General features: G+C 40.8%; 1 protein-coding gene and 1 long non-coding RNA gene across 2 annotated transcripts; one reads left to right on the top strand and one right to left on the bottom strand.

Moving 5' to 3' along the window:
- The first annotated feature begins 31,667 nt into the window (after positions 1 to 31,667).
- RAB18 (RAB18, member RAS oncogene family) lies at positions 31,668 to 46,842 on the top strand. Its single transcript, XM_035318074.1, has 7 exons — positions 31,668 to 31,836; positions 33,768 to 33,823; positions 39,827 to 39,888; positions 41,850 to 41,922; positions 43,408 to 43,526; positions 43,604 to 43,670; positions 45,123 to 46,842. Exons 1-7 carry the CDS (start codon positions 31,769 to 31,771, stop codon positions 45,296 to 45,298), a joined length of 621 nt encoding a protein of 206 aa, XP_035173965.1. The 5' UTR covers positions 31,668 to 31,768; the 3' UTR covers positions 45,299 to 46,842.
- LOC118162113 lies at positions 42,276 to 65,182 on the bottom strand. The gene is made up of 3 exons (XR_004748294.1): positions 65,169 to 65,182; positions 47,598 to 47,602; positions 42,276 to 42,404 (listed from the first exon to the last, which is right to left on the bottom strand). It is a non-coding gene; the product is annotated as an uncharacterized LOC118162113 (long non-coding RNA).
- Positions 65,183 to 72,089: the final 6,907 nt, after the last annotated feature.

Below are 72,089 nucleotides of genomic sequence, written 5' to 3'. Positions count from 1 at the left end.
TTTCCAAAGCTGCTCATTGATATGAATATCTTATGGATCAGAGGCAGCTGTCTGTGATCCACACTGATAAAACTAATATGGTAAAAGTTATCCTCGAAGAATTTACATTGGCTGTTACACCATCCACAGTTGCTTGCATTTTCCTCCAGTGACTTTCCTGATATCAGTTATAAATTCAGGGCTGGGTGAGTGGCTTGGCAAAATATTCAAAGCTTTCTGACTTGGCAGACTGGTGAGCATCAAACCCAGATGTCCATCCTGATGTTCAAAGAAGTAGCAAATACACTTATTGCACAATGAGCAAAGGCAACAGAAATCAAATTATCCTCATGTACTGTGGATACAAAAACTAAAGTTAGAGGTGGGAGAGGACGTCTTCTTTTCCTCAATGACAAAGTAAAATGTTTAGAATTTTTTATTTATTTCTAGAAAAGGAGAGCAACATCACTCCCTTTGGCATTACATGAGAAAAAAAAGGGAACACCATTTCTGTTCCCTGCAGTCAGCTCAAGAAAGCAAAAGGTATATGCATGGAAATATTATAAATAGCCTGCTTTAAGAAGGACATGGAAATACCTGGAAATCGCTTATGGTGAGGATGGAAGTCCCAGTCTGAGATAGAAAGAATCATGGCTTTAAATGTGGAGTAACTTGCTTTGATGCTTTTGCTTCAAAGGCAGGAACATAAACCACTTCCAACTTAGAAATCAGAGGACTTTCCACATCAGTTCAAAAAGGGAATGAATATGCCACTATTTCATACAGGCTCCCTCTGCTTGCATTTCAGGCCCAGAGGGGAAATATCCATTTTGTCTCATTCTGCAGGCTCTGCAATGACTTTGTCACTAACACCACTTGCTGCTTAATTTTCTCTGCAGCCACAAGCCCCCGGGATGTATATTCTCTCTGCCTCTTGTTATTGCCAGCACTAATCCTGCCATATTTTTAAGAGACTGCATCATAGTGAATGGCTCCACTGTATTAAGCACTATAACGCTTTGCAACCTTCACCTTTCCAAATGGAGTGGCAACTCTTTGGGCAATGTTTTCAAACCTGCCAAAATGACTTGGGCCCTTAGGCCAGAAGTGACTTAGAGATGTATGTTTATGGTGACAAAAGCACTTTTGCCTTCATCCAGCCTCACTCTGTGTCTCTCTGCATCTTCCCATGCCAAAGGGCAAGAGACAGGAAGACATCCAAACTTTCAGTTCACCCCTTCTTTTAGTGCTGTTGAATTACGTTGCATGCATGGTGTGGGGCAAGTAGAGAGGGTAACATTAGAAATACATACACATTCATCTCTCCTACACAGAAACATTTAATTTTTTGCAAGATTTACAGTAAGAAGAGCAAACATTATGGTACAATGACTTCTGGTCTTCTGCTTTCTTAATTCCTAGTGCCAAAGTAATTTATTTACAGGGCTGATGAAACACACACACTTTCCTGCCAACAAAGGAGATGTTTCTCAGAGATCATCCGGCCGACTGGCAGGATGGTGTCCCTCAGTAGATGTTTCCCAGAGGAAACAAGCCCAGATAGTTTGGCTCCCTGGCTGCCACACTGTGAGTCAATGGTCCATGAGGAAGGTCTGGGCTCCTCTGTCTTCAGATACCTCCTCCCAAGCCAAGACATGGTGCATAGCAGGTCCCCCAGTGTGCTCCTCCACCAGAGCAGCAAGATGCACAGGGGTTTTCAGCAAAGATGCAAGCAGACTTTTGACACTGAGTTGATCTATTTTATAAGGGTAACTGAATCTGTTTTCCTTCACAGCTGCACAGACTTCATTGTAAGTTTATGTGCAAACGTACACTTAGGAGTGAGAATTTCCTATCTTGACTTAATTAAAGTTACTTAAAAAAAAACAACAACAAACAACTCCTTAAATTAAGTCTTAATTTTGTCCTCACATAGATTTGAATCAGAATTGCTGGAAGTGTGAATTAATCCATATGTAGTCAATTCAGTTCCAATGTGTGTGCTGAGGAAACGCTCCTGTGAACTGATCATCTGAGGATTTTGCAATATATTTCTTGTCAGCAGTCGCAACGAAGCACTTCAAGGCCTAAGCTGCAGCAGCACGGTTGGACGACAGAATCCATAAACAGCTCACCATGGCCTGCAATTAAATTAGAAAATGGCTGATTTAACATAAGGCACAAATCCCATCACAGAAGTTGGCCCAAATCCACACAAGTGTTTCCTGAGATCAGAGAGAATTTGCAGTGTGAGCAGAGGTCACAGCAATGCCTGGCCTCTTGCCATAATAGTTCATCATAAAATAATTAAAAGAGTCAAATTGGTGCTGCTTACAAAGTGCCTTTAAGGACACATCAATTAGGTAGTGTGCTTTTTATGGTAGCTACTTTTGTGCACAGTGAGCTGCCATTTCTCAGCCCACTGACAACACATTCCTCTACAAAGCAACTCTTAGTCAAAGAGTGTAATGTTCTTTACATGTTTCACTCCATATGTAGCAATAATCCTGTAGAAATGCAGTAATTAATATTTACTAAACTACCAGCAGGAGTTTCTCTCTTTTGGGCTCTAAAGGAAAGAGAAGGCTGAGAGGCCAGCTTCCTCAGGCCAGAACTTAAAAATCATCATACACGTCACATATGTCTATGCAGGAATTCACACAAGGAGATAATCCCCTGTTCGCTCCTGAAACATCACATGAATAGCTACGGTATTTGTATCAACAAATTCAGTCCTTATAAACAGTCATTATGAGTTTACACAGAAATGCAAGCATTTTGAGATGTCTGCTCAGCAGGGCAGTGGGCGGTTGGGTTTTCTTTAACAATTGGTTTGGGGATTGCCACAAATTTATTTGTAAAGCAGCTGTCTTCAGAAACAACCAACAGCCTCTGCAACAAGACTAAAACCCTTTGCCATATCCCTCTGGGACATATTTAACCTCTCCATCCATCATACCTAGTTGGTGACATTCATTTATTACTTGTTTTTCTCATTTATTAAAATATGCCAATCTTGGCCTCTAGACTCCTGTACAGAAACTGCAACAAAATTCACATATTAAGTATCTTTTGAAATAATGTCTCTCGAGTATTTTAAAGTAACTAAATACTAAGATATCCCTGGGCTTCCTTTTGACTGTTTGAGGAAAAGTTATCCCAGTCCTCCTACAGCAAAAAATGGTGGCCTGTTGTTTGGCAGCACTTATCTAGATAGAAGTCCTCTCTCAGTAGGAATACATTAAAATCATATTTCTTTTCATTACTAGACCCTGTGGAAGATGTCATTAGATGATAGTTTTTCCTCAGATTACCCATATGTCCTTCCTGTCATAAAAAAGCTTACTCAGCTCTCCTCATCATTTCTTGCCTCTTCCTTATGATCTGTGCCTCTTCTCAAACAAAAAAAAGGATTTTTCTTTCTTACTTTCTCCCACCATCCTAAAATTCTCCAGTTAGCTAAATTGTATAGTAACCTACTGGGACTAAACTAGTCAGCAAAATTTACCAAGCTAAAAGACCCAATGTGCATTTTTTTTTTTTTTTTTACTGTGCTTTTCAAGGAGGTAAACATGAATTTATCTACTGTCACCCAAATGTCTGAAATGCTGAAAACAGGAACCTCACTCCTCTTCAGACATCTCCAATATTCTGCCTTCCTAATTCACCCCTTAGACGTGCCACAGCCTCACTCTTGCACAGACCAGTGACAATGGCACCACAGGAGTTTCCATTATCATGTTTTTGAGCTGAAAATCAGAAGATAGAGCTGAGGGATAGAGAAGAAGGAAGAGATGTATGTGAAAGCAAAATTATTTATCCCACTTTCAAATATATAAATGGAGTGTATTTCACTTAATTTCAGGGGCTTTCACTTCATTTCAGAGGTTATGATTTTAGGAGGAAGCCCTGCTCCCACATTTTCATCACAGGGAAAAAAAAAATTAAAAAATAGAAGTGCTGCTGAGAGAATGGTCAGTTTGATTTCCTGCTGGTGCATCCCTTGCAGATGATTTCTAAACGCTTGCAAGACTACTGCACTGGAGATAGGAGATAGCTCAGCTATTATGTTCACATTTAATTCCAAAACACGGAGGCCAGTTGGAGGACGTGGAAGGACAGATTATGATAATATTCTCAGTCTTTGTATTTTACTGCGGCGGGGGGGGGGGGAGGGAGGGAGAATACCATTAAACATATAAAGTATATTTTCATTAAAAGGCATGGTAGAACTTTCCAAATCTGATGCTGATTTTTGAGCTTGCTATTTATGTTCCTCAATATTTATATGATGTGTAATAATTGGTATTATTTTTGAGCTTCTGGTGGCCATTTTGTCATGTTTTATCACAAATATCATGCCATATATTATTATTATTATTATTATTATTATTATTATTATTATTATTATTATTTTCTTTTGGAGAGCCTGAGTTTCTCGAACTGTAATGAATATGTGAGAATTGTAGTTTCCATTATTACAATAACAAACAAACAAAAGACAACCAATCAAAAAAACTTATGTTTATTGCTAAAGCCTCGAAAGCTGAAACGTCAGGACACGAGGGTCTGACATTACCTTTCCCTCAGGAGGCCTTTCCACCACGCCGCCGGTGACACCGGGGCGCAGGAGGGGGCCAGGCCCCGGCTCCGGCCTCCTGGGCCCTCCCGTTCCGCACCGCGCTCCCCCGGCCCTCGCCCCGGCTGCGGGGCCGCAAGATGGCGCCAAGCGCCCGGCAGCGGGCTGGGCCCGGCTCGGGCCGCTTGCTGGGGTGGGGGGTAGGCCGGCGTCAACAGTTCCTCGGCCTCTGAATTTACACAGCCGAGTGTGATAAATACCGCTAGGGGAAAGCTGCCGGGGGAGAATGGAGGGCAAAAAGGAGGCTACTCGCTGCGCTGAGCGCGGAGGAAGATGAGGAAGATGAAGGTTGGTGGTATTAGGAGCAGGTTTCACAGCGCCTGAGGAGATGTGTGGTGCTGCAAACCTCCTGTGTCTGCTCCGAGGGTACCTACCATACCGAGGGTGGTTTTGGGGGGAAAGGTGGTGTCTGGGGATTTCCCTGCTGTGACTGGTTAGGCCGGCAGGTTTTCGCTTGCCAGGGCGTAAAGTAAAGTAAAACCTTGTGCAGACCCTGCAGCAAAGCTCTTCCTCGGGTAACGTGTGAAGTGCTTGGTTAATGTAAAACACATATTTATAGTGGCTTCCTAAAGCATGCTAGAATGAAGTAGTTGTAGTCTGGCTAGTGGTGACAAGGGTGAATGGAGGAGAGCACACAACTATTAATGAGAATATTATAATAGCTGTGGAGGAATTACGAAGATCCTGAGCTCCTACAGCACAAAGGGAGGGGAATACATATACATTTCCCCACCTTCTGTACAGAAAGTGCAGAATTCAAGATGGAATATCTAAGATTAAATCTAAAGCCACTCACAAGTGCAAGGTGAAAAAGTGACACTCTTCATAGTAATACTATTCCACGTGGCAACCAACAGTATTTTCCATTCCTGTTTTTCTTTTTAAATGCTTCTTTCTGGTGCTGCTGCACTTCTTGCCCTCTTGAATGCTTTGCTTTCTGATACAAGTAGCGCTGCCACTCATCCTTGTTGAAAGGGGCCCTTTATTCAGTGAAGTTTTTGTCAGACCACTTACAAAATTTCAAAACCAATCCCCAGTGCTTCACTTTTGCTGCCTCTGTGAGAAGCATCTGGATTCTTGGTTTGAATGGATATTATGTAAATACTATATACTGGATGGCTATATCAACATCGGTGTGCTGCCTTTGGATCAGCAATGCCATACAGCTGCAGAAAGGAGAAGGTCCTGACAAATAGGATATGTAGGATTTTTCCAGTACAGTATTTAGAAAGAGCTGCCACGTGAAATCCCTGCTAGGCAACAGCACTTCAAAGATAAATGGGAGCTACATAAAGTGCCACAGCAGCAAACGTGAACCTCTATTTTTTTTTACTGTATTTTTGCTTGCTGCAATCATCACCATGCCTAAGTGAAGAACACCAGAATGTACTGGATTATCACGCACAGGAAAGCTGATAGAGAACAGCAACTGTGCTCCAAGGCATGGATGGGAAGCACATAGTGTCCTCAATTTGTCTGCTCTTCCTTTAGAGAATGACAAGTATTTAGCATTATAAGCCCCCTGGGTATGTATCAGCGTTGAACGTTGAACCACGAACGTTTGCTGCATATAACATTTCAAAGCAGTTGTACTCGTAGCACAATTACAAGTACACTTGATTAAACCATCCTGTACTATGAAAAGAAGTTACAAAAGCAATAGATTTGGGGCCAGTTTTTCTTCTTGGCATAGACCTGTTCAGAAGTCTTCAAGTAGGTCAATTTACTGGCATAACCCAGCAGAGAGCTAAATTGGTGCACAAACTGTGTTGTTGAGTGAGTAAATTATACTTCATTGCTGAATTATTTTTTCTTTTTCCATTTGTTTTCATAGGTACTAGGCAGTGGGCTTTGTGCTATTTGTACAAACTAGCAGGGAGCCTTTGCAATATAAAAGTCCTGATGCTACACAAATATGCAGTCACAGGCTCAGACCACTCCATGCTCTTTCCACTAAGGGTGATGGTACCCAGTTCAGTCAAATAAGCCATGCATGGCCCATTGCTAGTAAAAATACTCTTTCTCCATTAATGTATTCTGACAGGAGGGAAGAGAAGAGTCAGCTCCAGTCTAATGTCTTGAGCTTGCCATTGACAAAACATTTTACCTAAATATTTTCAGACATTTGATGAGGATCCAGTATCAGATGGATTGTAAAAGGAATAGAAATGACAGGGAGATTGTGAAGACTTTTGGGAGAGACTTGAGAAATGAAAATGTCTTTTCCAGATCTTTCCAACATTCCTCAAGTTGGCCAAAAAAGGGAAGGCATTTTGGATCTAAAGACTATTTTGGTAGAGAAACCAGAAAGTGCTAGTGCTACTAGGGAAAAAAAGTTACCTTTGAAAACATCTTGGCTATCAAAGGAAAGAATTAGACTGTCACTTGGACTGGTTAGTTATTTGAAATATGAAGGATACTATTGAAAGGGGTATTGGAAATGATGGATTATACCTATTTGCTACACAGTGGCAAAAGAGATGCATAGTAGTGTGTCTTTTTTTTTTTTTTTTTTTCTATTTCTAATGATTTACTGGCAGACAGCCTGTAAAAATGATGGAAAATCAAACAGCAACCAGTTGGTTCAAAAACGATATCATCAATGCGCTTAATTTGTTTGAAAGCCTCATTTGTATTTTAAATAATATTAGTCACTTTTTAAACAGGGCATTGTGTGCTTTGTCTGAGGTCTGAGCAGGTACATGGTGTTTGCATAACTCTAAGACTGCAGAGGTCTCTCTGCAATTTCTGGGTGCTCAGGACACCATTAGACCAAGCCCGCATATTTTAAATGCCCGCTTTTTTCTTGTGCATCTGATTAGTATTCATACAAATTACTCGAATGCCTCTGTGCTGTTTAAAGTCATGGATCAAAAGTCAGGTCTTTAATTTAAAGAAGTGATTTACAGAAAATTAAAGCACGCTAAGCCTTTTTATCTTGACAAATCTCGCTCTTTCAGCAGAAGGGAAGGATCTAAGTAGAAGAATACGTACCTTATGAAAACCGGTGGAAAATGTTTAAGAGGGAGAAAACACATCGACTGCTAATATTGGCAATCTAAACCTTTTGGAAGCTCTAATACTGAGATTTATGAGAATGTATGTTCTGCTGATGAGATATCCCTGCTGATGGAGAAGGAACGTATGAAAATATATGAAAATTTAGGGGGTACAGTTTAAAAACAGTTTACCAGAAAAGAAACAATTTTGAAAAGCCTCATTTGAGAAGTCTGTTTTTACAATGAAGGATGCAAAATTACTCATCAAGTGCTTAATCATAATCTTCTATAGTTTCTTGGCCGCTTCCTAATACGAGTATTACCATCCAGACTGATTTAGTTGGCTCAGGTCTTCCCTTGATGGCTTAAATGATTTACTATCTGTCCCTTTGAGAACACAGACTGCAGGAACACTTGTTCCAGTCCCTCGGACATGCCTGCTCCTTGCCTGTTCTGAAGTAGGCTGCTTTTTTTCTTTTTTCTTTTTTCTTTTGTCACTTTTGCTTTCTTATCCTTTGGATCACGCTGCTGACAAAAACAAGACATAGGTGAGAGAGCTGTCCCACGTGCCATTTGGGCCAGTTAAAATACTACAAGCATACTAAAGCTTGCCGAGGACTGTTCCAAACTGCTCCGCTCTTCTGTCCCTGCCTGGCTGCCTTGCTTTTAACAGCCTCTCGCCTGCATCTGGTGATGTCCTTTGCATCTGCTGTGTCCACAAGAAAATCTATTCCAGTGAGCTCAGCAGTGGGTTAAGGGTAAAACATCTACACGAACACCCTTTTTATCAGTGGTGCTGGTAGATTTTCAGTCTTCAGCCGGTCATATTTCCCGCTTATTTTACCAGCGTGCTATTAAACTAAATCAGCAGATTTATACAGAAATACAGCAGTAGCAAGTACCTGGTCATACCCTATGCAGAAAGTAATGGAGAGCAGCTGTGATATCAGAAGATTTGGTGATGCTAACCGTGAAATTGATGGATACTTCTCTCTGTCATTCTTTAACTTGAGAAATGAAATGATGATAAAACAGCTCATTTGGGCTGAATTTGGTGTTTTTCATAGTTAAGAGTTTTCTGTTACATGGGTTTTGATGTAGGAGTCCAATCCTAGCTTTTTTACTTTATTAGAAATTGGATGTTGAAATAGAAGTAAACAGGTAAAATAATTCGAAGCTCTCCTGGATCTGCAAGTGCTGTATCTTCTGTGCCAGGCTCTACTTTCCTAATATGTTTGTTTCTATAGAAACAACCCTTTACTGGGAAGATATGAGTACATCCAATGTTTTGCTACTTTTTTCCTTTTTTTTTTTTTTTTTTTTTTTGTCCGCCTGTTACAGGATTTCAAAACCACACTTCTAGAGAACCGGACCTGTTCCACATTTCATGTGTGTAAGATAGAAGCTCCAAAGTTTATAGTTACTGTTCCATGTGCACACACTAATATTTGTAAAACATGGCCATAACATTTTCTTTGATCACTTTAATGTGTTTTGCATGCACTTTGTTTGACATACTTCCTTTGTAACCAAGAGACATTTCCTGAGGTCTCTAAGCAGGTATTTCAGTAGGCAGAATTAATCCAAGTTACTGCTTGGCTGGAAAATCTCTGGGGAACATGCCTAGGAAACAGCATGGGTGATTTGATACGTTGCATGCTACCATTAGAGTAGACCAAATGGGCTGTTTGGTCTGAGGACTACTCTGAGAAGTGCTGCTCTAGAGAAGGCACTCACTATATTTTAGATAAGGCATGAAGCGGAGACCCTCCCTGCTCGTGGTCATCAGAGAGCTCAAACTGCTTTTGTAGTGTCAACACCAGTGCTGAGGCCAAGAGCCCCTCATGTCATTACCTTCCACCTACCCAAATCCCCCGGCTGTTTCAGAGGGATTTGATACTTCTCTTTACTTCCGACTCTAAGCTCGTGCTCATAATAGCTCATTGTTAAGCAGCTACAGCATTCTCTCCTGAGGTGGCAGTCTCTAACTCTTGGAGCTACTGTGTAACATTTAATATTTCATCCTTCAGCAGCCCCTGAAGGAAGGAGACACAGAAGGCAGCGTACATGAGTGAACGTAAAGCTTGTTCTGTAACTCCAGAGCTGAGCACCGCTTGTGGCTGGCAGCAGTTTAAATCTGGAGCAGAGCTTTGCAGGACACGCATACTAGTCATACAAACCAAATTTCTGAAACCTTGCTGTTTTCCTTCCCCTTCCCTCAGAGGTCAGCTCTAGGCATGAGTGTGAATTTTGTGGTTTGGCCTCTTTGCACAGGAATAATAACAGAAGGTGCTTCCTAGGCCACGGAATCCAGTCCCATGGTGTCACCATCAACCACATCACACAGTCTTGGCTATAAATTGATCTTCAAAATCATTTTGATTTCTTCTTTGTAACACTACTCACAGCCCCTCCTAATTTTAGACTGGTTCTCCATCCTCTTGGGATTTTATTCTTCGAAGGTCACCATAACCTCTGTGGGGGCTGGTAGCTGGATTTCTCTCACTGGATGTGAGAGCACTGAAAGTAACATGCTAGTTCAGTGGCCTTTGGCAGATTGCTGCCAACTTTCTTTGCCTTTTTAAAAATTATTGTAAGTTTTTGGATTTTTCAAGAAGAGGAGGTTGGTTCATTGTGGGTATTTTCCTGATTTATGCCATTGAGTCTACTGAGTGTGTATTTCAACTGGATCTTACAGAACATTTGGACATTGTGTCCTCCAGGAGAACATGATCCCATAGGAAACTCTTCCAAGCACCCAGTAGTTACTGAAGTTTTAACTAGCAGGTAACTGGTATTCAGGGAAAAGCAGATTTGCTCTGCAAGTATACAGAGTTGTTACTTATTTCTAATTCCCAATTTATTCCCCAATTCTTCTGCCCTTTCCAATTATTTCTCTATTTCTAATGGAAATAAGCATGGAGTAGCTTTCTTTGTAAGACATCATAGCTACACTCGGCTGGAAACTTAGATGGATAGTTAGGAACCTTGCTTAAAGTGGAATCCACGGTGGAAGACATCCAGGAAAATCTATTGGCTGCTCAGAGTGCACTGAATAGTGTTAGAAGATTTAAGTCTCTCCAGAGATGCTTAAATCTCAACTAGATTCAGCAACTGCAGCATCTGCTGCAGCTCTTGTTAAAAAAATAATAAAATAAAATAAAATATCAAATAAACTTCAGATACTAGCAAGCCATACTAAACTGAAATATCAGTACTCATGTGAACGGTGGAACTGGTAGCACAGAATCTAGAAAGGAAACGAGAAGCAACTGAAACCATATCAGAAATAAATTTCACCAATGTCTTGTCACCAGGCAAAGATTTCCAAGCACAGATCCTTGTACAGGTACATGAAGTACTGGCAAAAGAACCAGAAATGTTCATCTGTGACTCAATTTCACTGGGAGAGAGAGAACATTATTGATATCATGGACACAATGAAAACAGTTATGTTTCAGGACTGTCATCCACGTTTTTGTGCATCTGGAACATATTTTTCTTGGAGCACAAGTAGAGATAAATCCTGATTTGAAGCCCAAAGAAGTCAACTCAAGTCTTTAAATTGACTTCAGTGGGTTTTTCACCAAGGCTTTGACTGGCACATCATTTAAGCAGAAGACTTAAATGAGAATCAAATTGATTCCTTGGGCTTGTGCTGTTTTGGACACTTTTCTTAGCATCTTGGATAGGGAAGCAGCAAAATTTTCATGAAAAGATTTTGCTTTGTTGCAACGCATGAGAGACTAATCCGTGGTGAAGACAACAAAGCCAGCGCCTTATGAAAAGCAAGAGGCAGCAGAGCCCAGGAGGGATGCAACTACGAAAGCTAACCCATGTGTTTAATTTAAACCTGGATCATTTGCTAATCTGGAGCCAGAGTGCCCAGTGCCAGGCAATGGAAAACCCTCAATGCCCAGTCATCAGGGGGGTGCCAAAGGGACTTAAAATACCAGTTTCAGGAGTTCAGAGGCTTCATGGTATTAGCCACTATAGTTTTACCTCATTCAGCAGTGCTTGAGTTTCTTTTGGGCTTTCCATGAGTAGGCACTGACCCAGTATTTGGCCTTTAATGAAGAACAGAAGCATTAAATGCTCTAAAGTTTTCCAATAAAGAAGCGAGCCATTACTGAAATTCACTCATTTTATCCTAATAACATTGCATTTCCTGCCAATAGCTTAAAATATGCCGTTATTCTCCCTGAAAAGAAAAAGGTCTTAACTCTAAAATAAGACTCTGGAAATGATATAATATAAACATGTGCTGACATTAATTACTGTAATATTTATCTATAGAACAGATGGTAGTGCTTTCAAAAATGTGTGAGCAATGATCAGAATGAATTCATTAGGCATTTATACTGCTGTCATGTACTCGCATAGGTGTTGCCTTGGACCCTGCTGTATGCTAAGGGGCTCTTTCTTTTAAAGTGAGGTTTTACCAAACAGATGGAAAACATTATTAACTACTGTTTTCCTTTCTTGTCAAAGATGTTTTGTCTAATCATCGCTATAATTACACATCCACATTGTAGTAAATCATGCTGTATAAACATTTAGAACAGAGTGGATTATTAGGGTGAAATGCAAAGTATTCCAGACATTAAAACAAAACAAATATGGACTGGACTGTGCTGAATAATAACAATTTTCAACATCAAGGACAGACAAAACATAATTTAATACATTTGGCTTTTCTTACTTCCATTTATGTCCCATTATTCTATGTACAGTGTATCCTGGGTGCTTTCAAATGCCTCCCTCCCCTTTCTTTGTGTGAATGTTTTACTGAGGAGACATTTTCCTTTATACAGCAGCTCCCTTCAACATCTTGCTGCCAGTGTTTTCTTCTTTTCTTTTAACAAAGGACCACAGAAGCATCCCAGGACATAGCGGACAACAATGAAATCTGATGTGGGTCCTTTGTTTGCTAAGATAGCCACAAAATTTCCGTTCGAACTGAAGCAAGTGTGTTTGATCAGGGTAATCAAATCTTTTGGGGCTGGATCTGCAGTACTCAACCTTTCCACCCACAGGTCTACATCTGTCAGGTTCACGATCACAAAATACTGGCATGAACAACTAACTGCATTTCTGTCAGGCTTGTGACTTGACCCAAAGGCTGCTGCGGCCCCACTTTGGGTCACAACCTCATTTTGGGAATTGCTGGCACAGCTTGCTGTTTGGCGCAGTTCACGCCAATCGGCCATTGCTGGCCCTACTTGGCCAAGCAGTGAGTGCAGCGAGGGTGGATCTGATTTAATATCTAAATCAGATAGCCACCGGGAAAGATGGCTGCTCAATTGCTACAGACAAAATTCAGATTTTATCAGGAACTGGAAGAACGTTTATTTCATCTACCATATGGTTCAAACTTGGGAAACAGCAAGTACCTTGGCACTGTGTACAATTTCAGGACCACTTTCAGGTCTTTTTTTTTTTTTTTTTTTTTTTTAAAAAAGAGTCAGGCTGCATCCACATTTTCCCCTTCTAAGTTAAAGTCTATTGCACCAACTGTTTCTTGGATGATCAACAGTTTATGATAGCTACAGAAGCTATAGCCAAAGCACTGAAATACAAAACGTTTTAGATGGGTTTAGACCTTTTTTGCCTACTTTTGCATCCACAATAGAATTGTGCAGTGTCCTGCTATTTCTGAAAGACACCATGGAACAGCAGAACTAGGAGAGTATTAATAATACTGGGAAATTAAAGTTCCTTTATAGGGGAACTGAAATATTGAAAAAAAAAAACAAACAAAAACAAAACAGAGAGATAAGTAGCTTCTATGGAAAGGCAAACTAACTATATTCAGTTATTCAATGGAGGGCAAAATCTGTCTACAGAATCAATTCACCAGCCACTCGAGGCTTGATCCAATGGTCTTCTGTGGTTCAATATCACTATCTAATTAAAGGTTAGAAATGCTTGGGTCTTCTTAAAAACAAACAAGTAAAAAAGCCAGATTTAACATTCATGACATTTCCAAAAAAGTGCATATCTTTTCCATCCCTGCATCCTACTGTTTTCCTGTTTTTAAAAGCCATTAAGCAGTACAAAACAATGTTTTGCTGCTGCAGATTAATATATTTCTATCCACAAACATTTACATATTTGTGTCAGAAGTTGATCATGGCTTAGATCTAATCAGCAATGTTCTCTTTGTTGTAATTCCATACATTCCCTTAGGAAAACCAAGGGTACAGAGCTGGCTATTTCTACAAGCTGATTAAAAAGCCTGCAGCAAACTGTGGGAGTTTGAGCTTGGTTAGTGCCTACTGCAACATAAAAACTCACACAAATTGTTAGTAGAGCAAAAAAGGTTGGTCATTAGAAAGTCTGATATACCTTTCCACAGCTGCATTTTTTTTTACAAGTTGGTAGGGTATATTGCAAATCCTGCCCTCGTAGCTCTCCTGCATGGATGGCAGAGGGGTCTGCTCAGCACAGTTTTGCTGTGTTGAGATGACCCCACAGGGCCCCATCCCTGGAAGTGTTCAAGGCCAGGCTCGATGGGGCTTTGGGCAACCTGGTCTGGTTGGAGGTGTCCCTGCCCATGGCAGGGGGTTGGATCTGGATGGGCTTTAAGGTCCCTTCCAACCCAAAACGTTCTCTGATTCTGTGATCCTACTGCAGTGCCATTAGCTGGCAAGGCAGTAGGTATTTAATGTTGCCCTTTCAGAGCACATTAAGGCCACTGAAGCCTTCCTGGCTCAGCCACTTCCAGCTTCTCAGACATTTTCAGGCTCCACGCCACCAGTATTGCACAAGGACTGCCCCACACGGTCACCCTTTGTGCCCAGAACTGCTCTGAGGTCAGGCTGACCAGATGACAGCTCCCTGATTAAGTGCTGGTACACGGGGAGGATCAGACTGTTTCAGTGGCAAGCTCTTTGGGTCATACTGGAGCACGCTGTAATTTTGCAGTCACCGCTGTTAAGGGCTGCCTTGCCACGTTTTATGCTGCCATCAGCCAGTTATCAGAGCTATCAAGGGCACTGGGACTGATTGAGAGCAGCGGAAACTCGCGTCTATACCAGAAGGTCTGTGCTTCAAAGTCTATGGCAGGAGGAAAAGAAATCAGCACTGGCCACCTTAATGGGGAATCCTCTTCTGGTAAGCACCGTTCTTGTGTCACAGTGGAGCAGGTGGTCTGCAGACCCTTCCTGACGACACATCTAGTAACAAGTTTCCTGTTACTGCAGTTGAAGGGTTCTGTCTTGCTGGTGGACTTTTCTGTTTATAAGCTCCTAAGAGATACGATGATAATAGATGATGATGTTTGATGATATACGACTGTTGTTTAGGGCTAAAAGTCTGACTAACTTTCCTTGGGTGCTAGCTGGATGTTGCTGTATTGGGCAGATGTGAGCCTTTTCAAAGCTGAAAATGGAGAAGGCAGGAATCACTAAAGGCAGTGTTGGGAAAATGCTGTATCTGGCTTTTCTTGCCACAGTCCTCTCTTTATTTCTTTCTGTCAGCTCTCAGCCAAAACGAGCCCTCACCACCAAAATGTGCCTGAAGAGGTGGATCAGGAACAGTTGTGAGGGAAGGAGCAGTTCAGGAACACCACTGCTGTAAGAAAGCAAAAACTCTCAAATCATCCAGTTTTGTGTGTCTCTCTCAGCTTCTGACCGCCTTGGGTGGTACAAAATGGCACGTATATTCCTCCTCTTCTCTTCAATGCAGCAACTTCAATAGTATTACCTTATACTGAAAATACACGTGAGGATTGCAGTGAGACATCATTTCAGCTTGTTTGTTTAATTGGACTAGTGTCTTGCTCTTCAGATGAGAAGGACAGGGAATGGAGTAGAAAAGCCTCATCTTGATCTCACAGCTGATCTAGCAAAGATCTTCTGTGGCCTTGCGGAGTGCTGCGGAGGTGAGCTCTGCACCCACAGCTGCTGAGCCCCACGGCTTCTCTGGCATCTTGGGGTTCTGCAGCCAGTGGTGCTGCTGCTACCAGGTACACAGCTGAAATGTTTGCTACTAGCTGAGGACCTCAAAAGCAGTATTCACACTGGGCAAGTAACCTAAGTGATTCCCATACTAGTGTCTAGTCAATGTGCTTTTTCAGTCATTTTTTTCCCTGCCTTTACCATTGAAAGGGACTGGGCTAGTGCCACTGAAACAAAATGCTGCAAAACCAAAACCTGGTAGGTTTGCTCTGTTGCAATGCTTTTGGCAGACTGTCAAATATATCACTAGAAACTGCCAGATCCAATAGTGTTTTCTCCATGCTAGCCAGTAGGAAATCAATAACAGTCCTAATCATGAAAGTACAGAGAGATCATGAGAGAGCAGTAAAACAAGGGAAATTGTGAGTTTGAGCTATCATTCCTGTTGATTCTGGATGGTTTCTGCTAGTAATTTCATAATGCATCATGAATTTCCATAAGGCAGAGGGCCCAGCACATGAATAAAAAAACTTGTGGAATTTTTGTCCATAGGGTTGAATGCTTAATATAGGGATTTTTTTATTTTTTTTTTTAAATCTATGGAAATGCAGGCTGAGACTGCAGTGGGGGACAATTAGCCAGGGATAACAGGTTGTCTGGAAAGCCGTGGTGTGGTGCAGATAACTGTAACCTCTGTACACCCTCAGCCTGAGCAGACAGCCCCTGTGGCTGCCCCAGCAGCCCCTTCAGCTTCCCAAACTCTTTGGCTTCAGTTAAATGACTCCAGGCTTCCAGGGCTCCAGGTGAAACCGTGTGCAGTTCCTTGGGAGGGCAGCTCAGAGCTGAGCTGTACTTACCCTAGGCGTATGCCGGTTCTGCAGGAGTCTAGCCTGATTTACAGACAAAAAGGAAGATGGGCTAAATTATGCAGGGCTGGGCTCACTTAGCCACATCTCTGTGTTTGCACCAGTGTGCTGTGATGCACAGGAGAGCCACTGATACTTCCCAGATGCCAGCCTGCGGGAGCACTGCAGGGACAGGACACTGTCTGAGAGGAGAAAGGGCTCCTATTTCCTCTCAGCAGCCTCCTCCAACCTTCTGTGCTCAGCATGAAGTTGAAAGCAAGAAGAGAAGGACTCTACAATGCTTCTCTGCTGGGACAACACTTGTCAGGAGCTGGGGCTCATGCCAGGCCTGAGGAGGAAGCAAAGAGGAAAGAAGCTTCCAGACAGAATTATAAAACAATCCCAAAAAGCAGACTTTAGACGGATCCGTTCAGAGCATAGGAAACTATTTATGAACCTATCATGTTCCGTTTCTCAGCAGACTGAGCACTGAGTGCGCCGTACGTGGTCAGGTTACTTCACCAATACAGGCATACATACCCCTTGCTGTGAGGAAAGGTGACATGCCAGGCAGGAGGGTTTCTGCCATGTCAAGCTGTAGGGTAGAGAAAAAATGTAAGGATGATACTGTTTACACAGCGAGAGGTTTACTAGGCACTCGAGGCTTTGAAAAGGGGGCAAAAAGACACGTTATGATGATTTCTGATAGAAGGAAGTAGCAAAGACTTTACAGAATTAGGAGGAAAAGCCCGTATCTTTGTAATGAAATATTTTGTGTTGGATTTCATCTGCAATGAAAGTACAGGAACTATGGAAAGAAGTTCACCCAGCCTTTGGCTGATTACTTTGAAGAATTATTACAGAATTTATATGCAGTCCCATATCTCGTCTCAGGAACTATACTGTACTTCCATTCATTCAGATGCACACAGCTATAACACATCAAGTCTGATCAAAGGCGTGTTCTGTGGCACGACCACGATGCATGTTGAACCAGCTCTGGAAGGAGAGTGCAAAGTCCAAAAGCTGAAGGAACAATGAATAAAACATCTCACTACCAGAACAATTTTTGCTTTGTTTTTTATTCTTTCCTCAATTTATTCCTCAAGAGTTCAAGAAGTTCAAGCAAATTCTATATTTTCAACACGTTGGGAGTTCTGTTCTAGCAAAAAATCATCTGTGGTCCTTTATGAAGGCTTAGTAGCTCAGAACTTCTGAATTTTGGATCACTGCTAAACTTGAAATATTTAAATGTCAATGTGCTATTTTTCTTCTGACCTCTATTAGTAAAAGAATAGTTAATCATCTAGTACATGGTGGTGAGGAGTACCTGTGTTCTTAGCAAGTGGTCAGATTTTATCAGTCTTTGAACACCTTTCCTAAAACCTTTTCTTTCTTCCCCTAAACAATCCTGTTTTCACTTGGTTTGTATCAGTCTCCATGTCACCAATCAGGAAAAAATAAATTGGACAAGCTTGGAGCTGTATATGCCCCTGAATTATTTTAATAATGGAAGATTATATCACCTGTAGATGAGCCATCTGCGTGCTATGAACTCCCAGGACACTGCAGTGAGGCCAGTAGTGTAAATGATGTCTAGAGAGGATGACATCCACTGCCCAGAGCTGCTGGTTACTGTTTCACATACACGAGGGTTATTATTAGGAGATATAATTATGATGATGTAATGTTGGAAATTTTATATCCCCTTTCCATAGATTTGGGGGGTGGAATTTCCAGGCTGAGATTACCTCAGTGTGGTTGAGTTAATCTCTCCCATTAAAAGAGGTTGTATTTATCACCTGCCTGTAGAATCTAAAACAGTGGTACTCCATGCAGGTGGATATACTGTTTGCCACAACAGAGCTGCTGACTTACAGATTCTATTCAGGAACCAAGGTAGATCTCAGATGAAACTATTTGCTCACATAAATATTTGTACAAATTTTCCCAGCAATAAAGCTAAAACTAAATATGGAAGAAAATTAGTGGAGATAAAAAGATAGATGGTGCAGCCACAAGACTGATGCTGATGCAACAAGAACTTTCTTTTTTCAAGGCTTGTTTTCAAGCTGGAATTAGAGCTTGCCCACTGCACATCATCAGGATCCAGATCCCCCAGGAGAGGGGGGAAAATTACAAGGTCCCTGCTTTTGGCAGCAGTGGTCTCAGAGAGGCTTCTGCAGCCTGTGGAGTGTTCCCTGAGTGCCTGTGCTGTGAAGGATATTTTAAGACTGTCTGAGCAGCTAATAAAGCCACCCCAGCTTTAGTCAAAACAGGATTTTAGGAGCTGCACAAACTCTTTTCCTCACATAATAGCACTTGAATCATGTAACTCATTTGCTGTATTGGTAAGTATATTTCCCTCCTGAAAAAGTACTGCTGAGGAATAATGGCATAGCAAAGAGATCATTCTGAGAGGTGAGAAATGATAACCCATCGTGCTTCCTGAAAAATAGAAGGTCTTAATCTCAGCTTTTGCCCTAACCCTATCCAACCTCTTGTACAAATTAATAATTAGACCATGCTTCAGTTTTTGCTTAGAATTCTATAACATAGCCTGTAGCTCCCTGTGACACCCAGCCAGGGCTTACATGCTCTTTTCAAGACACACATGAATATGCACAGGGGGGTGAAGCTCACTTTGTTCATACTAGTTGATTGATAGGGTATTTTTGTTAATAGCCACAAATCTTAATTTAGTGCATTTTCATGGGAAGAAGAAAAACTCCTCTAGTTTTTTTACTTCACAGGATAAGTCTTGGGACCTGCCCTCAGTCTGATTACTCAAACTGGTGGAAGCACCTTTACACGGGAGCTGTGGGGAAAAAACAATCTTTTTCTATGTTGCTACTGCAACCTCAGGGCTATATTAGCTTCTGTAGCTAATCTTTGGCAACACCACAGAGCTGTGAGGGAATGGCTAGCAGACATGAGGTGCCCTGCTCTCTCTAGTAGGAATGAAAGCAGGCAGCGTGTGCCCCTGCACTGTCCGCTCCCAAAGCACAGAGACCATGTAAAATCTCCTTTTGCTGTCCCTGGCAGCACAGCGGGGCCATGCCTTCAGCCTGTATTGAGGAAGAGGTAGGATGTGATTGAGTTTGACTAGAATATGATCTTAGCAGAAAATGCAATTTTAGAATAAAAGGAAGCTATGAAAAAGTAGCCAGCATCGCTTACGTCTGTAATATGGGAAAAGCTTTACTTTTATGTGCTGGCTAGTAGGCATCTGTCAATCTGTCAAGGAGAAGGCTTATGGGGTCTACAGGTCATACGAATATTTTCTAATATCAACTTTCTTTGCTTTTGTAGTGTTTGTAACACACAACCCAGCACATGGAGCTAAAGTTTCACACTAATTCTGCTGCACAGTATGGCTCTACAGCAATGTCTAGCTCTTTCAAGATGCTTTCCATCACTAGAAATGTTCTGTAAAGGAGCTTATTTTCTTGTTCCAAATTTGCAGATAAAGAAAGGCAGGCAATAATAACATAAATACATAATGTCATTTTTATAGGTCGCCCAGCCAGCTGCTTCAAAATTGAACCCTGGCCACAAAATCCCCGTGGTGTGATCTAGCCGCTACATAACAGGGACTTTCTTGTGTGTACTCAGCTTAGCCAGTGTTATAGCTATTGTTTGTATAGGAAGTTGTATCTCCTGAAACATCCTGTAGCCATGCTCAAGGAGAGATTATTTATTTTAAACAGAAAGGGTAAAGTAGTAAGAGGTCCTAAGCAATTTTAAGAACTGTTGGCCTGCATATGTATTGAAGAAAATCTGATGTTATAGAACCTGTGTTTGCTTATTTGGCTAGACGTTAACTTGTTGCTAAGATTTCAAGGCACAGGGAGTTTTTGATTCTTTCATGCCTTTCAGTTCAGTGGAAAAGCCTCCTCTGGTTTCCTGACTGGCTTCCTCTGCATTACCTCCTCTCCGCAAATTGTCCTCTGTGGTCAAACCTGTATCCTGACTTCAGGCCACAGCTCTCTCTGTTGCCAAGATCCCTCCACCTAGGTGAACTCTAACAAGACCTCCCTGAGAACACCTCTGCCCTAATTCTTTCCTACATCCATGTTCCTTTATACAAAGAAGCCAATATTTTCTGATAAATGACATCATCCTTCCTAGAGAAGTGCAGGGAAATACTGGAGTACCTCAAATAGCTCAAGATGGTGACTGTTGGTTAACATTAATGTGTTATGTTTGAAAATAAAGAGAAAATTCCAGCTAGTTCTGCCTACACAAGTCCATGAGCACATCCTGAATAGCAAAATATTATGTGAAAATACTTCCCTGGGTAGCACTGAACATTCTCCATTCAGGCACAACACACTGAATCAGATTAAATGAGCAAAAGCTTACTGAAAATATATGCTTGCAATTGCTTGTTGACTGAGTCTTAAATACTCAGGTGATGCACCAGACACCACAGTTGAAAACAAATATTATTATTATTTTTAAAGGAGACAAAAACAACAGAAGACTGAAAAACAGGAAATACGTGCAAGGAATCACTGTGGAGCGTGAAGGAAACAGGGTGCATGATGTATGAGGGGAAAACATTATGAGTTAGCTCTGCTTATACAGAAAATCACTGTGAGATCTATTAGTAGTTCCCCAGGAACAACACCAAGCCCTGTATAAGTGGGCAGTGAATGAAAACAGGAGGTCTGGTACTGGACTGCTAACGAGTTACATCCTCTCATGCTCAATGTGTGCATTCAGATATTAAGACATACACAGATTCAAAATAGCAAAAGCCCATGATGAATTAGTTCTAAAAAAAAAAAAAAGTTGCTAGGTTCCTAGAAGGCAATTCAACATCAAGCTTTTTTGTTTTATGGAGAAGGTCTAATAATTTCTTAACACCCTATAAAGAATTTGCCTAATTTCACAAACTACAGTTGCATGTAAACACACTGAAACAGACTGTAAATTTCAGAAGTGATCTGCAATTAAAAATTTTTATACGAACCTTGTCTTGCTGGCATTTCAGTCAAGAAGAGATTACTTCCACTGATCTTCTCAGGAGCTGAAAGAAAGTCTAAACCATGTAGTGATTGTAACTCTTTACATTCAGTAATGAAAATGTAAAAGCACCACTGTGTTAGCAGTCTGCTAAGAGCTGGGTAACACAGAAGAACTGAAATTCACTGAAAAACCAACAACGAAACAAACTCAAAAGCCCACAGAAACCCAGAACTGACTGCCTGGAGAAAAGCCCCATAGCACATTTGCTGAAATGCAATAGCAACACATTTTATGCATTGTCAAATATTAGTTATGACAGAGACATAAGCATTGTGCCTTGAAAAAATATTTTGTTTGAGGATTGTGCACAGATTATTAAAAGGTCAAAGCAAACAGGAAATTATTCATATCACAGTGCTTTGGAATCTCCTGCCACTTAAATGAATGAACACACTATGCCTCATCACCTCCAGTTATGATGGGGATGATTTAAACCTGTATTATCTTAATCAAGCAACTGTGAATGCAAAAGATACATAAGATCAAAGGATAAAATACGTGCTAGAAAATCTGCAAAAGTGCTTCCAAAGCTCAGCATGCTTCTAGGACCTGGGGTGAAAGCTCAAATGACAAATGGAAACCAAAGGCTTTAAAGTCCTTAGCAAATACTAAATATCAATTTGTAATTGAAACTCTTGTGGGAAAAAACACTTTGACACAATGGATGGTGCACGATGGAACAAAAGATCTTAAAGGTAGAATACAAGGCCCTGGGGACTCCAGTAGTATACCCGAAGACTCAATGACAGCTCTGAAAACTGTAACTTCATTCAGGCTACCGGATGCACCACAAACAGAAAGTTGAGCAGACGAAACCAGAGAATCCAGGGGAAGTATTACAGTGATGCAAGAAACCCAGTGGAAAAGCAATATTTTCAAACCCAAGGGAACAAAAAACTATGTGTAACTATATATATTGTATAACAGAGGAGGATTAGGTGAAAGACAAGGAATAATCCTCTCATGCCAGGAAAATTCAGTCATCTAATTCAAACTCCTGATCCATAAGAAAATATTTTGGTTTGTTTGCAAGAGTTTTGGCTTACATGTTGTCATGAGGAGATGACAGAAGATTATAGTTAATGTTGCTATCCAGGACATTAAGTCTGAGCACTGTTTGGAGACAGATGTCACCAAGAAAAACTCAATCTGTTGTAGGGAAAATTCTTGCCTGCAGAAGTAGGGCTGGTTTTATCTTTCAACCATTTCAGAAGTTTTGTGATTTTGCAGAAATGAATACCCTTGGACCCTGTTCTAATGCAGGTCTCCAGGCATTAGTGTAGTGGAAATACAGAAATAATTGGAAATCAGTACCTCAACTTGGTATTAAAGTGGCTTGCTCATTCACTGGCACAGTTTCATATCAAATAAGAGGTAAGAAAAAATATTATGAACATTAGCTGTAGATTCCCATTTCAATTTTTGCAAGGGTATAAGGGTAGTTTAAGCATCGTTACATTTTGACGGTGTCCATCTATATTTTGGCTTCAGAGATTGTATTTTGCCTTTGCTTTCTCTTCTAAATTGTTGTTCGAGGTTGATGTGTTACATGATTTCTGGTTGGCTTCTACCTCAGAGCTGCACTTCAGCAGTTGTTAGAGCCTCCTCCGAGGTTTATATATAACTTTCAGAAGAAAGGGATTATACAAATACATTATAAAATCATTATAATTGTTTATGACGGGCTTGGTAGGAAGAAGTACTGACTACCTGCACCTCTTAAAAGAGAGTTGCAACACATCACCAGCGTGCCTCAACAGGAAGTTTTGTAATAATAGCACATTCCAAACACTACAGAAATGTGATGAAAGTGCAAAAGAGTTACTCAACCATGCTACTGCAAATGCTTCCAAAACCCTGATGTAGTGCAGTTTTTATAAGGGACGATCTAGTGATGCACACTGTTTGTTGTTATGCTGCCATGGCCACCTAGTGAGGAAAGTGCTTAAAAGAAAGTGAATATAGACGGCACAGTTACGCCAGCCTTAGCATCGGGCCTCTGTTGGACATGGAAACAAGGGTCCTTTGCCGAGTATGTTGGTGGATAAAATAAGCTGTGCTCCTGAAGGAGAGGAGGATGTCACATTCCTTGAGCTGTATTTATTTTGTAATCTCACACATTCAGTGATGCCCAGACTTCGGAGACACTTCAGTCAGGTACTCCATCTGCTGGAGGTTCCACCATGGACAAACAGCCCATCCTGTGCCAAATGCCCATTTCCACTGCCTCCCTTTGTCACAGTCATGCTACAGTAAAGTAGCTGCTACATGGCTTCTCTCATAGGTTTGCTATGTTCCTATCTTATCAGCTGGCTTTTGTGCTGGGGCAACCCTTGATCCACATGGTTATTACCACTATTAGTACTGCGGCTTTTTTTGATTGGAAACCGATTACTTAACAGGCAAACAACAAAGACGTAGGACTGGGAGCGTGTAATTGACTGCCGGACCGAGGAGATCACAGGAACGCTGACATGAGGAGCCTCTGAGTCATGGCGAGTCTCTTGGAGAGGCTGAGAGGAAAGGAAACTCAACTATGTAGCGAAAACTTCAGTCACCTCCAAGGCAGGTTACATAAAACATTACGTTCAGACATCGTGCTAGGAATGAAGGTTTGGATGTCATAAATAACTTCTCCATTAAACAGGTAGCTCATCACAAGAGGAAGAACAATTCTTCATCTTGTCCTGAATTTGAACACAAAAAAACACTTTTTTTTTTTTTTTTTTTTTTTTTTTTTTTTTTTTTTTGTGAATGTGGTCCAACACTGGAACAGGTTGCCTAGAGTGGTTGTGGAATCTCCACCTGTGGAGATATTCTAAACCTGACTGGACATGGTCCTCCGCAACCTGCTCTAGCTGACCTTGCTCAAGTGTGGTGTTGGACCAGACAATCTCCAAAGGTCCCCTCCAACTTCAGTAATTCTGTAATACTGAAAGAATGTGGAGCTTCACTGAAATGAGGAAAATACAAATGAATATAAACTACAGCACGTATATATAAAAGCAGAATAATACAAAACTTTAAAAAATGTAAGGATTAGCTATCAAAACACACAAAACCTGATAATAAATTCTTTATCAAACACGTCAGAAGAAGGAAACTTACCAAAGAAGTCATGATCAGTCAAGTTATACAAAGGAACTCAGGGAAGAGGTAGTAGTACTTTGGTTGTTACCATTCCAGAATGAATAAGTGGGCAGGACTTCAAATGCATAAACACTGGTTAAAATGTAGGAATCAAAGGATAGGAATAAAGAGGCAATGGAAGAAAGTAGAAAAAAAAAATACAATACATAATTCTATGAAAATATCAGCTCAGGTCTAAGTGGTGGTCAATAAAACAAATAGACCATTAGAAAATACTAGAAAATACCCATAGAATAAAACAGAAAATATGCCATTCCTTGGGGAACTCCTATTTTGTGTACTTTGCATAGTTCTAGTCTTCTCATCTGAAAAAGGATCGAGGACAGTCACTGTACAGGAAGTGAAAACAGGATAATTAAAATTATAATGACATCCATATGAGGAATGATTAAATAGATCAGGATTCCTCTGGCTGAAAAAAATGAAACTATGAGAGGACATGATGGCAATTTATAGGATCATCTGTGGCATAGAGTAAATTAATAGATAGCTCACTGTCTCTTCTAATATGAGAAGGGAAATAAATTAAAGTAGCAAGTAGGAAACAAAACTAAAAGAAGGATGTCTATGTAGCTAAGCTGTGCAACTCTTTGCCACAGGAGGCTCTAGATGGTATATGTTATTATGGGTTCAAAATACATGGAGGAGAAATTATCTTTGATGAAGAAAAATGCAGCTACTGTTGAAGAGAATTGCAGCTATTATGTATGATGACACCATCACCACGGGCTCAAAAAGCCCTGGGTCACAAACTGCTGAAGACTGCAGGAACATCCTGGGGAAGTACCATTACTTGCTCTTGCCTACGCCACTACTGACTGTCACTGGTGACAGACTGACTTTGATCGGCCCTGACAAAACTGTTTGCCATGGCAGGCCTTGGTCTGACCCCATCTGAATTCCAATTTCTGCATGCATTTCTTCTAGTGATTGTTAGAGACTTAATAAAGATTGCTGTTTGGCTTACTTGGCAGTCGCTGCCTTGATATTGTGTCTCTGTCCTTTGCCCACCAGATCCTCTGGTTTGTCACGATTGCTTCATGCAGTGTTGTGCAAAAGGTGAGATACTGATGAGTGGGGTTACTTAATCCACCCGATGTCATTCTAACAGCTAATCCTGCAGGCGCATGCAACCACAGGCTAGATGAGGTATGTTAAACCTTCAGAAGGGATTATCGATAAGATCCCAAAGCAGAGATGGGGTTATCCCTTCCCTTCCCCCCTTAATGTTATCCACGTTAAGTACTAAAAGCAATTGGAGAACGCTAGATGAATACATTATTTCTTAAATGGAAAGTAACTCCATTCCCAATTTTCCTCCCTTAAAATGATCATTTAAAGTTGTGTGGTGCTTAGCTGCCGGCCAGGCTAAACCACAAAAAAACAAAACAAAACAAAACAAAACAAAACTACATCCTCTTAAAATATATATATATATATGTATATATATATATATATATATATATTTCAGAACAACTGTTTCCTGAAAAGGAATGCCAGTTGCCTTGCTTGTGGGAAATACAGATTTTTACAGAAGGGTACTGCACACAGATGCATGCCTACTTTGCCTCCTCTAGTAAGTTTATGGTATTCATAAAAAGCATCTCTAGCTCTCACGCCAACATAGGAAGTCCAAAGCAAATCCTAAAGTGGCTTTTGAAAAATTCATGAAGCAATGTGGAAATAGTAAACTTTGGAAAAGTACTACTACTTTTTATTTCATTAAGACCCAGAGGAAATACTTCATGTGAATCTGGTCTGCCAAATATTCACTTTTTGTGTGTCTCTTCTGATCTTTGTGGTAAATACATTATACATTGTGCTGCTCTGAATACAAATACATTTGCCATGAACAAAGAACAATTCAGAACACCAACTGCTCAATATGTTCATGAAGTGCACATGAAGTTCAGCTGCAGGAAAACCCTAATATCCAAACATTTTTTGGTCTTTCTGTGTCCTTTGTAAACTGTTGTCTCACCCTTTTCATTGTTGATGTATGGTAGATGGTAGATGTACTTCAAATATCAAAGCTGTTTTCTTCTTATTTAAAATGTAATCAACATTTTATAAGGAATCTGACAATCATAATCAGAAATCCACTTCCATATCATCATTATTTAAGTTTTTCAACAATTGCTTTAGAGATATCTTAAACAGAATATTTAGGTCATCCAGTCTTAATAGCTGCCCTTGGTTTAAAAGTTCATGACATGATGCAGGAAGATAAACTGTAATTTTTAAGACTACTGCTTGTATTAGTTGGGATTAAATGATTAAGCAATTTATCTGAACAAATTCAAAAGAACTAGGAGGTGGCTAGCCCTTTTCACCATTTTCCATCAGGGAATTAAGAGGTGGTGTGTCTTGAATATTACATTAAGTATTGAGTAAAATAACAGCATTTCAAAGCATGCAACTAAATTTTTCTATTATCTTCAGCAAGCAGATTATTCCAGCACAGGATCTGTATGCAAGATCCTCATGATCATTATGCAAGATTCACTTAATGATCTTCAAAATACATGTTGGTTTTCTCTGAAAAATGCTGTTATTATCACTCTCATATATAGCCTTAGCATTTGGAGTGGCTGAAACGCTCTTTTTTGTTGTTGTTCTTCTCCAAACTACTGCCTCCCATCTGTTGCGACCCCAACGCTGTGTGTAATCCACTTTTTAAAACTGTGTTGACTATAAGCAGTGTATTTTAATTGCCCAGAGCTTATGTGCATATTGTCTTAAACCCCCCTTACTGTCCACAGAAACTAAGCAGGCACTGAAGGAATCAACAGATGTCAGTGCCCAGCTCTAGCTGCTGTTGGAGAGGGAGGCAAGGAGGGAAACTTACACAGTTGCTTCATAAAAATACGCTGGATTCTTTAGAAAAGGAGAGGCCAGCCACAGCAAGGTCATGTATGTTTCAATGTAGTCTTGAGAAGCCCTGCTTGGAGTTCTGGGACTTCTGCAGCACTTTTACTCCTTGCTGTTACTTGCTGAATGTGAAATCATACAGACGTGCTTGCTTTGTTTAAGGAGGTCACACAGAAAAGGAACTTCCCTGAATCTGATGCACGTGACGATAGTCACTCTTACAAACTTTGCAAATTACTGTGTGAAGAAGAGCAAAAGAATGAACGTATGTACATTGTTTCTGCTAGGAGTGACTAAAGAGCTTAGCAATCAGGCTTGTTTTACCATGAATCATAACTCCTGACCCATTGCCAGGGTAATACAAATTGTGGGTCAGGCACATGATCTGGAAATGGGATAGCAGGATTTGTCTTTACAACGGGAGACTGTAGAGTGCTGTCAACATCTTTCTGAAGTGGCTGAGCTTCTTGGCTTCAGCTGGACATTGTGCAGAGTTGGCACAACTGATAAAATCCTTGCAAGTACCAGTGAATTAAGGACTTCAGCATCCGAAGATGTGCATCCTCCTGAAACTTTTGTGTACCTAAACAGCATAAACAGAACCTATAATTTTCAAGGCCTGACTTGTAATGCAAGAGACAGGAGGAAAGCCATGCAGTTATGTAGCCACTCTCTCATCATGAAATCCACAGCTCAAGCTAAACTAGGCAGCACTTACATGGAAAACACAACCCATTGTCTCCCCCGTAAAATCAGTCCTTGCTATTTCTGTTGTCTTCTGTAGCAAATATAATTACTCCCATATTTAAGGCATAGAAGCTAAAGCAGATGGTTCAAGTCAAGTGACCAAAGGCTCCCAGGCACAGAATTCAGACACAGAATGAGACTGAGTTGTTTATTCCAGGTTGTCCCTCATGTTACTGACTCATTTCTGACACACTCATCTTTGTTGCTAAGGTTACACCGCAGCTAGCTCAGCAGGGAGGAGCTGGATGGAGGTCTTTCTAGCCCTTACTTGCCCACAGTGGCAGCCTAAGGGCCCTGTGCTATGCAGCTGCTCCGTGGTCCCCTGAGGACACACAAAGTTCAGTTGCCCTTTCATTGTAGATCTCAGCCCTAATGGAGGGACTGTAAGCGACTGCTACTCTTTTGAGAAAGGTACTCACAGTTACTCACTCTTATGGCCTCTTCTCATGGTCAAGGACGTGGCTGAAAACAAAAGGCCTAAAACCTTTTTCTTCCTTAAATTTAGAATTAATTAAGCTGAGACAAAGGAGCGTTGGCTTCTTTAGTGAGTTGTAGAATATACCTCCTGGACAGACAGAGGATCTGGATGCTCCAAGACTATGGGAAGCATAACTGTGACAAAGGTTACCCCGAGTCTGTAACACATCGGACAGGGAAATTTGAAACTAAGAATATCATTACAAGAACTATCTTTGTTAGGGTGTTTCCTCTTCTTTCCCTTCACATCCCTGAAGTAATAAAAAACTCAGGAACATTGATCTCATATACTTGCTGTAGCTGAGATGGAGCTGACATTTTTCTACTTTTCTGAGTCCTGGAGTTGGGCAGGAACTCGGGAGTCTTCATAAAAGACTGTAAAAGCATGAGGAAAAACTCTGAAGTGCAAATTTCATCTCTCTCTCACTATACATCTCCATATGCGGGAGGAGCTGACTCAGAACCAGTTTTGTTAGTTTTCTACCATCAGCCTGTTTCCTTTTGCAGTGTAAGAAGAATGAGGAAAGTTGTGTATAATTATTTATAAATATTATATGCAGACAAATTAATCTGCTTGGTGCTATTCTGATAGGAATTCAAAGGGATCACTAGAAGAAATCAAGGGTAAACAGAGTAAGAAATAAAAATGCAGTCAAAAGATCTTCAGTATTCTTCTAGGAAGAGTAATAATCAGGTAAGGCTAATGATGCTGTAATGATGGCTTGGCCTTCCCACATCTGAGGTCAGGATCAAAAGGGATAGTAAATGATAAACAGAAGAAAACTTTCAGTGCTATTAAAGAAAAGGATTGGGTTAGTCATCATAACTGAAGACTCCTAATGAGTCCTGAAAAGCATGCAAGAAAACAAGCAGACAAATTACATCAAGCTACATGTCTCTCCCAAATCAGAGCTTCCCTGAAAAGACCCTACAAATGTTTGATGGGAAAGTAAATTAACATTTTGCCCTGACAGTTGTATATTGTTCAGTGAATAACACTTCATTTTAAAGGAGCTATATCTGAAATGCATTAATCATCCAGTACCATTGGCTCCTGGAATAGGGCTGGTACATGCACTACACGGCCTGGCTTTCCAGAGGTGAAACAGATGACACAGACAGCAAACAGAGTCATCTGCTGCAGACAGAGTTGATCTCAGAGTCGGAGGACTACATGGCTTGGTCTGAAGGAGGACAACTCAAAGAAACACCTTTCTCAAAGGGCATGTTCGGGAAGGTCTTAAGCACCACATCCATAACCATGAGCTACGGAACTGTTCATTTAGGGAAAGTTTGGCTGCTTTCTTTTGTCTGCTCATCTTTAAGGTCAAGGATCTGAATGCCATACTGGCCAACCCTTCATTCCAAGTGAGATATAGAATTATAATCTGATTCTATGGCTACAATGGAAAAAAAATCCATCTAAAAAACAAATACTCTTTGACTTCAAAGGATTCAAGATCTTTACTAGAATACTTTGCTCTTTGGGTCCACCTTCCAAATTCAAATTCTCATCCTGTTACCTGCTGAGATCCCCCAGCTCCAATACACTGCAGTACAAACTGCAGAGTATAGACACACTGTCTTCTTGTGTCACTCCAAAGCATAATCCACACCAAGAAAACTAAATCACACCCTCAACAAATCTCAGGTTATTACTAATAAACAGGCACAGTTTACACACAGCCAGGTATTTGCACATGCTTAATTACAGAATATGCCTCGATAATTTAATAGGATAATTATTGTTATTGTACTCATCCTGGGAATTTATTTTCTGAGGCAAAAGAGGCAGGACAGCAGGTCCTGAAGATGGAAGGAGTAAGGCACCAGAACTGTTTACTTCTCAAAAGTAAAAGCACGGTTACTGCCTGGACCCTGAAACTCAGTTGAATACAATTGCCCAGCAAAATCACTATTTTGCTACAGACCTATGTCCTCTGAAGCCAGCACGCTGACAAGAACAGCCAGGGTGTCTCACAGGTACATCTGCCTTGTGCAAAATGCTGACGTTGCTCGATGTCTGTCATTTGGAGTGACTACAGAAAAGCCTCAGGCCTTTCGCGTAGGCTGCAGAGTCAGTATTTGGAGATGAGAACAGGCTGTCTTGCTGGCCCAAGAGAGACAGCAAAGACCAAGGACAATTTCAGACCCACATCAGACACGCATTTGATTAATATTAAAGGCAATTCACTTGCTTACACATGATCAGGGGCAGGTTTTAGCTGTAATAGCAGGGTAGCTAAATTAGCTATAAAGAGGTTTTCTCTTTGCAATCAAGTTTAGAAGAACATTTAGGTGTTTTTTAATAGAGGACTCTTCCGGGTATGTTTTTCTGCAAATTATCTACAGTCTTTTTATCTTTCTCAAACCTCCCTCAGCAGCAGCGACCTGAGAGGCACCACCCAGCTTTTGTCCCCCAGCACCTTTGAGGAATGCAAATACATTTTTGTCTGAGAAACTGCCTTTCAGGGACCACACCTTTCTGCTCTCATTTTCATTATTGACATAATGAAGCGTGTCCAGCGAAAGGATTCACCTTTACCTGGAAACAAAGCACTACCCCTGAGCATGCTGGATGTGTGAGGTGGGAAATAAAAGGTTAAGCTGGGATCACTGGCCAGAGCATTATTGATATGCTGAGAGGTGGCAGAAAGGAGGCAGTGTCATGCCACTTGGCTTGCACTGCTGGGTAAGAGGCTAGTGACAAGAGAAGCCCCTCTGGTGACCGCCTGGGGCTGCAGGTAGGTGGCTGCCACCCCCTCAGCCCTGATTGCCCCTCAGCTCCCCACCAACACCCACTCAGCCCTGACACCCCCCCCACACACACCGCGCATGCGCGCCCCTCCCGTCCCCTCGTCCCGCCCGCTGTAAACAAGTGCCTGCCCCCTCCCTCCCCTCTGCGCATGCGCCACGTGCAGGGCGGGGGTCCGTTCCCCTCCCTCCCCCGCTTTCGCCACCCCCACCGCTCCCGGCGCGCATGCGCGGTACGGCGGAGGCTGTGAGGGCTGTGGTGGCGGGGGGGGGGGGGTACGCGCATGCGCAGGCGGTGCCCCTGCGGCCTGGTCAGGGAGCGGCGGGCGGGCGGCGGGGCCAGGTAGGGCCGCGCCGTGCGGGGCGGGCGGGATGGACGAGGACGTGCTGACCACGCTGAAGATCCTCATCATCGGCGAGAGCGGCGTCGGCAAGTCCAGGTGAGGGGCTGCTAGTGTTTCCCGGCGGGGCAGAGGCCCGGGGGGCGCCGCGCTTGACGCCCGGCCTCTGGGCGCGGCCTGTCCTCAGCGGGGCCCGGCCCGGCCTCCCTCGGCTCAGGCCCAGCTAGGAGCCTTGGCAGGGGGATCCCGGCCTCCCTCTGTGGCCTTGGGCGTGAAATGGGCGTGTTTCGGAGGCTGGAGGTCGTGCTTGACACCCTTTTCGTGACTTTTGTCCAAGCTGCCTCTTTCTGTATTAGTGTTTTTTCCTTTTCTTTGACCTTTTCACAGGTTTACTAAAGAGGGTAAAAAAACGCAGACGCAATCTGGGAGTGCCCCGCACTACTCATGTTTGGTTTCTCGTTTTTATGGCAGTAATCTCAGTCTCCTATCGTGGTCCTAAATAACATATAAATTGTTAATTAGAAGAAAAACAACAAACCCCACTAATAAAAAACCTGTCAGTCACTGCTTTGAGTTAGCTACTGAATCAATAATCTGGTGACAGGCATAATTTCTTTTAATTGTCATGATTCTTTTATGTGTGGGCATGTGACACAGCATACCCAATTTTTTATATGCCTGTGTATATACTTATTTCTGCAATACAGAAATGTCATTATGAGAGACTGCTTATAGGTAAAGAGAATAAAATTGCTATGAAACAATAACACTGCAGTCATCCACGTACAGGGAGTTAATGCTGAACTGTTCTTGGATTGGCATTACTTACCTGCGCCTTGAGTAGGAAGCGTCAGCTGTTGCATTTGTTAGCCTGTCGTGGGATGTGGTTTGAGTCCTGACTTCTGGAGTCCTGACATCCTGTCCAAGTGCTGTGTCTGACACCTGGTCCCTGTGAGTGTGCTGTATTTGTGGGAGATACCTGTGTGTGAAATAATGGACGGGAAATGAGAGGTTGGCTGAATTTAGTGCTCAGGACTTGTAAACTCAAGTCTTTATTCTAGTGGCAGTATGAAGGTTCTCTGTTTCACTTGAATATGGCAAAATTAGTTCTGGTTGTACTAAAAATAGCTGCTCTCAAATAGCATCTAGCAGAAAGTAAACAGGGCCTTGCTTTGTTTCTCTGTCCTGGAAATGGACAGAAGCTGTCAGTCAAAGCCAACAGCTGTCTGCCACATGGCAATATGCACTTGCCACAGTTGAATAAGGTTACTAATTTAAACAAACAAAACCAAACCAACAGCATACTAAGAAGCTCTGTCTCTTGCTGGAGTATTTATATTTGGTACAAGCACTGGGGCTTTATGGGTACTTCTAGGAAGGACCCTCCTACTGTAATGTGATGTGCTGGTAAATCCTGGTTGTGGCTCTTCTGTGGGTAGCAAACATCTATGGATAGGGGGAAATGCTGTGTGTGAAAGCCATTAGATATACAAAAAGGATGCAAAACTGTAAAATGGTGTGGAGCTCTTCCATTGTTAAACGTCTGTGCCTTTATTTGTGATGGGTGTATTCCCTATTGTTCTGCTGCATGCCCAGTACAAGGAGTTATTTCGAGGATAAAAAGCTGGCTTGGGATTTTCTTCTCAAGCTTACAGAAGTACTCTGTGAGGCAATACAAAACCAAAACAATCTTACATTTGTACCGAATTCTGGGAGAATAAAAATAGAATAAGATAGAAGCAAAACACTTGGAGAAGCAGACCATGGCTCTGTTCAGGCAACTGACCTGACAACTTGAAGGGTAATTTTTTCAGAGAGGCACACTCTGTAATGAGCTCTCCTTTCAGAGTATGGCCACTAGATTTTTCCCTTGTTTTTTATAGAATGGAAGGGATGGAAAATGAGGCGTGTTTTTCTTTAGCTTTGTGATCTTGCTGATACTTTCAGACTTGTAATTTACAGGCTTATGGTTCCTGTGGCTGTACTGCAGTAACCAACACTCTCTCTTCTTTTTCCTTCATCCCTATCAGCCTTCTGCTGCGATTCACAGATGATACATTTGACCCGGAACTTGCAGCAACAATTGGTAAGTATGTGCTGATGCTACCTGAAAAAAATGTGTACCAGCTGCAGTACAAAACAGTTGTTAGTTCAGACTTGCCAAACCGGTAGCAAAGTTCAGTCATGTCTGTTCTTCTGTGAGGAAAGAGTGATGTGGACATGGTTTTAACGTGTAGCATTAATTGGTACAGAGTATTGTCTGTGCTGGGCTGCAGTTGTTCCCTTCATGGTGAAATATCGCCTTGGCTAAGGAAACAGATGTAAATGTTACCGTTCATGACGGTGGAAGCCGTAAGTATGGGTAGAGGAAAGGTCTAGTACAGCAATCTACAGTTCAGTGTTTGCCAGCAATTCATGCTAAAATGGAAATGTAACAGCAACTGTTATGTCTCCTACTGATTTATCACTTTTATTTGTGTTTGAATAGTAATATTGCTGTCCAGAACTTGTTCTATGTAACAAGATACTTGGGTAGCTTAAGTGCTAAGAGTACTTAGGACTCTCTATAGAGGATGTCAGCTTTTGCAACTTCCAACGATACTAGAGTGCACTAGACAACGCGTGGCTTCTGCTTTTCTTCTAGAGGGAAGAAATTACAATGTTTTTTTTTCTCTCCTAGTTAGTAAGCAGTTCCTTGGCAGCTAATACTCTTGGAAAAAAAAAATAATCATAGAGGGCCAAGAATCTAGAGCTGCTGGGGAAAAAAGGAGTGACGTGTCATGCTGTGTTGATGTGATGCTTTCCAGCAGCGAAATCAATTGTGCTAGAGGAGAGTAATGCAGAGTGTGGGATACACTGTGAGATAGCTGCATCATGTTCTTAGAAGTTTCATTTTGCATCCTTTGATGACAGTCTGTCCCAAATGAGTAACTGCTGTTATGGAAAATAAAGGTGACTTTTCCATACAATGTATTGCAGCAAAAAAGTCTTTTTTTTTTTTTTTTTTTTTTTTTAATTTCCTTAAAGGGAAGGTTTTGGGTGGGGATTTGGATTAAAAAAAAAAAAAAATCCCAGAGTTCAGCTGCTGGTACTCAAAGTCAGCTCTGTGTAATGGGTTCAGAAGTAAATAAATTGATCTTTTTTTTTTTTTTTTTTTTTACTAATGTAGATAATGTACAGGAGTGCTGTTTCACATGGGACATTGAGAAACACAGTGATAAGGAATTTACAAGATATATGTTAATGCTGTTTACTCAGCATTTTCTTACTTTGCTTCTCCTTTGCACCTGGGAATCCCTGCTATAAGCATATTAAGGTTGGAGAATGATCGTATGCAAAGGCAGTAAACAGGCATGCTACAAGCAGTGTTGAGGCTTTCCTGGTGAGGTTGTATAGCTTCCTGAGCAGACATCAAAGGTGTGTTTTTCCAACTGACCTTACTGATGCGGTACTGTCTGCTGGCCCACTTAAAATCACAGTGACATCATACGCTGCTGACCTCTCAGGATCGTGGCTTTTTGAAGGTTTTTTAACTTCAGGAAAGACTGAAGTCCACTCACGGATGGAGATATTTTTATAGCATCTCTAATTTAACTTTATGTATCTGCCTAACAGGGCAGTGGCAACAATTCAGAGCTGGCGTTGAACTTGTAAATGCTAGTTTTTGTGTGCCATCAAGCCTGAATACAGTGCTTCATCAGCAAAAGAACTATTTTAATTTGTTCCAGAAAGGACAGAACACTCATTTAAGCGGCTGCTGTTTTCCTTTGACTAGTGCAGGCCATGAGGAAATAATTGCTGGTTTGTGCATTGAAGATGCAAATTAATTAGGTTGTTTTAAAAAATAAAATAAAGTCTTCAGGTAAGCCAGTGTCACTGCGTGTCACAGTGTCATCTTCAATTGGGTGATGTACAGGATCGGTGTTCTCTCTACTCAGTATTGACCTAAATCTGCTGAAGTTAGGCTTTGTGGTTTGTGACAGGTAATAGCAATTTTGCTAGAAAGTATGACAAAGTTCCATGAGCAAATGAAATAATGTTACAAGGAAAGTTGGTCATAATGCAAGTTTGAGCTAAAAGGAAAAAATGGAGGAATGTATGGAGTATTTCAGTAGCTCTTAATATCTGCTGTTTGTGCGTAAGACTTTTTACCAGTGTCAAAACCTGACATCAGTGAACTTACTTAAGAAACTAACTATTCCCTGAAGTAATTCCTTTTCCTTGGGATTTCTCATACTCCACAGCAGCATGTGTGGTAGCTAATTGTTGGCTGTTCAGTAGCTGTAACTCAAGGTTACTCTACATCCTCAGGGTAGGGTGCTGTTTCTGACATAGGAACGTAGAATGAACTCATGCTTATATAAAACTTAAACTCCACAGAGTACTCATACAAATGTGCTAAACTGGAATGAACGTGTGATCTTTTTTATTTTATTTTTATTTTTTTAAAAAGTGATGAAAGCAATCCTTTAAGTCTCTGCAAACTGCCCCATCTATTAGGTCCCTGCTAGCTGGTGTTGGTAAAGTGTTGTGGAGCAGAGCTTCTGCAGCCCCAACTGTGAACGTAGCATGACATGTGGAGTACTTGTGAGATAGCACATTGCTTTTGTCCTTTTTTCATATTAAGTGGAAAAGAAACAGAATTTGGGTTGTTGTTTTAATGCTCGGCTGTGGTGTGATTCTGCGAGGCAACATCTCAGCTCTCAATTCAGGACAAGATTTGTTGTACATATAGATAAAGTATTTGTGAGTGAGTTCCTACTGCTACATAAGGACAGATCCCAGCTGCAAAATTCTGGGATTTGCAAGATGGTGAGATGCCAAAATGTTTTGTGAATCTGGGCTTGGATCTCTCTGTTTGCTGATTAAATGCTATTTCACTTTGAGTTTGGGGACAGAAGGGTTTTTAATTTTAAGGTCTGTACGTTGAGATTGCAGAGTACTGTCCTTTTCTGAAATTAGTGTACTGACTACAAATAACGTTATCTCCATACTACTGCTGAACTATAGTTCTTGTTTGGAGAAAAAAGTGAGGAGAAAGAGTTATGTCTGTCTTTAAAAAAAATAAATAAATATGAAAACACAAGACTGGGTTAAGGCTTGTCTGCAGCATGACTGTTCCCTTGTCTGTTGAGATGTAAGGATGCATTACTTTTCTGTCTTGCACAAACGTACAGCTCCCGGGTGCAATTTAAACCATAAACTGATGATTTGTATAGTTTTTTATTCCATATTTTCTAAAAATCCTGTGTTTCTCTCAGGAGTATGAGCTGACTTTGTCAAATATTTTGACTTCAGTAGCTTCTGCTGGATTAACCATGTCTTACTCATCCTACCAGATCACCGTCATCCTTGCATTCTTCTGAGGCTAACTTGTTCACGGGTCTTCATCTAGTGGGTCACTGTACCCTGATATTTTCTGTTGTCCTTACTGCTTATGCTTGTCTTTATTTGTTCCTTGTGTGAACGATTCTAGATAAATGCTAAATGCAAGCCTTGTTTCATAAGTGAAGCAATGTATTGCATACAAGCGTCTCTTAACTTTTTGGCCTTCCTTGCACTTGGAGTCCTGCAACTGCCAGATGTCCAAGTTGTCAGTTACCTTTAACACCACAAAGCTCCAGATGATTTTGCCTTTTGTGTAAATACACTACTCCTAAAAGGGAGGGCAGCGTGAAAGTAACAGAGCTACTTGCAGACCGTAAGTCTGTAGCGTGCTGGCGTGTCGTGCCAAGTCCATTAGGGAGGGCTGTAGGTGCCAGCACACAGGAGCGTAGTGGAGCACAGTGTCTTCTTTCTGGCTGCCTTCCAGGGCATGGTGGAAAGCACCTCCAGCTTTCTGTTGTCAGGGCTAGAAATCTCCCTTGTCTTGCAAGCTTAGAGCTGACACTTGTCACACAAACATGGCTGTGTTTCACCGAAGTCTTAGAGAACGTGCGTACCCGGCTCGTTCACTTTAACCAGATTTTCTTGAACGCTGCAGTTTTCTGTGTCCTCCTATAGACAATCAATTATCAAAAACCTAGCTAGTTAAGACTTCTTTCCCTTAAGTGGCTTTTTGTGTGTTGAATTCCTCTGCTAGAATTTTTGCCATGTCTTTATAATCTGAAAGGATATATTTTAGTGTGCTCTTCGTTAACTTCCATATTTCTTTCACAAGTCTGTAATATGTGCAATTTATTAGCTAAGTTTTTTAATTTACTCATATTGCACATGCAAAATTTAAAGCATTCTCTCTTAACCTTGCTGCTCGCTTAAAGTTAACTTAAAGGTGCACAGGCTTTAAATGAAAATTGCAGAACTGTGCAGGTACAACATGCTAGGGCTATTTGCATAGTGGGAGCAGGATATCCTGGCTTCAAAAGGCAGTTAATGTTTGCTCTGAGGAAGAGAAAATTCCTTTTGAAAACTACTACGATATGCTTTTGATTTATGGTATGTATCTGATAGACTTGTAATACCTACAGTTACAGATTCTGATGTCAGATTAATGGGTAAGTGAATGCATTGTGAGCAGTTGGATGTCCTAGCTGAGCAATGGTGATATTTATAGTTCAGGGAAAGAAATATGCAATTGCTGTGGAAGAAGAGATGGTGTTAGTCTGGAAGTTACTGCTAAATGCCACAAAATTGGCATGACAGGATGTTCTTTAGGATCATGTTTAGGAAACTTGCTAGCATAGCAATGTTCTGAGAACTAGGTAAAGTTCTAAGAACTGGTGTTTAAAAGAAAAAAGTTAATAGTGGCAGGTTTTTTGAACATAACTCTAAAATAAAGCACCATCCTTTTGCGTGGAGTAATGCATTATACTACTGCTTAGTTGGAGATTAAGAGTCTTAGCCTCTGAAAAATGGAGAGTTCTGTGCAGTTACTGCAAATATTAAAGTACCAAGTGCCAAAATTTTACTTGAAATAAGAGCAGGGGCTCTTTCCAGTGCAGAATGCAGTCACAGTTGACTAGCTTTTATCTGTTCTTGAAACTTCATGGAAAACTAGTAAGCTGAGGCTGTGTAATGGTGTAATACAAATTGTGTATTTTTTAATGAAGCTCTTTTAAACATCAGCTGTAGTTAGTTTGTAAATCTGCTTACAATGTACTGTTTCTTAAGCATCCCATGTCCGCTCTGTGGTTTTATAAATTGAGTGCTTTTGGCAGCCACTTAGACTTGTTTGTAATCCGCATGGCCTTGGGAATGTAATTGCAGCACACTTATCTTGAAACCCTACCTAAATGTTCTGTTAGAATAGTTAAAACAGAAATTCTTAGAGCAAATACAATGACGGCCATCTTAATTCAAAATGAAAAAACTTTAATGTGAACAATTTTCAAGTTTAACAGAAAAGCTGTTAAATTTCCACACAACTATTCTACCTAATTTCAGGGCTGCTGTGTGGTGGATAGTAAAATGGAATGTGACCATACCTAGCCTGTTGAACTCACTTGTATTTCCTTCCCTTTAACTTTGTGCAGTCATTATTTTGTCCTCTGTGGCTTCAGTTTTGTACCGCCTGTCCTTGGGCAAGTGATAGGCTGTTAGCTCCCACGGATATAAAAATAAAATAAAAATATCCTCACATGTTGAGGTACGTTATCAGTAGAAGAACCGTTGTTGTCTTTTTGTTTCTCAGTTGCTGTGCATGATACCAGTGAGTCCCTGGTGTTGCTGAGGGTTTTGCTTTGTTCCCCTGCTTGAGTACAGTTTGCTCCTTTATTTTGAAAGTATTTTGTTCAAGACCGATAACATGCTCAAGAACATGCTCATGAGTAATGAATAGAAAGTTAATCCATTTGATTTAGAACTTGAACGTTTGTTCTGAAATACGTATTTTAATATCGGAAAAGTTTTTTTTTTTTTGCCTCACTTCCATAAAATATTTGAGTCAATGGCCTAAACTGTCCTTGGGCTTTAATAAAATATGTACAGCCTTATGAGCATTAAGTTTCATCAGTTACTTCAATACCTTGCTCTCACTCTTATTACTCCTGCCAAACCACAGCTTGTTTTCTGAGCTTGTTTTTTTTTTCCCTCTTCCAAAAATACAGAGTGCATTTGAAGAACTAAAAGATATAATTTTTTTCTTCCCTAGGTGTAGACTTCAAGGTGAAAACGATTTCAGTTGATGGAAACAAAGCTAAACTAGCAATATGGGTAAGTCTTGCCTGTGTTACTAACGTATTGCTTTGTTTCAGCAATAGTGGTGGCTTGTATAATGTCTGAGTTGTATAGGATCCTGTTTAATATGAAGGCAACTTGGAGGACTGGGAGGTTAATCCTGGACCATTCAGAAGGTGGAATGACCTGTGGACAGTTGACTAATGGGGCAGTTCTGTTTATCAGCTTCTTCTGCAATACTGATTCTGGGTCTGCTGGGATAGGAGTGGAGAGGAGAAGGAGTAGGATGGTACTGAACCACTCAGACTTCAAAAGTGTGAATGTGGCCATTCCTAGATTATTTTTTTTTTTATAAGTAATACATTCTTTTAACTTCAAAAGGGTATGCTTACCTGCCTGATGTTATGTCTTTATAGAACATTTGAAAATGCAGGTATTGCCGTTACAGATCCGAGACTTTCCTGCATGCATAGTTCTTCTCTGTACTTGACAGCTTTTAAAAGGATGCAATTCTTAACCTAAATGGGTTAGGTGAACTTTAGTAGAATACTAATTGAGAATTATTGTGTTGTATGCTCAAATTATGCTCAGAAATGTTACCTCTCAAAGTAATGTAGCCTAAAAATGTTAGCTGTCACACAGACTTACAGGCTTGAGTCATTGTTATTTGTAGCAGATGCAGCTGGAAAAGGGAGAGGCAGAGTTTGTTGTCTTAACCTTAGTGTTCAACATTTGCTTTAGTTAAAAGTAAGGCTTCCAGATTCAAGGCAAGTGAAGGAAGAAAAAGTATTTTCAAATTTTTCCCTACATACTCAATTCTGCAAAGCAGCACCATGCTTGGACGAGTTGAACCGTTTCAGTATTCAAGCTCAAAATTCTTATAGCAGGAAAAAACAAAACCTTGATTCTCAGCTTCCTTGGAAAGTAGCAGAACATGAAATATCCATTACAATTATGGTGCTTTTAAAGGGCATCATATCTCAATTAAGAAGTGGGACTTCTGTCTTAATGTGAAAATAGTAATCTTCACTAGAACATAGGCTTGACAAGGAAAAAAAAACTTCAACAGCCCGCCAGTTAGTGACTATGAAGAAGTAAGTCTGAGGTAAACTGGAAATGAAAGGCATGGAAAACTGCATCATGATGCAAAACCAGCTTGAAGTATGTGGGATTCAGTGAGTGACTTGTAGAAACTTGGAAAGCCAAGTGGAGTTATTCAGGTTCTTTGGCAGGGAGCCAGTTTGAACCCCTACTGTTTCATGTGTTGAAAAGGTGGTGGGGTGGTTTGTTCTCTTGTTGCGTTTTATTTTTTTATGAAGGTGACTTCAGTTGACAAAAAGTTTAAGTAAGCTTCTAACCTGGGGTAACATGGATGAAGTTAATTTAAGTCTTTGATGCATAAAATCTGCAGCATGTATAATGCTGAGATAGTGTGTGCTATAACTTAATCTCTGACAAGAAATCACCATTCTAATACTTGTTTTTTTGCAAAGCTGTTGACACTTCAAATTTGAGATTGTAAATTCAACTTCGTTTAATAACAAACAGAAAATACTTATTTCTGCTTCAGCTCTGTCATAGCATGTTAAATGCATTTACTGTGGCTGTGTGGATGGAGGTGTTAGAAGTGAGGGAACTACTTTTGTGGCCACGGGTTTTGACGCTTGTTATAAAATCTGAGTGCTGCTTCTGGCTGGCTGCTGCCCTGCTAACTGCACAACAAATGCTTCAGCAGAAATAACTATGCCATTGTTACATAGCCCAGTTATTCACTACACTTAACAGTTTAAATGTGTTTCCCAGAACAGACTACACAGAATCTCAAAGTTAATGTGCAGTAAAATGATGGGCAGCCATAAATTGAGTTATGCAGCTAGTTGTGTATGCTAAATGACTCCGAATCTTACTTTGTGTGTTCACTAGAAGCAGGATACCTGAGAGCTAAAGTAGGTTCTGCTCAGATTCTGAATAATGGAAATTTCTGAATGGCTTTTCAGGATACTGCGGGTCAGGAGCGATTCAGAACACTAACACCCAGTTACTACAGAGGTGCACAAGGTGTTATCCTAGGTAAGTATAGCTTTGTCTGCTGTTTTGAATAAGTTAGTGTTTTTCTAATGCACTGGGGCTACACAAACTCACATTACCTTTCTATAATGGTGAATCAGTATTAAAAGTTGTTATATGTGTGTTGAACAGCTCGCATACTAAATAGTCTGGAGTTTGATGTCTAACCACTTTCTTGGGTAGTCTTTCTCACCAATCTGAGAACCACTGATTTTTGCAGGAGTTTAAAAGCTGCTGCTTTTCAAAGTGTTGAAAGCTTTAAAAGTAAGCAAGCACTATTTAGGAGCTAGAGAGCTCTGCTGTTGAGATTAGCCCTCTATCTTTTTTTAAAAATAATCTCCTACTGTTTCTTTACCAAACAGCTCCCTAGAAATAAGGCTGTTCTTGCAAGTCAAACTATAGCTTTGATTGAAACCAACTGTTTGTGTCCATCTGCACATGGGAAATGAGAGTGAAGGAAAAAAGATTTTCATAGCTTGAAATGGCTGTCACCAGATAGTCACTGCCTAGAAGAATTTAGATCTAACAAGGTCTGTTTTCTGTCTACTCTTGGTGCCTCTTGTAGCTTACATCCCATTCACGTGCTAAGTAGCTTGAAACACTGAAATGCTGAGGATTCAGTATTTTATTAATATTTGTGAGGATTTGGTGGTCATTTTACTTTGTTGGCTAAGTGAGGAGTGACTGAAGGAACAGGGGTTGTTTTAGTCTGGAGAAGAGGAAGCTGAGGGGAGATCTCATTGCTCTCTAGAACTGCCTGAAAGGAGGTTGCAGCAAGGAGGATGTTTGTCTCTCTTTTCAGGTGACAAGTGACAATACACAAGGAAATGGCCTCAAGTTGTGGCAGGGGAAGCTTAGGTTGGATGTTAAGAACAATTTCTTCATGGAGAGGGTCATAGAGCATTGGAATGGGCTGCCCAAGGAAGTGCTGGAGTCCACAGCCTTGGTGGTGTTAAGAGATGTGTGGACATGGCACTGAGGGACGTAGGTAGTTTAGTGGTGGAACTTGGTAGATGATGTTGATAGTTGAACTTGATGACCTTGAAGGTCTTTTCCAACCTAGATGACCACGATTCTATCAGTAGCATAGCAGCAGCATTGTATAAATAACACTCCTAGTAATCAAAAGTGAGATAGAATTGGTACAAAAGGTCATGACATCTTCTTCTTGGCATATCTTAAGTATACTGGTGTTAACAAGTATCCTGTATCGGGTTTGCAAGCGTGGGATTCTTTGGAGAATGATAGACTGCCATCTAAACTAAGTTGTCTAAACGTAAATGAATCTGAGAACAGTAGATACTAATGCAGAGCGACTCTTAAGATTGTCATCATCAATGATTGGAGCTCGTGAATGAAGTGTGAACTGGAATTCATGGGGCTCCTTTGGTTTTCTAATTCAAAAAACATAATTTTTGCACCTTTTTTTGCACCATAATTTTTTGCACCAGAAAGATACTGTGACTTAATATTGCTGATATCTTTCAGTTTATGATGTCACGAGAAGAGATACTTTTGCTAAGCTGGATAACTGGTTAAATGAACTGGAAACGTACTGCACAAGGAATGACATAGTGAAAATGCTTGTTGGAAACAAGATTGATAAGGTAAACTGAATTCAACTGCAGTAAGCATTCTGTTTGTATGTTTTATTAACAATACGTACTAATACTGTGTCTTATAGGAAAACCGTGAAGTTGACAGAAATGAAGGTCTCAAGTTTGCAAGAAAACATTCCATGTTGTTCATAGGTATGTTACAGGCATTTGCGAAGATTTTACTTTGTTGTTGTTGTTGTTACATAGTGAAAGTACTATTTCTATAGGATGCATACTTTTTATACATGCAGTTCAGCTAGTGCTATTTCTCAGCTGCAGTAGGTACAAAGATGATAGATATACCCTTCTTCTTTAAAACTGTCTTTAAATATGCCCATAAGTCTAGTCTAACTATGGATGAATATACTGAAGTGGTCAGTGAGGATTAAGGGTGGAATACAGCATCTACTGTAGTCTGAGAAAACATGTTTTTGTTTTGGGGTTTTATCTGATTTTTTTTTTTTTTGGTCCAGGACTAGTTGTTGAGTTAATAACAGAAGCTATGCAGTATTCAGTACTTTATTTCAGTATTTCAGCTCTTCAGCGAAGAGCTGGTACGTGACAAATGTGCATTAGAACTTGGATGTAAAAATAGGTGGGAATATAATTAACTTGCACATGGTGGGTGGGATGGAATAGTGACATAGTCATGACTGAAGGAAAGATGCTGGTCTCATATTTCTGCAAATGAGTTGGGTTTTGTAGGCAAAGCCTTGTAATGATAAATTAAAGTGGGTGGTGAAGTGATTCTTTATGCACAAGTTTGTTACCTATTTCATTTAAGGATCAGCAGGGATTACTTTATAGGATGACTCCAGTACCAAAGCAGTTCACTGACATGTCCTGTACTTGGACTTGTGTTCCTCATCTTACTAAGGACATTTCTTTGTATAGAATCCTGCAGTGCTTCTTTCTGGCTGCATTGTCAGATGTGAAAATGGAAAAAGCTCAAAGTTGAGGTATAAGCTGTTAAGTGCGTGGAAGATAAAAAGAAACATGAAACTGAAAATAGATATATGTGTGCGTGTGAGCTAAGTGTCTGCAAGGCTGTATAGAAGAACAGGGCAAGCCTTAGTGGAATTGAACAGTTACAGATGGTATCTGTTTGCTCATATAATATACGCTGTAAGCAATGTTTCTTGGGTTTAGTGAAAGAAATACTCCGGGATGAGATTTCCAAGAATTATGCTAACTGCAGAAGAAATAAAATCACTTACTGCTTTTTATCAGAATAGTTCTGTGGAGGCTGACTTAGAATGCTACAATATAGAGTCCTTTGCTTCTTATGATGTAGTAGTACTTCAGTTCTTAAAGCAACCAGATTTTTCAGACTTTTTTTCCCTTTATTGAACTGCTTTCTACAGAAAAAAAAAACTTACCTCCCATACATTCTAGTGACATTCAATTTGAAAGCTCTCTTAATAAAGCAGCAGCTCAAAAGACTTTCTGGCAACAAAAATCTGCATACCTGCTAATTCTGGCATAGCTACATGTTAGTTGCGGAAGTTGTAAGTCTAGGTGGTAGGTTAAGACTTAACTGAAAGAAAAAAATAATAAGTTATTGGAAGGTATGCTAACATTTGACTTCTTGCATCCCTTTTCCAGAGGCAAGCGCAAAAACATGTGATGGTGTACAGTGTGCCTTTGAAGAACTCGTTGAAAAAATCATTCAGACTCCGGGACTGTGGGAGAGTGAGAGCCAAAACAGAGGTGTAAAATTAACAAACAAGGAAGAAGGATATGCAGGAGGCGCATGTGGTGGATATTGTTCTATGTTATAAACTTTGGGAAGCTTATTCTTTGCATATTTAAACAGATAGTGACATCTTTCTGTAAATAAATTCATTAAATGCTATTTTTAGGGACCTTGCAGTTTGCACATATTTGTTTTGTATCATGGCAGTGAACACTAGTAGGAAAATCGTTCTGCAGCTTTCCCAGTTTGAAAATGTTATGGTAAGCATGCCCAATTTGCGATCTTCAGGTTTTTATAAGTAGCATAAATAACGTGCAAGAACAAATGCACTAAAAGTGTATACATCCATCATGTAACTATTCTAAACAAGTCCATCTAAAACATCACTACATTGTCTGCTTTTTCTCTTGTTTTTAAATACTGTTTAAATTACAGAACTATATAGTGTGCACAGATCTTAAAAACAATGTAAGCTATGTTACATTTCATCTCTTCTGGTAGATGCTTTTTATGATATTAAAAACGGCACGATTATATAGCTTTTAGACATGCTGAATTTTTCTTTCAGCAAAGCTGTCTAAAATACAAATTGGCACAGGCCGTAGTTGATATCAGCACCTTCTGGAAGAGATGCTTTGAAAGCTTCTATTGCAAAGCTGGGAGATGCCCTTCTTTCTTTTTAATCATCACTTCAGTTGATGGCTTAACTGGAGTTTTAATCCTGTGATATTTATATACTAAATTTGTGGTACCCTTGCACTCTAGGTTTTTATTATGCAGTCTACTCTAGACCTGCTGTAGGAAGTCTTCATTTTGGCACGGGGTCTAAATGACATCTTTGTTCTTTTATTGTAATCAATTTGCCACACTTCGGTACAGATGCCTAATTTTCTTAAATGTTTGTAATTTAACTATCAAACTGTAGTTCACTATGGCTGTGAAGATCTCTATTACATGTCTGCTTTGTGTGGCTTACCCGTTCAGAAATACAGCTTCCTGTCACAGATGCTAACTGGGAAGCTCTAGGGCTTCTGTATGGAAAATACTATTGCAATGAGTATTCACTTGAATTTCCTGTATCGAAGCCAATGGTTTGTTTCAGAAGACTTGTATAGGCTAATAAACTTCTTTTTCCACAGTATTCAACTTTTCTAACCTCTTTCTATTGTAGAGTTGTATATTTTCCAGCACGTGCAATTTAAACAAGGTCACTTCTTACACAGGAATTGTTTCTGAGTTTTGAAGGACGAGATGAGGATGCTGTGTTAATTTTTAATTTCTTTTTAATAATCACTATAGTGCAATCAGTAACTGAACTATTGGGCAATTTCTTGTAAATACAGTGAATGACTACCTTTTATTACTGCAAGGTTTTGTGTACATGTTAGCATACATGATCTGTATTTTGCAGCAGGTCTTGGCTACTTCTGTTAAAATACACTTTTCACATGGAAACTTGGTTTTCTATTGTTTGACACTTGCTAGAAAACAATACCAAATTTGAAGACTTAACCGTGCTAGTTGTTTTTACCAAATACTGTATCTATAGTATTGTTAATGTAGTAGGATAATTTAAATATGTAAATGTAATTGATATTAAATACACGTACATATTGTATTAAAATGTTAGCTTTGTATTGCTGTTTCATGATGCAGAATATGTGGGCTGAGCAAATCTTATTTGTTAGTATTGAGGTCACTAGTTACCAGTTCTGTGTATGTTAGTAGTAGAGGAAACTTGTAGAAACATAATATAAACTTACTCAGTTTTAATTTCAGTAATACTGGCAAGTATTGTAGTACAGGCAGAGGCTTGTAATTTATTTTCATACCTATTTTTCCTTCAGTCTGGATACATCCCTATATAAGGAAGAGACATAATTTTTAGTTTATCTCAGAAAGGTCCTTTTATCACAGGACCAGGATTCATCTTTTATTCTGACTTTGGCAGATCTGACAGCTTCCCTTCCCAAAGGGAGGAACTGCAGGGTACTCTGAATAGTGGGGATTGTTCTGTGAAGAATAAACTCATTTGCTCCTTCTTTCCCTGCAAATTCTTTTGGGGGGGTTGGGTGAAGGGGGGCAGAAGAGTATTCTGAAATGGCCTACTTGGTAATCTACTTAGTAAGACTCAGAACACTTAGCTGTCTTGTATTTTTTTTTTTTAAAGGCACTTTCTAATTGACTTGCAACAAGCTTTTCTGTCTTTCCTCTTTTAAGCCTCTGTAGCTATGTTTGTGGGGAATGGCTTTTCCTAGAATTTCACTTCCCTCCTTCCTCAAGAAGCTGTGTGTATTGGAGGGTGGTAGGTTTCTGTGCTTCCTGTACCTTAGAGCAAATTTAGCATCAATTACTTTAGCTCTGCTACGTTCTTTGTTTCAAACCCTTTCTTTTGTTTTTGGTTGCCATCTTTCAAATGAGACTGTTACCATACTTCCAGTGTTTTCCGTGTGCAGGTCAGAGTTGTATCAGTATTTTTTCCAAGAGCACTTTCACTATTTTGGCTGTCATGCAACTATGTCTAAAACTACTGCAGGCTGCATCACAGTTTCTGCTTAATACTGGTTTAAGGCCTATTTGCTGTTAGAAGTATGCATAACAGATCATTCAGTCTACCTCAGCAAGTAGCTGAGGGATAAAGGGGGTGGCTATTGTTTTTCATTAGGTAATGAGAATATGTCCACTTCCATGGCAGATGGTTTTTGTATGAAAGTACTGAACTGGAGTGAGATAACTGAGAGGTCTTATGTGATCATGAAACAGAATTAAACCTTAGGTTATTTCCAGTTCATTTACTCTGTTTTCAATATTAAAAATGTGGAGTAGCAGTTAGGTACTTGTGGCTGGCAGAGGTGGTTCATAACCTTTACACCAGCCTGGAACAATATGGCAGAGCAGTTGAATCATCTTGAATTTACACTTGTGAATATTACCCAGTGTTGTTATGGTTTTGTCTTGGATTACCTCTTCCACGGTTTTTAGGAAGGGAGATGGGATAGACTTTTTGTGTAGGCTTCAAGGTGCTCTTTTTATCAGTCTAACATTTCTGCTAGCAGGGCTTTTATCCAAAAGACAGCATCACTTTTCCTGTTCTATTGCAATAATGAGATCAGCAGCTGGCTCAAAGTAAGCCTTAACAAAATGAAAATGTCAATTCAGTAAGTCCCTAAACAATACCATCAACTGTCTCCTCAACCTTGGCAGAACTTCAGAAAGCAGTGGTGTTCTTGCCACCATTACATACTGCAGTGGCACCTGATCTGTATGCTTCATTTTGTTTTCCTTATCTACCAACTACCTGAAAGATACGTAGTGAATTGCAGTAATTCTCATCCTGTCCTATGGTTTTGAGTAGTTTAATAGCTTCATGTTTTGAGGCTAAACTGGATGTGTTTCTTTTTATTAAACACTTGCAAAACTTGGCCAGCCTGTGCTGTGAGCAGCACGAGTTACTGCTATTTAGCTACTGGAGGGCTGATTTAAAAACAAACAAACAAACAAAAAAACTCAAGGCATGTGCCAGCCCACCTGTGCTACCTTGTTCAAAACTCCGGTAGTAACTTCTGGTGTCTTGCTGTCCTTGATGAAGGTGTCAAGTAGCAACATCAGTATAAGCAGGGCTTCTACGTGTTGCCAGGTAAATCATTGCGTGGTTTGTAGATGTAGTCGAGCCTTCAAGGGCAAAACACAACGTGTTTTTCCTGGTCATTTTCCAGCAGTGTTTGATTTCAGGGGGGTGGGAGAAGCACTCCATTAAAGCAGTCTCATTTTGTAAGGTTTCCATATACCTTGCTCACGAGTACCTGTGGCACCTTAATTAAAAATTGGAGGGTTATACAGGCGAAGAACTGTGAAGCGGTGTTTCTAAAGTGCTGTGTGCTTGCTTTGCGTGGCTGCTTTTAATGCAGGAGTAAGAAATTTTGTCCCCGCGCTTGTGCCAGAGTAACATCTGGTCCTTTCTGTTTAAATTGAAACGCTCATGGTGGTTAACTACTGAGGATTTCTTCTCATAGTACTAGCTTCTGTAGCATCCACGCACATCTTACATGAAGTGATGGCAAAATTCCTATTGAAGTTCCAGGACTCTGGGGCACTGCTTCTGTTATCTTACAAGGTCCAAAAAAAAACCACAGAAGCCTTAAAAACAACAAAAGTATTTGGCGATTAGAGTCTTTCCTAGTGTTTTCTGGGGGATGATGGGGTCGGGATTTATTTGGCTCTGTAAGTGTCTTCTGGTTGGATCCTTTCAACAGGAGTGTTGATGTCAGCACAAAACTTTGACGTAACTTAAGCTTGAGCCATTTATTGCTTTTTATGAATAGGAGCAAAACTAAACCGGGGTTCAGGGATGAAAGATTGCAATAGTCCAAACTGTGAAGGCAGTAAAAATATTTAAGTGTGTACTAAATATATTTAGATATGTATCATCTCTGAACCTCAACTTAAATATAATAAGTTATTACAAGTCAGGGCAGATAATGATGACAGTAAAAACAACAAAAAAAATTGTTTCCAGATGATACGGAACCTCCCATGTTTCCATTTGTGCCAACTGTGTCTTGTCTTGTTGCTGGGCACATCTGGGAAGAGCTTGGCTCCATCCTCTTTACTCCAGGTGTTTGTATAAATTGATGAGATCCCCCTGAGCCTTGTCTTACTGAGGCTGAACAGTCCCAGCTTCCACAGCTTTTTGTCACAGAAGAGATGTGTCAGCCCCTTAATCCCCTCTGTGGCCCTACCACTGCACTCTCTCCGGTTTGTCCATGTACCTCTGGTACTGGGGAGCCCAGACCAAGCCAGTACACTCCAGGTGTGGCCTCACCAGTGCTGAGTAGAGAAGCATCGCTCACCTGCTTCCACCTGCTGGCAATGCTCCTAGTGCAGCACAAGCCACCACTAGCCTTCTTTGGGGCAGAGGCATGTTGCTGCTCGTGTCCACCAGAACTTCTCCCCAGGATCCTTTTTATTCAAAGCTGCTTTCCAGCTGTGTAGCACCTGCGCTGGTGCTTGGGGTGGTTCGTCCCAAGGTGCAGCACTTCCACTTTTCTTTTGTTGAGCTTCGTGAGGTTCCCAGTGGCCCTTAAAATGGGGGCATTGTCCCCAGGTGGGCTTGAACCACCAGCCTTTCGGTTAAGGCCGAATGCGCTAGCCTATTGCACCACAGGGACTCACAGTCTGCTGTTTTCCAAAGAGCTGAATTCCTGATTGTGCTCGGTAACTGCTGAAGGTGGTAGCTGTGTGTGTCAGTGACGTGCACAGAATGGGAGACATCCAGGATTGCGACCCCAGGCTTCTCACTGCACTGGGGAACTGGAGGTTGGAGGTGGGATGGTTGTTGGCCAGGTCTAAAGGTGAAGTTAAAATTTTGGGGTCAAACTTAAATCTTTATTTTTCAAAGCTTTATAGGTGTACTACCTCAAAGAAACAACCAATAAAATACAGTTTCTAGTGTTTGTAAGTATTTTTCACCAGCCGGGAATGGATGGATGCATTCCCTTGTCTGTAGATGGAAGCCAAAGGGTGTGCCTTGGAGATACGATGATAGTGGGGTTTGTTCGGTTAATGGATCTGTACCTCTTGTATGTCAGCAGTTTCCTGACAGAAGGCAACTGTCTCTTTTAATATCTTAGCCTTTTTTGTTTGTTGTTCATTTGATAAAGAAAACACAGTAAAATGTTGGCTTGAAAATGGTAGAATTGCTTTAAAAGTTTAGCAATCTCTGCAAGATTGCACTTTGGAGTGCTGACAACATTGCTGGCAAAATCCTCCTGCGGCTCAACTGCATGAGCACAAGATGATGTGTGGGTAATTGTTTTAGAGGGAGTCTGAGTAGCTTTTTTGGAGGGGTAGGGAATACTAGGTAAAAGGAAAATGTACCTTTTAGTTGTAAGAGCACATAGCCTTCTCCTGATATGGAGTCTGACAGATAGCACCTTCCTATCTCTTCCCACAATGTTTCAATCTGCCCTTAGAGTCTGTGCTGTGTGCCTCAGAACTGTGGAGCTGGGGTCTTGCTCTGCTGGCTGCTCACCCTGAGGATCCAACGGGAATGTCTCTTGGTTCCTGCACGGCCTGCGTGCCATGGTGTCCTGGCACAAGGCAAGGGTACGGAGCAGTTTTCATCCTGAGCTGGAACCAGAGGGTGGCTGAGCTCTGTGAGCCTGGGAGCTAAAATGTCCTCCTGGGTGGTGGAGTGTAAATGTAAGGAGTGAAAAAAAGCTGCAGAGCAAACCTCGCTCAGTACAGGACCTTCTGTTTTTCAGTCAAGTATTAATAACGGTCTTTCAAATGGTTTCCATGATAATCTGTTGGAGCACTAGCAGCATTCAAGCTTTGGCAGTAGTGTTTGAACTAAAAAATTATTGGTTTTCAAGACTCTGCAGGCATTACTCATGCTCATTTTCTGTGACCTAGTGTTTGAGTCAAAGTTTGGAGGAGAGAGAAGACACTAAATTAGCAGGTCGAGTTGGAAGAGACGAGTGCTTAGGCACGGAGGTCCTTTTTCAGGTCTGTGGTCTGGCTGCAATGGAGCTGTTGTCACAGCACGTTGCTCTGCTTCTAGGTGGGAACCACCAGATGTGACAGGGCTCTTTTGTGTCACCTCTGAATGCCTGGGCCTCACTCTACAAATGGAGCAAGCTGGGTGCAAGGATGGTAAATGAGTAAGGATGTGAAAACCATCGACAGACTTAACACAGCACAGGTGTGGGAGTGGGTTGAGACGCTGGGTGCACGCTGCTGGAGCAGTGCAGGGCTCAGAGCTGCTGGCATAGCTGGCACAGGGAAGGAGGGAAACTTTTGTTATTTCACAGGCAAATGTGTAATGAAATATGATGGGCTGAGCCAAAAGGTGAGTTTAACCATAGAATATGCAGCTTTCTATACTCTTCTTCCTTTGAGGAGGAAGAAAAAGCCATTTTTGGTCTTCTAACCTCCATTTGTCTGGAGAGGAGGGACAAATTACATGAAGCCAGAGCAATCAGAAAGAAGTGCAATGGGGTTTCTGCTGTAACTTTTAGGGAGAGTAGCGATACCCGAAGGCTTTCAGTGATATGCTTCCGTTCTCTCGCCCTTTAAAATATGAGTAGCAGTTTTCTGAAACTGGAAAGCGCTTTAAGATACCACAGTAGTCTTTCTACCCCAAGAAAGGATCAAGTAAACTCAAACCATTCATGCATTTAAAATATTATTAAGCAAAACCCAGCGGTGATGATTTTATTGCTGCCACAGATGACCTCTACCACTGTTCTGGAACCTCAATGGGGGACGCTTTTGCTTTTGTTTGACCTTTATTTCCTTTGCTGTAAGGAGATCATGCTCCTTTCCCCGGGGCTCCTGCTGAAAGCGGTGTTTGCCAGGTGATGCTTATGTGCTGACTGGAACCAAGATGAAGATTGTTTCATTTATGACATGTAAAATGAAGAAGCAGTTAAAGTTCTCGCTGGACAGGAAAGCTGCTCATTGCAAAGTGATGCCTTTTCAATGTTTTTCCACTTTCTGTGTAATCCAGTACAGAACTAGTAACGTAATCTCTCTCTGAGCCTGCATCTCTCCTTCATGCCTCAGTCTCTGTGGATACGAATAGTATCAAAAAGCTTAAACCTAGTAATAGACTTAATTCTTGGTGCGACTCTAAGGAAAGCAGCTTAACTGCTTTGTACCTCGGTGGCCCTATTTTCTATACAGGGAAACATCTTTAGGACTTCTTTGTTGTTGTTCATTAGAAGCAGAGTTTTTAGCTCAATCACCCTGTGGTAGTCTGAATATTTCAAAATGGCTGTGGTGGGGTTTTGCATCCTGGCTGAGTCCTAAAAGGCTCTGGCGTTGCTGCTAGGGACTCGTGAGGGGAGGCAGATCCTTGGGGATCATCACTGCCAGCAGTGCCCTGCTGAAGGCATCGAGTCGGTGGACTTGGAAACGCATCAAAACACATTAAGGGAAAGCAAATGATGGAGAGTCCCTAATTTCTCTGGCAGATGTCTGAGCATTTTTTTCAGCCCAAGTAAACCATACAGTTGAAAATAATTTCACTTCAGCTATTTAAATTCATGTTTTCTCATTTGTTCTATGCTCACATTTCTGTCCTGACCCAGGCCCATGTGCCAGTGCTCGATGACCCTGTGTGCCTTCCCGCAGCCTTTAGCCCCATGCTTTACATCCTTTTAGAGCTAGCAGTGTGGCGGCAGCCACGTGCAAGTGATTGCCATTAGGATGGTTTCCCTATGCTCAGTGGAAAGTTCTAGGTCTAGTGTAAACTTAGGAATAAAATAATACTTTAGGGATGCCCAATCCTATAGGCATGGCTGAAATTGTGAAGGGGAGAAATGACATGGTGCTGAGGCAGCAGCGTAATTTAATGGCTACTTACCCTAGGAATACTGTGATGTTTTGCAATTACTTGCAAACACCCGATTGCAGCATTGGAAGAAGGATTTCTTTGATGTCTCTGCAGGGGAACTATTTAAAGCAAGCTGTTGCTATCTGTTACACAAGTGGTTACGTACCTTCTAATGTTCTGCTGCCCCAGTCATGCTCTAGAAACATGCACCATGCTGGAAGAGTGCTGCCTCCTCCTGCCACGCTCCAAAATCCACCCTGCACCTTCAAAGCCATCAGTGATAGCAGAGGGGCTGGCAGAGAAGCACTCTGCTGCTTGATTTACATCTATAGTGTGGACAAAGTCCACCTTGCAAGTAGCCTGCCCTTTTTTCCCCAGGAACGCCAGAAATTTGTATGGCAAAACTGATGTGGGAAAGTGAAGGAGCAAATTAGGAAGAAAAAAAAATCCTGTGAGTGTTAAAGACAGAATTCACTTCATTCTGCCTCCTCCAGTCCCAATCTGCTTGCAAGCAGAATTGACATAAAAGTCCATTTACAGGAGTGTGCCATTGCTCAAGTGCGTGTGTGTATCATATGAAAAATGATATCTAATCATGTGTAAAATACCTTTAAGCTGTGAGTTTGTGTGTGTTCTCATGCTCTGTAATCTCTGCCTCCCTTGCAGGTTTTCCTGTAGGCTTTGCAGGGGTTAGAGGAGTTTGCCACCAAGCAGAACTCTTTCCTCCAGAGCCTTTATCTTTAAAATGACCGATTGAAAAATCCCCCCTTTGCCTGTGTGCAACTGATTTTTATGAAGTCCTGTCAAATCTCCTAATCCCGTTTTGGTCTTCTGGTGCAATTCACTTTTATCCCAAAGCCCAGCTCTCCAAATTTGCCAAGGAAAACACCGGGCACTATAGAAAGAACGTTTTAAATGAAGCTGCTTTGAGGAGCCTGTTAGTAAAGTTAAAAAAAAATAAAAAATTAAAGAGACAAAAGTCAATGTGTTTTCATATCTTAAGTATATATATTAAAAAAATATTTTTTCAATGGTCTAATTAGAGACTAAGTGGGTCCTTGAAACCATAGTCTCTTTCCTCACTGAAATTTAATATTTCTCAGTTAATATGGGACAATGAAAGTGCTGGGATTTTTATTTAAAGACCAACACGAACATTGTAATAAGATATCTGCAGGAATAACTGAAATGCTGCAAAATGAGACTGTGCAAAGTGATACAAGAGAAGGACGATAGCCTGTCTTGGGCATCTGCAGCTATCCCTAACTGTAGAATGTGAGCTCTCCACAATCATTATCCCTCTGCAGTGCTTTGAGACTTGCTAAGTCACTGCAAGACTGCTAGAAGCATTTAGGTGGCAAAATTGTTCTGGAGTATTTGGATACAAACTTTTGTGAAATCCCCCAGGGAGACAAAGAATACTGCAGCTTTAACTAACGTGGCTGAGATCTCACAGGGTGAAGCCAACTGGTTCTGTTCTTCTAGTATGGTATTGGTAGCTTCTCAAAAGTTCAGCGGTGAGATGTATAAATTTCACTTAGGGGCACTTGGAGTATGGGGAAATAGGGATTATGGCTTGACTCAGGAGCCATTAGTTTGTGTAGCCAAGGGTGGCTGTGTACTTTTGTTAAAGCACTATGGTTTTGGGTAAGAGGATGTTGTTATGCTTCCTCTGGATTAGAGCAGATCCCAGTTACAATTTTGCTGTTGGAAAGAAATGTATATAGATAATGTGCTGGATGTACAGCACATGTACAGCTTGATGTATGCTCCTGCAGTGGGATCATCTTACCAAATCATCCTGATGTTGCTATGGGGTTTCCTTGCCCCTCTCAGTCTGTCTGTCTGTCTATCTATCTATATATTTGGTGACTGTAATGAGCAGTGACTTAAAATTTTTACAAATTCTTGATAAAAATGAAGTGTCTGCAGTGTTGTTCCTGCACTACTGTCTGAGGTTCCTGGTTGACATTTACCTTGTAAGTAATGTCAGTTTGATCTACTGAACACAGTGTTTACTGATATCATGTAATTTTGGATTTTTCTTTAGCTTATCTGATGATGATGTGTCAAACTCGTTGAAAACCTGCATCATTTCCCTTACTGCTTGTTTGCCCCAAAGAAGGAAAATGGATTTTCCTCTTTCCAATAAACAGTGTTTAAAAATATTTAGTTCTGCCAGCTACTTTCTGGCCAACCTCAGTTAAAGACAGGCTTTTGACTACTCTTGTGTAGCCATTTGTCCCTTATTCCATTAGTTTTGTACAGTTACATGAAATTCTGAAGGATATAAAATCCTTAGCAGGCCTTTTAGTTCCAGTTCTGCTCTCCGGTTCACGCCTGCTAGCTGCACATTGATTAAAATATGCTTTCGTTATTTCTCAGTGGAATACTGTAGCATCTTTCTGCTGCATTGTCTGGGACTTATGTGTGTATAGCTGGCCTCCAGATCTTCCTGCTTGCCTTTCTGGGTACTGATACAGCACTGTAACTTCTCAACTTCATGGAATTTTGAAGAAAAAAAAAATGAAGTATGCGTGAATGTAGGACTCCCACAACTTCAGAATTCCACAATTCTTGTTATGACATAAAACTCAATAGTCATCTTGAATATTTAAATCAAAAGCAACATCTTAGCCTTGCTGGCCACTGTCCTCTCACTGGTGTCTGAAATCTTGCTTTTCTATCATGCATTAACACAAAAGCTTTCATAAGTTAGACAAAATACCTCAGCAAAGCTCCCTGAAGTTCTGCACATGTAGCTGTAGCTTATAGATGGAGAAATTAAATTCTTGTATACTTGCTGGCTTCAGGCTTACACTAGCATATTTTCATTTATCTTAGTAAGCATGTTAAAAATTACACCTTTAGTTAATCTGGTTCAGGCAGACCATGTAGAAAAGGCCAGAGATGGAGCACAAAGAACGACTTCCTTAAGACTGAGCAAAAATAATGACTTTATCCTGTAGTGGCTGAATGGCTCCAGCTGGCTTTTGTGGTACAGTACAAGAAACCTCTGTGTGAAGCGGTGTCAGAACTCAGAGACTGGCTGGTGTGTTCCCTTTCTCAGTGCACTGCTCCGTGTGACTTCCTGGATGCTCTGAAAATTACAGTAAAATCATAGCTGAGAAAGTGACTTCCACAAAGAATAACTTGCTACAAGAGACAGATTGGGAATGCAAGGGAATTCGGTGTGTGTGTGTGTGTGTGTGTGTATCATTATTTATCACAGAGTAAACTGAATGCCATGAAAAAAAAGCAATGAGAGAGAGCAGGACTGTTTTTATACCAAATGCTTTTCGAAGCCTCTTCCATAAGATGGCAGCAGCTTATTTTGTGAACTGGGCTGGGAGACTGATGTGAAAGGGTAGCTGCAGGAAGCCCTAACAACAGCCATTCATTCTTCTTCTTCATCTCTACTTGTTTGGTACATGTCCGCTATGGTTGTCTTCATAGATTAGCTGGAAACCTTGCTTCATGTGATAAAACATTTTCTGTTATTTGATGCAGAGGTGGTTTTATATACCTATATTTATATACTTGTTAATACAGACAGAGATGCTAAATGACAAACTGCAAGAGACTTGTTAGTATCAAATTACTCTTCAGCATGCACAGCGGTGAAGTGTGCAGCGAGCAGGGGAAAATTACTCGTTTGCCCTATTTTGGATTGTTTTTGAAGTGTTCCACTTCATGTGGTTATTTTGTTAATAACTGCACAAAGCGACGAGCTTTGTGAGCAGGAGAGGTAGAAGAACAGCTGGGATTTTCTCCCTCAAAACCTGGAGAACTGTTTAATACCACGGTCAAGCCAAACACGTTTTCTTTTGAAGGAGGGGATTGTGGAGAGGTGGATTATTATTAATTTGCATAACAGAAGGCAGTTGAAGGAAAAATATTTAAGAGGAATGATTTTCTGAAATATTTTGACATAAAGAATTTTATATTTCAGGTATTTTCATTTTCCTGTCTAAACGTTTTCCATGTTTTCAGTGACACCCCCAGTTGCATGTGCAATACATTTTTATTCAGGTTGGCTGTCTCCTGTTCTTCTGATGGATTTTTACCTCTGCACTTGGGTATCAAACACTCCTCACATTAGTACCAAATATTTAATAGTCATACACTGCTCTGATACCCTCTAACAGAAGGTTCTATTTAAGTGCAAATTATTATTATTTTCTCCTCAGTATTCTTTCTTGTTCTGAATTGCTGGATAACATGGGAGGAGCTAAAAGAAACCTATTTTTGGCTTTCTCTGGTGCTTACATTTACTGGCTAATGTTAGTCATCTGTTTGTGTTTCCTGTGTCCCATTAGAATCCAATCCATCAAGGGCACAGGCATTGCAGTAATGAAGTTGTAAACTTGAAAAGTGAGAGGAATAAAACTCTGTGGTATTTACCTTTCACTCATTTGTTAATAGAACTGCCTGACTGCTGTGATTCTGATTTCTGTGTTGGTGGAATAAGATGTTAGAGCAGAGTCTGGAGGGGTCCGTCACAAGCCAGGTCCCACGTGGATCCTTCCTCCCTTTCATTTCACCTCTAACTTGCTGAGCACCCCAGGACTGGATCTTGTCTGGAAGTAAATAGGCCAAATACAGCAAGTCAAGTGGTTTCCACAGGCATCCTGGGAAAGAGATGTACCCAAATTACTGATGATGGGAGTACGATGATTTAATCCTGGAGGAGAATCTGGGGGTTTAGAGGCTGAAAGTATCTCTTTCTTAAATCTCGGACCTGCTTTTCTACTGAAAACAGCAGCCGAGATGGGTTGTTTTATCCCTTCTTCTTTTCTCTGTGCCTCAACTTCAATTGTGCCTCAGCTTCACCTAGGAAAAGATGGACTTTCAGCTCTCAAATTTTGGCCAGTAGTAAAGTTTAAAGTGCCTGAAGAAGTTATGCTTGGCAAGAAATGCAATACTTTAAGGGGTCATTTCATTGTTACTGGTCTGCAGTGTGTGCTGCCTGATTTATACCAAGGAGAGTCCTGGAATGTGTCCTGGTGACTTCTTTCTTTCTTTCCAATTAACTTTAAGGAAATAAAAAAAGAGATGAAAGCAAGTTATTTGAATAACATTTAAGATGTTTTATTTATTCTAGAAAGGTTCAAATTCTTTCCAAGAGTCCTCTTCCATTTTCAGAATGCAGCCTTTTTCACCTCAAGTTATTTGTATTGTGATAGCATCCATAGGCTCTGGTCAGGATGGCTCCAGAGGGCTTGGGGAAACAAAATGAGTGAAATGAAGTGGAAAAGTAAATGAGAGCAGTTCAGAGTGTACGGGGAACACTGGAAGTACGAGGCTGGCTTGCGGCACTGAGCACGGGAGCAGGTCAACATGGAGCTGGAGGCTGAAAGGGGAGGACTGAGTTCAAACGAAACCTCCAGTTCATCCAGTTTAGATGGGTTGGAGGAAGCTGAGAAGGGTGGCCCAACATCTAGCTATGTGTTAGCCTAAGGATGGGGCTTTTCATGGCTGCCTGAAGTGCTTTGTTTTTCCTTTGTGCAAAGCTGTGTTACAGAACAAGTTAATGATAATGATTTTGGTTAGCAACTAATTCCTTCGGGCAAATGGCTTTAAGTCAGTTGTGTATCAGATGTTGCCACATAGTACTTTGTTTTGGTGTTTAGCCACAAATAACTCATGACAATATTTTTGTATTGTAATACACCATAATTTACTCCTAGCAAGCATGTAATTCCTCAGAGACAGAGTGGCATTCGGCCTATATGTTCTTTGGTCTGCGTTATATTGAATCCAACACAATGGGTGCAGCTGAATGATTTAATGTCATCCTGAAAGAATTTAAACAGGCTGCTGAAAAAGAAAACAGGCCATGGAAATAATTTGTAACTAAATGTGTTCATAAATATAGGGCCACAATGTACACAGAGGTTGTATAATGCAGTCCCCTGCTGAACTTTTAAATGGCCTTGGATACTTACCCCCCTGTGGAATAAGGAAAAAAAGCATCCTGTGGGGTGAATTCCATTACATAGTAAATTCTGTGAAAGGCTCTCCTCGTGTCAGGCAGGTGGAAGCTCATCATTCCAGGAGAGCTCAGGAGAAAGAAGAGATGCACGCTAAGCATGAAAGTATTCTGTTTATTGACATGCTGGTTTGAAGCACAGGCGAGAAATCCAAGAAATCTGCTAATATCTCCCTCCTAGGTGGAGGTAACCTGTGGAGGTTTCAAGACTCCTGCCTATCAAAGCAAGCAGTTTGCTTGTTCGCTGAATGTTCTCAGGAAGAAAAACCAGTCACGGAGCTATCGATAGCTTTTCTGTCAGCTGGCCTGTGGTGGTGCACATTGGGACTTGGTACAAATATGAGTGTTCCTGCAAGAAGATCCTGATGTGACACTAGTGCTAGGGACAGACTTCATTGCAGCAAAATCAATACAAAGCCAGGGTTTTGCTAGATAAGTCCAATTATCTGCCGGACCACATAAAAGAATGATGCTTGCTTTATTAGGGTAGAGAAATAGCTTGCTTGGTCACCCTGACTTGCATTACTTCTAGCAAACTGACCTAGTTTTGATTTTGAAGGGATTATACTTTAAAGTTGTCAGTTTTCAATTCCAAAAGTTTATTAACTTTTTATTTACTGAAGAAGCCATGTGATTCCTTGCATTAGGATGCTCATTAATTCTGCTGTATTTTAGCTGTCAGAAACCTACTGAAAAGGGTTCAGAAAATTTCCTTGCCAGATATTTCAGTGTACTTTAGACAATTTATTTTATTCTGCTTCTAGCTTATTTTATTTAAATTTACACTTGAATGATTTCCTGAACATGGGCCTAAATAAATTGTTTTTATTTCAGAAACGATGCAAGCAACTTCAACCAATACTAAGGAAGTGTATGACTTCTCTCTTGAAATTGTCTCTAAAGCAATGATAAATAAGATTTTGGGGGGAGTAAAATTGTCCCTAGAGCTGCAATAGGATCTGCCAGTTAGCAATTTTGCAGCCCCTGAATCCCACTCAGCACCAGGGGGGTCTTGGTGTGAGCTTAAGGATGTGTATGGGGTGGGTTTTGCTGCAAGGTGGAGGCTGTGGTCAAAAATGAGAAGCAAAATGTACTTAATGAAAGGTGAGACCTCTTGCAGCACATCCTGCCCGGGGTCTGGTACTCACAGCCACGAGGGCTCAAGCAGCTCACCGTCTGCTGCTGTTGTAGTGTTTTAAGGTGGTTAAAGGCCGGGCCAAAGAGACAAAACACAAACAGGAGTTTTCTCCCCCTGGTTGCATCCATACAGGCTGATGCTGTTTAAAGTGCCCGTTCTTTGAGAAAGTGGTACCAATAAAATACGTCCCAGTAAGAAGCCAATTTATGTACCAGAAATGACTACACGTGTTACATAATTAGAATACCTGCCCCGACTCCTGAAATCCATCACTGTTGGGCCTGCTTTTAATCTCGTGTCGTCTCTCCAGCTTATGAGATGAAATGTAGCTGGGGAGCGTTATGAGAACCAGATGGAGGGCCTGGCTGGAGGGCTGGCGGGCTTGGAGACTACCTTGGCCTGCTCAGATCACAGCATGCTGTGTACCCTTGAATGATACCTTAATCCATGATAAAGACAGACAGCTCACTTTTCCAAAATCAAAACCATATCCATCAATGGTAACCTCTTTCCAACGCGGCACAGGCTACTGCTGCTCGGATATAGGTAGTCTGGAACAGCTTGACATAGGCAGAGCTGGATGGCTACACATGGATAAGATAAAATCATTCAGCTACCTAATAAATAAATTTGAAAGATATTCTAAGATGATACAAATTCAAGTACTAACGTGATCTATTATCCCAGAGGGATGTTTGCTCCACCTTTCAGTCACTGGATCCTGATTTATGGTACACATTTCTAGGCTTTATTTTTTAAGAAAGAGAACATTTAAAATATAGCTGGTTGACCTATAGCTCTCTGCCCAGCTATCTTCATGCTGCTTAAATTAATACAACTTGTCCAAAAATGTAGTTGAATTGAAAGGTTTTTAAGTCAGCAAGGATTCAGTTTAGGTAACTAAATGTTATTCCTACATGGTAAAATACCAGTAGAAGTAAAGTCAATAAACTCTAAAGGCAAATGCACTAAAGAATTCTTATGCATCATGATTTTCCTCATGCCATCAAGGGAAAAGATTGTATTTTATACAGGAACTGAGATGTTTCCCTTTCTGTAGTCCTGTGTGGATTTAACTAAAGCAGCAACTAAGAGAAACAAGACGTTTCATAAAGAAAGCCTTGTTGATAATTATAGAGTGGTTGTAAGCCTATGTTCATAGCCTTTATTTTTCTTGTTCAGAACTTTATTATGAATCTTTAAGTTTCAAATGACTTTTGATACTTTGAATGTGTGAGACAGATTTTAGGTAAATAAACATGACTTATTATTTTGGGATAATACTTCAAATATATATTTTAAAGGGTGTGTTCTTTGTTTGACCACATATGACTCTTACAAGTCTATAAGCTAACTGTTCTAAACCGGATTATCAGATTGTAAATAAGAGAGGACAGAGCAAAAGGGAGAAGTAAATGCTGTTTCTAGTGATCAGTTCTAGCTCTAGCAAATCAGCCTTATGTTAAGCAGGTGCAAATTATGTATTGGTTATTCAAAGTTTTCATCATGGTCAGAGTTAGAAAAATTAATCGTAACAGCATAAAAATTTTGTGTTCATTTGTCTAATTACAGTTTGTATTTATGCTTGCATAAAAGTAAGAGACTTTGACAGCTCTCTTTTGAACAATCTGCTGTGTTTTTTATCTTCCATGTGTTTGATTAGGAGTAGAACGCAGTTGATGAAAATTTGAAACTTAGCTTACCAAGTTCTGTCCTTACAAAGATAAAATATCTTTTTGGCTAGGATTTTGCCTGCTGCTTTTTTAATATCTCCTGAACTCCAGTGGTGTCCTTGTTACAATGTAGCCCTGCAGATGTGAACAATTTGGTAGTAGTAGTAACATTCAAATGTAAGGCATTCATTGATCTGGAAGAAAAACTTTAATCTATGCAATGGCTTTTCTTTCCAGGTAGTGTTCTCTTTGGTAAACTATTTACATTAATCAATATATTCTGCTGAACACCAAGTGTACGACTCATGCAAGCCTGTACTCTGTGTTATATATCATAGTGTTTGAAGCACTGTGAGTGCTGGGGAATTATTTTCACAAAGCATTGCTTCAGAAGGTTGTGGACCTCAGAACATCATGTTTTGAAACTTTTGAAGGCTTAACAAAAGACTCTCAATCCACCAGAAGGGTGTGAGCTGACTGTAACAGCTTGCAGTGCTGCTACTGACAGCATTTGATGGATATCCAGATATAAGCTCCACAGACTTTTCTTCGCTTCAATCTTTTAATTTTTTTTTATCCCCCCCCCCCCCCCCCCCCGAACTAGTAGCAAAATTAATCAAACCAGTCTTAGAGTTCATATTTAAAAGTTTTAAACTTCAGAGAGCCAGGCCTTAAGCAGTATTCCTTCTGTTTTGCACTAGTAGTATCTCTATTTGCATATGATACCGTGTATTTTTCTGATTTACTATTTTAGTCAAGGAAGGAGAAAAACATTCAAAGCATGTTGTAAGTTATAACAAATAATGTTACTAATTTCTGACATGCTGAAAAGCCTAGAACCCGTAGTCTGTCTGGTTCAGATTTGCTCTATCCCAAGGTGACATGCTGCTCCTTATTCATGCTTTATTTGGGATTCCAGACATTTAAACTATGTTATTCTGCTAGTGTATACAATGCATTTATTTTATTAGGCATAGTGGCTTTGTTATTAAATGCCACCCAGCGTTTTCAAGGTGGCTTAGACTATAAGCAAAAGGGCAGTGTCAACTTCTAACATCTACAACTTAAAACAGACCTGATACAGCAAAGGGAAAAACATTAATCATCACATGCTTGAGTGCCAGCAGGGATAGTTGCCCTTGCATGGTAAGTCAAATCTTACAGGCAGTCATCTCTGTTTCAGTCTCACCTCTTGGTATTCCTTGAGCAGCAGGTAGACTTCTGGTAGCTTTGCACTGAGGAAAGCGGTGGCAGAACACCTCTGGAAAGGTGGCTCATGACCAAACCAAGTGATGATGTCCTGCCATAGAAGATCTGCCAACAAGAGGCAGAGCCCTGGGTGCAAGTTTTGTTGTGCTGCCCAGGAAAGGTGAGCTGTGAATGGCATCAGGTGCGGAGGCTCACAGGGCCACAGCTAAAACTGGTCTCATTTTATATTTGCAGCTGTTCTGTCTGTGCCTTGAAGGGATGTTTTGCATGGCTTAGGGTGATGCTGAAGGCAGAGATGGTGAGGACGTGGGTGTGTTAGCAGTCTCCTCTGAGTCTGTGTTAATGTTTTCTGCCTGTCATTTGCTTCATATACAATATATTTCAATGTGAAGAACCTAGCTAGAGTAAATTGTTCCACAAAGAAGAAAGCAAAGCTTTTCACCATCTAATCAATATTTCCTTAAGACGTGCCAATGTTTACTGAGCACAAGTATGGTCTTTCTGCTATAAATCATGTCAATTCTGACCCTAAACCTTCCCTGCCCAGATGGCCTCTCTCCTGATGAGTGACGTTTAGGACTGGAATATTTGCAATTAGGACAGGGACAGTGTGTGTGCTACAAAGCACATACTTGGGTGCTGTGCAGATAGTAATTGCTGAGTTACTCATGATGATAATTTTTGGGAAATTCAGAATGCCTCAGTATATATGACAGATTCCTGGATTTTGACCAAGAGGGTGTTATTTATAATAAACATCAGTATTCTTGCCATCCACTGCAGCTAACTACCATCTTGGAGGAAGATTAGTTTGTGCACTTGTGTTGCACACAGACATATACAAAGTCTAGCTTTCTCTTGAAAAAGCTTGATGTTTTGGTAACTAACTAAATGAATAAACATACAATCTTTCAGGAGCTGGCAGAACAGCGTCTAGTTCTGGTTACCCTCTTTGTTTCCCTCCACCCTCTGGCTCTCACCGTAATTGAAGACAACTGCTCTGGCCACTCAGCTCAGCATCTGCAAGATGAAGTTATACATCTCAGAATTAAGGTCTCCAGACATGGCACTCAGTTGCCAGCACATTTCTTACTCTCTGGTATGCTTTGGGCCTCAGCTTTGGCCTCAGAGCTGTCTACTTGTCTCTGAGACTGCTGCTGATGCTCTTCTAGCCATGGTGGGTAGCTCTGGATTCCTGTGATGCTCTCTATAATATTATGCAGAGGGAAAAGAATGGGGAATGTTGTGAGAGACAATTATATGGGACTAACAGTAAGCTCATTTTAATTGCAAACTCATCCAGAGCAATCCGATTATTCTCAGAGCTTACACCCCATATTTTTCTGTGACATAGATGTGAGCTGAAGAGCACTCTCTGCCACAGTGCCCTGGTTCAGAGTACCTGTTATTTCTGTAGCATCAGCAATTGATATTTTATTTTATTTTAGTGGAACAGTATTACCAGAAAATTGTTAACATTTGCATGGAGAAGGTTAACTCTTTTAAGTGGCTTCATGCCATTAAGTAGGAATGTAACCACTCCAGTATAGCAGTTTGTCCACAGAGAGGAAAAATAACCCTTCAAAACCCTGGCACCAGTTCCACATTAGAGCTAAATTACTGTAGCAGATTGAAATGACAAGACTCACATTTTTAAATGAGCATGTAAACGAGGCATGTGCCCAGATTGGCATGGGACAGGAATACTAATTTGCACATACGCCTTGGGATTTGTGCACACACACAAAAGCAATTAAAAAATAATCTGGCAGAGCATATATAATACAAGGCTGAAGGGCTGAGTGGTGTGTGAGAAGACCTAAGCAGTCTTTAAATATTCAGTGTTTTCTTTAATAGGCAGCACCAGGACAGCTGAGGACAGCTGATCACAAATAACCAAGGAAATCTGTTGCAGCATCTCCACTCTGATTGCTTCATATACTCAAAACTTTGGTAATTAGCCAAGTTTTTTTTTTTTTTTTTTTTGTGAAATCCATGTATTTCTCAATGAAAAGGAGGGGTTTTATTAGTTCACTAACATCAGTCTGTCTGACATCATTATATTTTATTGTTACAGCATGTGACTTCCAAATATGATTGCACAGTGAAATAATCATATGTGTGATTTAGTAGAAAGCTGTGAATGGAGGACTAGAGCTTCATCAATCTGTGTATGAGCACAGATGAAGTGACTGACCCCGATCCACAGGCCTTCCAGTTGTGCTCTGTTGCTGCTCAAGCCCAACTTACATATCATATTTTTGCCTTTTTTCTTCTGCTTTGTGGAAAGCTGCACTGTGCTGTCAGTTATGCTCTCTGTATGTGTGCAGATACTCACTTCCAACCCAATTGCTGGCAGTGTTACAGTGCACCAAATAATCACTTTTTTTTAAAGCTGGTTTTAAAGATGATTAAAAACAACAACAATAACAAAAACAAACAAACAAACAACAACAACAACAAAAACATAAAAAGAGTCATGGGGTGGCTTTTCCAATAACATCTTGAACTTGTAATTCTGCAATGCTGTCTCTGAGCCATTAATGAGATCCATATTGCAGCGATGGCCTTGAAGTAATGGAGGAAGGAAAAAGCAGCTGTATTTGCTATCCAGTGGCTCTGTGTTTTTCATTATGGTCACTCTTATTTTTGTTTTGGGGTATCTTTTCTGGAACAAACAAGATCCCTCGGGCTGCTTTGTGGTAGAGCAGGTCGAGTGCCAGGTCCTGGCTCTCCAAAGGGTGCCGGCTGTGGTGTGCCAGCCTGCCGAGCGAAGCACCCAAGTGCCTCTGAAGGCAGCAGCACTTTCTGTGGGTGAAAGGCCTGGCACAAGCATTTCACTAAATGACTGTGAGCATATTACCAAAAAAACAACCCAACCAGCAAGATACTGCCAGAGCTAGCCTAATGATCCAAGTGTTTTACATAGTTGATGACTAGGACAGGTTTATCCTTTCTGAGTGACACATTGGAATAATATTCGCTAACTGTCTGTAGTCTGGTTGGGGCGTCTCCTTCCAGACACATAATTGTTACTGCCACCTCTCATGCCATACGGTATGCAAAACTGATGCCTGCGAGTTTTGCCCAAGTGCTTTAAAAGAGCACTGGAGGCAGGCAGCCTTGAATTCTGAACAAACAGTGATGGCTCAGTTAATAATGGGCTGAAAAGTGCAAAATTAAAGCATGTGTTGGAGCACGTGCATTAGCTAGATAGTTTTTCAACAAGCTGTCAGTCAGTATGTGTAAGAAAAGTAGAGCTACCGTGGTAGACACAAAGATTGCACTTAAATAACTAAAGCTCATCTTTGATCTATTTTGCAGGGCTGGACTCACTGTGCTCTCTCCTTGCTTCATGCAACCAGGGACTGTTTGTAGCCACTGTGGTGGAGCAGGGGCTGGAGCTCAGATGGAAGAAGAGAGCCCCAAAGGAGGGTTTAATCCTAGTCAGCTCTCTGTAGTGTGCAGACAAATCTTCGCCCTAATGAAAGACTACAAAACTGGAGCAGAATTTATTAGACACTGGCTACGTTTTAAAAAGATCAAAATAATATAGGCACATCGCTGCTTGATTTTTGGCTCTCTGGTAGCTAATTTCTCCCAACCCGAATCTGCACATTTGTAATGCAAAATGTTTTACTTCACATTAAAGTGAGAGTGTTTATTTATGCAGTTTCATTTCCAATAAAAGCTATGCTTTACTGTGCATTATACAGAATGACAGCAGTGCACTGAATTACAAGGTCACGCTATAGATCATACTCACTCTGCCAAACACCCAGTGAGGAATTTTGAAGTAAGCCGTAGTAAGGGGCTGAGCAGCAAGCAGAGCCAGAAACAATACAGGTTAGAAAAATGTTTGTTTTATTTAGTGAAAGAAGAAAGAGTTTGACTTATTAGGGAGGCTTTTCCTACCGTATTCATTCTGGGTCCAGGTCCTGGAAAGGAACGTTTGGGATGGAACTTCCTGTAGCTGACCCTAATCTGTCCTCAGAGCCTCATGCGTCTTCCTCTGAACCGAGGAATATTGGGTGTGTTTGAAGATCTAACTAGCAGTTTATGCTCAGCACAGTTACGTTACCAGACTTGCCTTTTTCCATAATGTGTGCAAGGCTACATGTCTGGTGGAAGGTGAGGAAGTGTCATCATCTGCACGTAGATGAGGTGTGTGCTACCGTGCATCTGAACGCTGCGAGTCTAGATAGCAAGAGTGTCTCCTTCCAGGTGTTTTCCAAGGTGGTTTGTCTTACAGAGGAAACATTTGCCCCAGGGCAGCCACTGAGTGTGTTTATGCATTTGCTGTGTATGGAAAACAATTCAGAGACAACTTTTCAGGATGTGTAGAAAGCCAAAAAGTGCCAAAGCCAGCGTGGTGAATAGCTTCTGAGTGCAGTTCTCAGTCCCTGTTTCAAATGTGGGGCAGGAGAAACAGCACTAATGACAAACGTGTAGAGCCACAGTGGGAATTATTGTCACACCGGCACAAAACCCAAGATCAAAGTAAGATTTCAGCATCAAATGGTCTGTTCTTGAGATGTGAGTGGTGGCCTGAGCCTAAAGATCTAAAGTGTCTACAGTAAACTGGGCTCTCAACAGACTCTACACTGCTGCTTTTTTATTTCAACACTTGTCGTATTCCTCAACCTACACAGTTGGATATTATTTTGTGAATATAGCTAATTTGATGGGGTTTACTGCCTGGGGATTGCAGTTTGGAAAGCACTGAGCTGGTGGTGCCAGCTCAGAAATTTTCCTTTTGACTTGGGTTCTACCAGGAGAAGAAAACGGAGGAGAAAAATTGATGACAGAATGAGGAGCATCTCTGGTGCAGTCTGTTTTTTTTAAAAAATATATAGTATTTTTTTTTTTTTTGATGCAGAGAAAGCACAGGAAAATCAAAAATGAACAGCAGAAGACATCTCTAAGCCTCTCTCTAGCCAGTGACTTTGGCAGAACTGCCTGCTCCTCCATACCTAGCATTTAGGGCCTTTTTAGCAGTGGTTCAATGGAGGTTCAATGTGCTGTTGCCTCTTTCTGTCTAACAGGCAACCACGTCTAACCAAGTGGTTCTGATTGGTAAATGTTTTTACAACATAAGATCAACTTGTGCAGTGCCCTGGATCTATTGTCCCAGCGTTTTCAGCACTCTGCTCTGAATTCTGTTGCTGGCATCAGCTGCAGAACTGAGTGCCTGCACTTAATGCAAGTGTTCCTGATGCATTTTTCTGAATGTTGTCATCATCTTCAGACGAATCGAGGTCAATCAAGGGTGAAAACTGGAAAACTGGGGTAGGAACAACTAGAACAGAGTATTTTAAAGGGTTGGTAATGGAAGTCCAGGACAGTAGAGAAGTGATAGGAGTGGATTTCTCTGCGTGGGTCCAAAAAGGAGCTGAATGGCTTCTGTGGTTGACCCAGAGGAAGGCTGGCTCTTCCACACCGAACTTTAGTGAATCAAAACAAATGCAGTATCAGTGGCCTGACACAAGTTCTCCATCACCTTTTCCTGTTATTTTAGTTCTTCGCATATGCTGCACACCATGTCTATGCAGTTCTGAACACAGTGGGATCTCTGGCATGTCACACCAGGTCAATCCCTCTTTCTCTCTAACCAGTACATATCTCCACTCCTCTTGCAGCTGAAGTGGTTGCCTTCTGTCCAAAGTCCTTCAGTCTCATCATGCAGGAGGGTGGTGTTTCCCACACAGCTTCAGGGGACTTTGCAGTGCCACAGCCTTTGTGGTGAGCGTCACTGCCAACAGTTTGGTCCAGACTTTAATGGCAGCTCATCATTGAATCTGTCATGCTGGTTGCTTTCCTTGTTCCAGACCGCCGGATGACTTGGGACAGCAATATCAGGTCAGATAAGTCACACCTTTACTGCTTTAGCCCAGTCAAGCCCTGGGAGACCTTCACTGTGCCCAGCAAGATATTTACATGTAATTGCATTTACAGCTCAACACTCTGAAAACATAACCCATGCTGTCTGGCAACACAAAAAAATCTATTAAGGAAGGGTAATTACTGTGCAGAACTGGAGTCTTGGATCCATTCTACTGCATTTTTCTCCAGGGCCAGACAATCAGGCTGTGACATTGCTCACAGGCAGTGCCCAGCTAGACCGAGAACCAGTGCTGAGTTGCCTATTAATATGTGACACATACAGATTAATAGCAGTGTTATGAGCAGCTGGATCCTAATCTGATTTCAAAAGCAGTTGAAAAGTTATTGTGAACATCTCAGCATGTACCAGGCAGTGGCTGAAGTTACTGCTTCACTGGGGGCTGTGCTCCTGCACAGTGTGTAAAGCACTGGCACTGGGGGACACCAGCCTGTGTACTGGCTGGAGATGGGTGGCTTCCACTAGAAGTTCCCGTTATCGCATTTTGAGGAAGACTTTCTCTGGACAGATTCCTGAATGTGTCCCAGTGGTTACTTCTGGAAATTAATTAACTCCTCAGTAAGTGAGGAAAAGGCAGATCTGACTGCAGCAGGATAGATTGCATTTATCGAGTTCTTTAATTAAAGCTCTTATTGGTTTCATGCTGTTTTGGTGTCACAGTAGATTTTTACATTGAATGACAGGAGAAGGGGGAAAAAGAGGAAATGTTTTTTTAATTCATGCTATAGAGTGTAATGACAAGAGATTGTTTCCATACGTACTGTTTTTCTTGACCTTTTAACATTTGGAAATGTCAGGAAATGCCATTACTGTAGGTCTATCCAGCTTTAATGCTACAATAACTTTATAGCTATTCACAAGGGAAATTATTATACATTGCCTGAAACAGTGAAGGTGTATGCAAGCATACACACAGATCTCTTTTTCTCCCTCCCTGCCAAATAGATCTCTGTGGCTGCACGCAGTCTCAGTTAAAAAGGCAACTTTTGCGTCCCTGTAATTTTGAGTTTGCTTTCAGACCTGCTGGATTTACTGAGACAGCAAAGAATAATGTATCTGTGAAGTTTAAAGAAACTTTAAATATTGTAAAATGTACTTTGACTTCCTTTGATTAGGCAATGGCAAAAATCACGTAGGTTTCTCAAATATAAATATTAAGCTTGGTGTTTTTGTTGTTGTTCTGTTTTGTTTCTGAGGGGCCTGTTGAGATTCAGAAAGGTTCAGAAGAAGGCACTTTGACCCATGCACATCACCTACCCTTTAAAACTGAGGAACCGGTTCCAATCCTGACTTTGACACTTGAATTGCAAAAGCCCTGGAGGGTTTTGCCTTGTAAGTGATGCACTTCCCAGCCCCAGCACACATACATGTCTTGTCATGGAGCAGAACTTGGTGAGGCAGAGCTGGGAAGAACCTTGTTACCTTGGACAGCACCAGGCCAGCCTGGGACTTATGCATGTGGTGACACCTCTGGCCCCACTGCCCGCAGCTGAAAGCAAAGCAAAAAAAAACACGACAACACACACAGTGCTTGGGGGATCTTGGCCTAGCAGAAGTCAGACCTTTAGTAACTTCAGAGAGATGGGGATTTTGTCCTTTGTTTAGGAAGAAAAAAACCCAACAGGTGGTGGGAATGAATCTTTCTCCTGAGAATCTCATCTGGGAACTTCAAATACAAAAGAAGGGAACCTGAAACCAGAGAACACACTTGAGCATATTTTTAAAAGTACTGTAAAGGATTAAAATTAATATTGAGAATAGACATAATGATTGCATGCTTTACAGAGGCCAACCACTTAAATGTTAGGAAAGTATCCTTAAGGTTATCATTAATTTTACACTGTCTGCCCCAAAATACCCTGGACCTTCCATTTGCTGAGGAAAGAAGCTCATTTGGGTTCAGGAGAGTCACAGTCAGCTGTGGATGTGGTCGATTTTACTTATCATGCATGCAATTAAAAAATAGCAGTCCCCCCAAACCTCCAACTAGAAATGCCCTCCAAAATTGTAATCCAAACTAATGACATGGTACTGTTGTTATCACTTCACAGGCTTAACTGTATTTTTATACAAAATAATTTTGAAGTACAGCACATGAGTAGTAATTGTCAGGTGAAATTTATTACTTTGAAGAAGTTTGGAAACGAGAACTGTGAAAACTGGCTACCCTAGAACATCAACAAATCTCTTCTATTGGCTGAGATCAAGCTCACAGCTGAAGTTTGTATGGGTTCTTCCAAAGAATATATGAAAAAGGTTTATACTTTGACAAAATTTAGATTTATTTGGTCTTTTAATTACATATATTATATGCATGTGTTTCTGTCAGTATAATCTCATTCATGCAGGGTAATCTGAATACACTGTCAAAGTCGTCCTTTCTAATTAATTTTTATGATATCAGTACTAAATTTTAGCTTCCAGATGTACTGAGAAAGAGTCTGTATTTAAGTGTTTAAGTCATAATTTGCTAAATGTTTTTGAAAACCATGGATAGTATTAATTTTAGAAAGTGTCATCATTAAAAATTTTCAAATGGATTCTTTGGGTTTACATGTATGTAGACATGCACTTATACCTGTATATATGTTCCTTCATGTCTTTACAGACACACAAACACACGT

Source organism: Oxyura jamaicensis, chromosome 2 (assembly GCF_011077185.1).
Source record: "Oxyura jamaicensis isolate SHBP4307 breed ruddy duck chromosome 2, BPBGC_Ojam_1.0, whole genome shotgun sequence".
NCBI lineage: Eukaryota > Metazoa > Chordata > Aves > Anseriformes > Anatidae > Oxyura > Oxyura jamaicensis.
This window is presented reverse-complemented; position numbering and strand designations above follow the sequence as displayed.

What these genes read in the sequence shown, in the direction of transcription:
- RAB18 (XM_035318074.1), top strand. Translation starts at nt 31,769, where the DNA reads ATGGACGAGGACGTGCTGACCACGCTGAAGATCCTCATCATCGGCGAG. An exon ending in GGAACTTGCAGCAACAATTG is followed by an intron (nt 33,824 to 39,826) that starts GTAAGTATGTGC and finishes TTTCTTCCCTAG; the next exon opens with GTGTAGACTTCAAGGTGAAA. An exon ending in AAGCTAAACTAGCAATATGG is followed by an intron (nt 39,889 to 41,849) that starts GTAAGTCTTGCC and finishes ATGGCTTTTCAG; the next exon opens with GATACTGCGGGTCAGGAGCG.